The 72,089-nt window shown below is 45.0% G+C and overlaps 1 protein-coding gene and 1 pseudogene across 1 annotated transcript; both read right to left on the reverse strand.

Annotated features, from left to right (window-relative positions):
* Positions 1–26,718: 26,718 nt before the first annotated feature.
* Positions 26,719–28,064, reverse strand: LOC125510182 (annotated as a pseudogene).
* Positions 28,065–42,640: 14,576 nt separating this feature from the next.
* Positions 42,641–47,857, reverse strand: LOC125507250 (la-related protein 1B). The gene is made up of 8 exons (XM_048671892.1): positions 47,685–47,857; positions 46,309–46,966; positions 45,421–46,171; positions 45,185–45,341; positions 45,016–45,106; positions 43,362–43,442; positions 43,174–43,245; positions 42,641–43,068 (listed from the first exon to the last, which is right to left on the reverse strand). The coding sequence occupies exons 1-7, from the start codon at positions 47,855–47,857 to the stop codon at positions 43,174–43,176; spliced, it is 1,983 nt and encodes a 660-aa protein (XP_048527849.1). The 3' UTR covers positions 42,641–43,068.
* Positions 47,858–72,089: the final 24,232 nt, after the last annotated feature.

Here is a 72,089-nt window from a genome sequence, read left to right on the forward strand (position 1 = left end):
GCGGGCGACTCCATCACCTTGCCTATTACCGTCCACATTTGTCTTGAGAAGACGCACTGAAGAAGTAGGTGGATGATCGTCTCGTCTTGTTGATCACAGAACGGGCACTTGTCCTGGTGGGGGAGACCTCTTCGTGCTAGGCGGTCTGACGTCCAGCATCTATTTTTGATGGCTAACCAGGAGAAAATTTTGCACCGGAGGGGGGCTCGCCCATGTGAAGCTTGTAGTGGGGGAAACTTCCTTTCCCCAGAACTTGGCGGCATATGCTGATCTTGTTGAGAAACATCTGTCATTCTCCCACGCCCAAGATATTGTGTCTGGTATTGAATTAATGCTCCAGCCAACTCATCCAAAAGTCCGAACTGATGAAGGGAGGTAGGCGATATATTTCAACACTTCCCCTCATGTCTAGGCTATTGCTCCGGCCAACTCATCCAAAAGTCTGAACTGATAGAGGGAGGTGGGCAATATATTTCAACATCTGGGATCTCATCGTGCAACTGCACCGTGGCTGTGCGGTCCCATATATCGAAGAACTCGAGCAGCTTCTCCTCCGTCAGCTCGAGGCCAAACTCATGCGCCCAGGACCCCTGCGCTAGCGCGTCTTGTACGGTTCTTGTCTTTCTGATTCTGTTCGGCACACCGCCGTAAATCCCTGGCGCAAGTTCTTGCACCCGGTACCCCTGGAGCCAACGATCCTCCCAGAACAGGGCTGTGTGTCCATTCCCAATAGTAGTGCTGGCAGCCGCCCTGAACATTTCCATGGATTCCTTGGGCACTTTGATTGGGAATTCGCTCCAAGGCTGTGATGGTCTGTACGTTGCAACCACGGCCATCTTGCCTGCATAGCACAGTTTAACCACCCGAGGTTTGGTAGTCCTAGTCCTCCTGCCCACTTGGGTGTGCATACGGTGTCCCAAGCCACCGCACAATTTCCACCATTGGGCTTGTCTTTTCCACACCACAAGAATCTTCTGCATAGTTTCGTCATTGCCATAAGCATTTTTGGCGGGATGTCCAGTGCCATCATCGCGTGGATCGGGATTGCGCACAAGACCGACTGCACCAATAGCAGACGTCCACTTTTGGGTAGGGATGATGCACGCCAAGTGCGCAAGCGCGCGGCCACATGGTCCACCAGATCATGCAACTGTGATGTTGTTTGCTTCCTGAGTGTTAATGGTAAACCGAGGTACTTGCATGGGAAGGATCCAATTTGGCATCTCATGGTGTTTTGGACTGTTGCTACGTCATCACCTGAGTAGTGAATGGGAATTGCCGCACTCTTCAGTAGATTGACCTTGAGGACCGATGCTTCCTCAAACATCTCCAATATTCTCGAGCAAGTCCTTAATTCCACTTCTTGTGGCTTGATAAAGATCATCACGTCGTCTGCGAACATAGATATCCTTTGCCTTATTCCTGTTCTTGCCAGGGGGCAGTAGGCCTCGTGTCGTGGCAAGGTCGAACATTTTCTTGAGGGGCTCCATGATCATGATGAAAAGCATTGGGGATACCGGATCACCATGGCGTAGCCCTTGACAGTTGTAGATATTCCTCCCTAGTATACCATTGACTGTGATCTTAGTGGTTGTGGTTCCTAGCAGTCCACAAATCCACGATACCCATCTACCACCGAAGCCAAGTTGTGTCATTGTCTTGATGAGGAATGGCCATTGTACCGAGTCGGATGCCTTGGTGATGTCCAGCTTTAGCATTATTGAAGATTGGCCCATAGCATGTAACTTACGCGCCGTGCTTTGGACCAACATGAAGTTGTCATGCAGTAGTCTTCCTTTGACAAAAGCGCTCTGATGTGTTCCCACAATGGATGGCAGCTCCTTCGCAAGTCTGTCTGCAAGTACCTTGTTGAAGATTTTGATGGCCCCGTGGACTAGGGTCACCGGCCGGAAGTCCTTTAGTCTGTGGCGCCAGCCCTCTTGGGTAATAAAGTGACTATGGCTTTGATTATTGTGCCGAGGCCTCTCATGTCAGTGCGGTGGAACATGTCCATAGCGCACATGAAATCGTCCTTGATGATGTGCCAACATGTAGCATAAAACCGGTCGGTGAATCCATCCAGCCCCGACGCCTTGTCAAGTGGCATCGCTTTTACTACCCTCTCCACTTCTTGTGCCAGAAACGACCTCTCCAGGTGCTCTAGTTCCTTGCACGACATATCCAACTTGTCTAGGTCCAAGGAATGCGCCCTCGCCGGTGCGTGTCCGAAGAGGTTGTCGTAGAAATTGTCCACCACTTCGGTCAGCTCCTCCTGGCCTGTGATGATCGGTCATTGTGTTTGAGTGAGAATCATGTTTCTCCTGGTCCGTTGGCATGCATGCTGTTGGAAGAATGAGGTATTGGCATCCCCCTCGCGCGAATAAAGCAATCTAGATCGCTGTCGTGCAATGCAGCGCTCTAGCGAGCATAAGTCGAGTAGTTTGTGCTTCAAGGTTCTCCTTAGTGCGATTTCCCCGGCCGTCAGATGTCGTGAGTCCATGGCCACGTCCAGTCGCGCGATGATCTCCAAAGCTATGGAGATTTGTACTTTGATGTTGCCGATCCACCTATCCTTCCAGCTTTGCAGTTTCTTGGCTATCGCTCTTAGCTTGTTATCCAGCACAATAAACGGGTTTCCAATGGAAGGGGTGGAATTCCACGCTTCTGTGACCGTGTCAAAGAAGCCCTCGATCTTGGTCCAGAAAACCTCGAAGCAAAAGTTCTTGCCGAATCTGAAGTCTGCGTCGAGGTCTAGGAGGAGAGGGCAGTGGTCCGGTATCGCGGATCCCAATGCTGCTACAAAACTCGAGGGATGGTCCTCCTCCCTGATACGTCCATTTTGCATCATGCTTTTATGTTGATATTTATTGCGTTATGGGCTATTATTACACATTATATCACAATACTTATGCATTTTCTCTCTTATTTTATAAGGTTTACATGAAGAGGAATAATGCCGGCAGCTGGAATTCTGGACTGGAAAAGGAGCAAATATTAGAGACCTAGGGCCTGTTCGGATGCACTTCGCTCCGCAACTCCGCGCCCGGAGCGGGCGGAGTGGCCGCCGAACGCTACCGCTCTTGGAGTTGAAAGAGTGGAGTGGACCTGCATGCAGTTCAATTCGGCGGAGTGGCTAATAGCGAGCTTCGCGGGCGACTCCCTCTACCCGATCGATCGAAATTTCTTTCTCTCTCACAGCGACTCTCCGACCATTGAACCCAACCGCCACGCTGCCACCGCCCACTAGCGTCGTTCCCTGGCGAGCTTGTCGTCCACGCCGCGACGCGCTCCCTGATGGCCGCATCCGTGTGTGCTGCCACCGCGCGCTCCAGGGCCGCCGCCCTCGCCCCCGCCCGTGCCCGCCGTGCACCACCAGGTCAGAAGAGCACACGGGCTCTGTGCTGACGGCGTGGATGCGGTTCCCGAAGTACTCCCCCGGCAGCGCCAGCTGGAGCCGCCCTCGGTCGTTGACGGCCACGCAAAACACCATCACGTGGTCCGGGACCAGCCGTCGAGCGCGGGTGACGCACCGCCACATCAACGAGCCCAAGGCCTGGAACCGCCTCAGGGCGGCCGCACCCACCGCGTCCCCGGCCTCTAGGAGCTCCTGCCTAGCCTGTTCCTTGAGCGCCACCAGCAACTCCGCCGAGAAGTACAGCACGCGCCCACGCAGCGGCGTCCACGCTGGCCTCTGGATGAGCTCCAACGGGTCCGCGCACGGCAGTACACCGGCGCCGGGAGGGACGACGTCGGCGACCTCGACGCGGCCGGCGACGGAGTGGAGGAGCTCGACGGCCCCTTCACCCTTCTGATTGATCATTTATGGATTGTGGAGTGGAGTCAGTTGCCGAACATCTTATAAACTCTCGATTTGGTGGAAGGAGCCATCAGTCCAGGAGCTGGGAGTGGAGTGGAAGATGTTAAGGAATGGAGTGCATCTGAACAGGCTCCTAGTCTGCCCAACTCCAAAAGTCCTGAAACTTCACGGAGAATTATTTTGGAATATATAAAAAAATATTGGGTGAAGAAAGCACCAGAGGGGGCCACCTGCCATCCACAAGGGTGGAGGACGCGTCCTACCCCCCTAGGCGCGCCCCCCTACCTTGTGGGCCACCTGGTAGGCCCCCGATGCCCATATTCTACTATATGGTGTGTTTTGACCTGGAAAAAAATAAGAAGGAAGCTTTCGGGATGAAGCTCTGCTGTCTCGAGGTGGAACTTGGGCAGAACCAATCTAGGGCTCCGGCGGAGCTATTCTGCCGGGGAAACTTCCCTCCGGGAGGGGGAAATTGAAGCCATCGTCCTCACCAACGATCCTCTCATTGAGAGGGGGTCAATCTCCATCAACATCTTCACCAGCACCATCTCCTCTCAAACCCTAGTTCATCTCTTGTATCCAATCTCTGTCTCAAAACCTCAGATTGGTACCTGTGGGTTGCTAGCAGTGTTGATTACTCCTTGTAGTTGATGCTAGTTGGTTTATTTTGTGGAAGATCATATGTTCAGATCCTTAATGATAATTAATACTCCTCTAATTATGAACATGAATATGCTTTGTGAGTAGTTATGTTTGTTCCTGAGGACACGGGAGAAGTCTTATTATAAGTAATCATGTGAATTTGGTATTCGTTCGATATTTTGATAAGATGTATGTTGTCTTTCCTCTAGTGGTGTCATGTGAACGTCGACTACATGACAATTCACCATTGTTTGGGCCTAGGGGAAGGCATTGGGAAATAATAAGTAGATGGTGGGTTGCTAGAGTGACAGAAGCTTAAACCCTAGTTTATTCGTTGCTTCGTAAGGGGCTGATTTGGATCCATATGTTTCATGCTATGGTTAGATTTATCTTAATTCTTCTTTCATAGTTGCGGATGCTTGCGAGAGGGGTTAATCATAAGTGGGAGGCTTGTCCAAGGAAGGGCAGCACCCAAGCACCGGTCCACCTACATATCAAATTATCAAAGTAACGAACGTGAATCATATGAGCATGATGAGAACTAACTTGACAACAATTCTCATGTGTCCTCGGGAGCGCTTTGCTTTATATAAGAGTTCGTCCAGGTTTGTCCTTTGCTACAAAAAGGATTGGGCCACCTTGCTACACCTTGTTTACTTTTGTTGCGTGTTACTCGTTGTGAATTATCTTATCACACAACTATCTGTTACCGATAATTTCAGTGCTTGCAGAGAATACCTTGCTGAAAACCGCTTGTCGTTTTCTTCTGCTCCTCGTTGGGTTCGACACTCTTACTTATCAAAAGGACTATGATAGATCCCCTATACTTGTGGGTCATCACTCCCATGAATTGGTGCAAAAAATATGATCAATCTTCTCAAGGGTCGGCCTCTCCCTTTCATTCGACCATGTGAATTTACGCCCATTCAGATGAATCTCCTTGAGCTCAAGCTGGTTTCGTTTTGTATGGGATCTATACATCATCCACCTATGGATTGTCGTGTTGTTCTTGTCTTCAGGGTTAACCATGATGTTAAAGTCCCCCACAAGCACGCAAGGGCCTGCCAGCAGTTCACGCACCTCCACGATCTCCCGGAGGAACTCAATCTTCTCTCTATCGCCCCGCGGGCCGTACACCCCGGTGATCCACCATTATGGGCCTTCCACAGGTTTGACCACCGCCGTTAGCGTGTTAGTTGTGGTGTGCGGGTTGGATAATTGTACCACCGTAGCATCCCAAGCAAGGAGGATGCCGCCTCTAGTACCCATCGCGGGTAAATAGTAAAAACTTTTGAATTTATTTCCATGACATTGCCTTACAAGTTCCACATTGATGTTCTCCATCTTAGTCTCTTGGAAGCATATAATGCTAGGACTTGCCGAAATTACCACTTGGTAGATAGAATGCCTACGCGCCGGAGAGTTTAGTCCCTGGACGTTCCACACCAGTAACTTAAGGGGTTGTATCGCCATGGGTAAGGCCCGTAGATCCACCATCCTTGGTAGGCACTAGGGGCCTAGCTCCACTCCGGTCGGCGGCTCCATGAGTGGGAGCACCGATGGTTCCCATCCAAACAGTGCTAGGATCGCTCCTATGTGGGAATCCGAAAGGGGTTTCTTAAAGAGCTCAACGTATGCTTCTAGGGCTCGATCGCTGATGATCTCTCCTTCATTGGCCAAGCAGAGTTTCCTGATGATTATTGATTGCTGCTTCGTGGCGTGTGACCCTCTTCCCTTTACAAGCCGCACACTTCTTCGTGGGTTAGATACAGGAGCTCTCTTCTGTCGGGGCCTTCTGGATTGTGCTGGCGGCGTACATGTGACCAGTCCATGCAAAATCGAAGCCAGCTCGTGTGTGATATTAGCGCAGAAGTCCTCCACCTAGGGGTGTACTGGTTGTTGTGGAGCACCCGCCGTTTCCACTGTGAGGCTCACCGCTACCATTCCCTCGTCGTGCATGGGCATGTCGGCATCTTGCATGCGATGTGGGTGCTCCGAGCCCAATCCCAATAAGAAACTGAAATCCCCATCCAATCCACGGTCCTCATTCCTCAATCTGCGTGGCATGCGGGGACAGGAGCGTGGAATCCACCTGCCCAGCATTCTCCCCCCCCCCTCATTCCTCGGGCCACGCGACAGAAAGCGCCAAGGGGGTGGGGCTACACGCGGGATCGACTTATGATCCCTCAGGATGGCCCTCCTGCGGCAGTTCCTGGCCAATCCTCTGCTGCACCACAATCTCGACAGACCCCACATGCATCGAGGCCCGAGGTGTCTGGCTTTGTCCTTCTTCATTCTGACCACATAGGTCCAGTGCTAAGCAGCCAATGTGGGGCACGCCGGCGGGCAGGGAGGGGCCTGGAAGTCCAGCGGCGGCGAGACCCGCCTCCATGTGCAGTCCCACGTGATGTGGCTGATAGCGGCTTGAAGCTACGTCGGTATTTCCCCAAAGAGGAAGGGATGATGCAGCACAGCGACGGTAGTTTTTCCCTCGGTGATAAAACCAAGGTTATCGAACCAATAGGAGAACCAAGCAACACAACGAAATCAGCACCTGCACACAAATAAAAAATACTCGCAACCCGACGTGTAAAAGGGATTGTCAATCCCTTTCAGGTACGGCGCCAAAGATAGGCAAAACGAACGTGAATAAATTGTAGTAGATTGATAGATCGAACGCCAAATAAAATAAATAAGAATAAATTGCAGCAAGGTATTTTTGGATTTTTGGATTTAGTAGATCTGACAATAAAGGCAAAGGAAAATAGATCGCAAGGGCAAATAATATGTAGAAGAGACCCGGGGTCGTAGGTTTCACTAGTGGCTTCTCTCGAGAAAAATAGCAAATGGTGGGTGAACAAATTACTGTTGGGCAATTGATAGAACTTCAAATACTCATGATGATATCTAGGCAATGATCATTACATAGGCATCACGTCCAATATTAGTAGACCGACTCCTGCCAACATATACTACTATTACTCCACACATCGACCGCTATCTAGCATGCATCTAGTGTATTAAGTTCATGGAGAAATGGAGTAATGCAATAAGAATGATGAAATGATGTAGACAACATCTATTTATGTAGAAATAGGCCCCATCATTTTATCCTTAGTAGCAACGATACATAGGTGTCAGTTCCCCTTCTGTCACTGGGATCAAGCACTGTAAGATCGAACCCACTACAAAGCACCTATTCCCATTGCAAGATAAATAGATCAAGTTGGCTAAACAAAATCCAAATATAGGAGAAGAAATACGAGGCTATAAGCAATCATGCATATAAGAGATCAAAGAAACTCAAATAACTTTCATGGATAAAAAGAGATAGATCGGATCATAAACTCAAAGTTCATCAGCTCCCAACAAACACACCGCAAAAGAGTTACATCGTATGGATCTCCAAGAGACTATTGTATTAAGAATCAAACGAGAGAGAGGAAGCCATCTAGCTACTAACTACGGACCAGAAGGTCTACAAAGAACTACTCACGCATAATTGGAGAGGCACCGATGGAAGTGGTGAACCCCTCCATGATGGTGTCTAGATTGGATCTCGTGGTTCTGGACTCTGCGGCGGCTGGAATTGATTTTCACCGACTCCCCTAGGGTTTCTGGAATATTGAGGTATTTATAGAGTAAAGAGGCGGTCCGGGGGCACCCGAGGTGGGCACAACCCACCATGGCGCGCATGGGCCCCTAGGCGTGCCCTGGTGGGTTGTGCTCCCCTCGGAGCAGCCCCCAGGTGCTTCTTCGGCCCATTGGTTGTCTTCTGGTCCCAAAAAATCCACAAAAAGTTTCATTGTTTTTGGACTCCGTTTGGTATTGATTATCTGCGATGTAAAAACATGCAAAAAAAACAGCAAGTGGCACTTGGCACTATGTCAATAGGTTAGTACCAAAAAATGATATAAAATGACTATAAAATGATTATAAAACATCCAAGATTGATACTATAACAGCATGGAAAAATAAAAAATTATAGATACGTTGGAGACGTATCAGCATCCCCAAGCTTAATTACTGCTCGCCCTCGAGTAGGTAAATGATAAAAATAAAAAATTTGATGTGGAATGCTTCATAACATGTCATATCATATTATTTTCTTTATAGCATGGACATTTCGACTTTTATATTGTTCAAAGCAATAGTCTAGTTTTGACATGATAACTTAAATACTCAAGCATATCAACAAGCAACCATGTCTTTCAAAATATCAACGCTAAAATAAGCTATCCCTAGACCATCATTCTCAATCATTGATCCATTCATGAAACACACTCGCATATTAACTACACCCAATGCTCAAGTACGATCATAGTGCCCCTAATTGATGCTTTATAAGAGAAGATGGAGACTCAAATTCAAAAATAAAAATTGCATAAAGTAAATGAAAGGCCCTTCGCAGAGGGAAGTAGGGATTTGTAGAGGTGCCAGAGCTCAAAGCAAAAATTGAGGGATAAAAACATTTTGAGAGGCATACTTTTCCCACCAACGAAAACGACTTAGAGTTCCCAACACTTTCCATGCTAGATATATCATAGGCAGTTCCCAAACAGAAATTAAAGTTTAGTCCTTTTTCCACCATACTTTCACTTTCCATGGCTAACCGTATCCACGGGTGCCTTCCATACCAACACTTTCCAAGAAATTTATTATTTGACAACATAATGTAAATTCATTTTTCATTTCGGGACTGGGCATCCCTAAAACCTTTGCCTTACTCTCGTGCAATGACAAGTGAATAAACACTCATCGTGAGAATAACACATCTAGCATGAAAAATATTAGCCACCCCTCACCGCCTCGCGAGCGGTATGAGCACAAAAAAGAGAAGTTTATTTTGAATATTAGAGATGGCACATAGAAATTTTCTTAGAACGGTAAAATAATACCACATATAGGTAGATATAGTGGACTCATGTGGCAAAACTGGTTTAAAGGATTTTGGATGCACAAGTAGTGATCATACTTAGTGCAAAATGAAGGCTAGCAAAAGATTGAGAAGCGACCAACTAAGAAACGAATAATCTCATAAGCGAGCATTAAGCATAATTAACACCGAATAATGCACCACAAGTAGGATATAATTTCATTGCATGACTATTGACTTTCATGCTTGCATAGGGAATGACAAACCTTAACACCAATATTCTTACTAAAGCATAATTACTCATCAAGATGACTCACATATCACATCATCATATCTCAAAACTATAACTAAGAATCAAGTTTATTTTGTCCAATGATATTCATGAAAGTTTTTACTATATACTTCTTGTATATCTATCACTTTGGAACTAATTTTCATGTGTTGCTTTTGGTAAGCTCAAACAAATATAAGTGAAGATCATAAGCATAATATTTCTTTCTCTCAAAATAATTTAAGTGAAGCAAGAGAGAATTTCTTAAAAAATTACTAACTCTCAAATAAATTTAAGTGAAGCAAGAGAGCATTTCTTCAAAAATACTAAAGCACACTGTGCTCAAAAAGATATAAGTGAAGCACTAGAGCAAATCCATAGCTTATAAAAAATTAAGTGAAGCATAGAGAGCAATTCTAACAAGTCATGGCATAATTTTGGCTCTCTCAAATAGGTGTGTCCAGCAAGGGATCAAGACTAAAAACACAAAATAAAACAAGCAAAGACTCATATCATACAAGACGCTCCAAGCAAGACATATAGTATGTGACGAATAAAAATATAGGTCATTAGAAGAAAGAGGGGATGCCACTCGGGGCATCCCCAAGCTTAGTTGCTTGCTCTCTTTTGGATAATAGCTTGGGATGCCGGGGCATCCCCAAGATTAGGCTCTTCTTACTCCTTATTCCTTCATTCATCGTAAGATAACCCAAAACTTAAAAACTTCAATCACACAAAACTCAACAAAAGCCTTCGTGAGATCCGTTAGTATAAGAAAACAAATCACTACTATAAGTGTTGTAGCAAACCAATTCATATTTTGTTCTTGCATTATATCTACTATATTCCAACTTTTCTATGGCAAAAGTTCATCAAATAAAACCATAGAATCATCAAAACAAGCACACAACACAAAGAAAACCGAATCTATCAAAAACAAAACATTATGTAGCAATCTGGATATTTTGAATACTTCTGTAACTCCAAAAACTCTAAACAATTAGGATGACCTGGGAAATTTGTATATTAATCTACGACAAAACGAATGGGTATTTTATCGCTCTCTGGTTAAAAATTAAAATTATTTTCGCGAGCGCAAAAGTTTTTGTTTTTTAGCAAGATCAAACAACTATCACCCAAGAAGATCCTAAAGGCTTTACTTGGCACAAACAGTAATTAAAACATAAAAACACAATTATAATAGTAGCATAATTGTGCTAACACTCAAAAACAGAAAGCAAAACGCAAAAATAAATTTTATTCATTGGGTTGCCTCCCAACGAGCGCTATTGTTTCACGCCCTTAGCTAGGCATAAAGCAAGGATCTAAGTTTTGTCATCTTTGTGCAACTCTTCAATCAAACACTTAGAATTCTTCAAAGATTTAGCATAAAGATCTTCAATGACAATACTTCTAGGAACAATTTTAAAGAATTCATTCTTGCCAAAGGGATCTCTTATAACTTCAACAAAATCCGGGTGGATGCTAATCATCTTAAGATCTTCTTTACTATTACTAGAAGTTGCACCCTTGTTCTTAGTAACTTGAGTAGTCTTGCCAATCTTTACGGGAGTTTTTTCAATAGTTTTAGCGGAAGCAAAAGCCATGCTCAAATTACTAAAGATTTCTTCTAGTTTATCAATCCGAGACAGACTTTCTTCAATTCTTTCATGAATTATGGTCCCCTTTTCCTTTAACAACTTAAAAACTTCTCCCACTTTTGACCCAATCTTAGTAGCAAAATTATGCATCTTTTTATCCAAGTTCTCAATATGTTCTTCAGTAAGCATTTTCTTTTCAATAGCATCTAATCTTTCCATAACATGTTCAAGAGTCAAAGTTGTTTCATTAACCATAAGAGGTGGTGAACCCACTAAATTTCCCATGGCATTGAAAGCATCAAGAGAGGGACACATCAAGAAATTTCCACTGGTAATCGTATCAAGGACAAATCTATACCAAGTGGTGATGCCCACATAAAAGCAACGAAGAAGAATAACAGTAGATTGCTTACGGATAGATCTATTATGAGCATTGCAAATTCTATACCATGCATCTTTTAAATTTTCTCCTCTGTTTTGTTTAAAGTTGAGAACCTCGTTCTTGGGAGTACATGCAATAGAGGAAGAACTATCCATAATGACAATAACGGCAAACAAGATTGCACACAAAAATAGATCTGACAAGAAAACGGCGAACAAAAAAGAGGGAGAATAAAATGGCAAAGTTTTGTGAAGTGGGGGAGAGAAAAACGAGAGGCAAATGGCAAATAATGTAAATTGCAAGGAGATGAGATTTGTGATTAGGAACCTGGTATATGTAGATGATCCTCCCCGGCAATGGCGCCAGAAATTCCTTTTGATAGCGGCTTGAAGCTACGTCGGTATTCCCCCAAAGAGGAAGGGATGATGCAGCACAGCGACGGTAGGTATTTCCCTCAGTGATGAAACCAAGGTTATCGAACCAGTAGGAGAACCAAGCAACACAACGTAATCAGCACCTGCACACAAATAACAAATACTCGCAACCTGATGTGTAAAAGGGGTTGTCAATCCATTTCGGGTACGGTACCCAAGATAGGCAAAACGGACGTGAATAAATTGTAGTAGATTAATAAATAAGAATAAATTGCAGCAAGGTATTTTTGTATTTTTTGATTTAGTAGATCTGAAAATAAAGTCAAAGGAAAATAGATCGCAAAGGCAAATAATATGTAGAAGAGACCGGGGGGCGTAGGTTTCACTAGTGGCTTCTCTCGAGAAAAATAGCAAACGGTGGGTGAAAAAATTACTGTTGGGCAATTGATAGAACTTCAAATACTCATGACGATATTCAGGCAATGATCATTACAAATGCATCACGTCCAAGATTAGTAGACCGACTCCTACCTGCATCTACTACTATTACTCCACACATCGACGGCTATCCAGCATGCATCTAGTGTATTAAGTTCATGGAGAAATGAAGTAATGCAATAAGAACGATGACATGATGTAGACAAGATCTATTTGTGTAGAAATAGACCCCATCGTTTTATCCTTAGTAGCAACAATACATACGTGTCGGTTCCCCTTCTGTCACTGGGATCAAGCACCGTAAGATCGAACCCACTACAAAGCACCTCTTCCCATTGCAAGATAAATAGATCAAGTTGACCAAACAAAACCCAAATATTGGAGAAGACATACGAGGCTATAAGCAATCATGCATATAAGAGATCAAAGAAACTCAAATAACTTTCATGGATAAAAAGAGATAGATCGGATCATAAACTCAAAGTTCATCGGATCCCAACAAACACACCGCAAAAGAGTTACATCATATGGATCTCCAAGAGACCATTGTATTGAGAATCAAACGAGAGAGAGGAAGCCATCTAGCTACTAACTACGGACCCGAAGGTCTACAAAGAACTACTCATGCATCATCGGAGAGGCACCTATGGAAGTGGTGAACCCCTCTGTGATGGTGTCTAGATTGGATCTGGTGGTTCTGGACTCTGCAGCGGCTGGAATTGATTTTCGCCGACTCCCCTAGGGTTTCTGGGATATTGGGGTATTTATAGAGTAAAGAGGCGGTCCGGGGGGCACCAGAGGTGGGCACAACCCACCAGGGCGCGCCTGGGCCCCCAGGCGTGCCCTGGTGGGTTGTGCTCCCCTCGGAGTAGCCCCCAAGTGCTTCTTCGGCCCATTGGTTGTCTTCTGGTCCAAAAAAAGTCCACAAAATGTTTCGCTGTGTTTGGACTCCATTTGTTATTGATTATCTGCGATGTAAAAAACATGCAAAAAACAACAACTGGCACTTGGCACTACGTCAATAGGTTAGTACCAAAAAATGATATAAAATTATTATAAAACATCCAAGATTGATAATATAACAACATGGAACAAACAAAAATTATAGATACATTGGGGATGTATCAGTGGCCGATGCGGTTGCACCGGACACAGACCATCTCGTTCGTGCAATCACGTGAGATATGTCAGTCATTTCCATAGTTGTAGCACAGGCCATGAAGGGCGGCCTGGAGGAGGGAAGGGTAGGCGAAAGCTGACGGTGTGGGGCTGGAGGGGTGGGGGGCCAGGGCTCCGCGGGCGGAGGCGACTTGTCTTGGTCTGCCACGCCTCATAGGCCGGAGGAGGCACAAGGCGCGAGCCCCCCCCCCCCGTCCAACCCCCTGGACAATAGGGCCGAAAGTCGTGTCTAGGACCTTGAGGTCGACGACAACGGAGCGGAAGGGTGGCCTGAGCGGGGAGGGCAGCAGGGTCCTAGACGGCGTGGAGGAAGCACTCAGTGAGACCTGCGAGCCCATCGGGAGGTGGAGGCCGGTACCGGAGTGGTGGCCGGCGGGAGGGGGAGGGTGGCCGTCGGGGCCGGAAGGGCGACCGGTGCTAGGGGAGGGGCACGACCGTCTTAAGTGCGACTACATGGGGTACTCCCTTCTTTCCGGTTTATAAGGCTCAAATCTCATCAACCAAGGCATTTTGTGAGTGGAGGAATGTATCTCGTACTTTATGAGCAGGAAAATATTTTTCTGAAAAGTAATAAATCATATCCTCGGGACTACGCACAAAACCAGGAGCAAGAGAATTAAACCATATCTTAGCATCACCCTTTAGTGAGAAAGAAAACAACTTGAGAATATAGTAATAGCGATTTTTTCCTGATTAGCAAATAGGGTGGCTATATCATTCAATTTAGTAAGATGTGCCACAACAGTTTCAGATTCATAACCATGGAAAGGATCAGATTCAACCAAAGTAATTAACTCAGGATCGACAGAGAATTCATAATCCTTATCAGTAACAAAGATAGGTGAAGTAGCAAACTTAGGATCATATTGCATTCTAGCATTCAAAGATTTTTCTTTCCACTTGCATAGTAATTTCTTAAGACCATCTCTATACTTACAAGCAAGAAAGTCCCTAGCTACCTCTCCATCCATAACATAACCCTCAGGTATAACAGGAAGTTCATATCTAGGAGAGCTAGTCTTATCAAGTGTTTCAAAGTTTTCAGTTTCAAAAATATAGCATCCTCACCATAATCAATAGTTTTAACTCTAGCAAGGTGTTCATCAAGCAATTCACCCAGTGGCACAGTTTTATCATGCAAAGTAGTAGCATCATAAGCTGAAGGAAATATGCCCTAGAGGCAATAATAAAGTTATTATTTATCTCCTTATAATCATGATAAATGTTTATTATTCATGCTAGAATTGTATTAACCGGAAACATAATACATGTGTGAATACATAGACAAACAAAGTGTCACTAGTATGCCTCTACTTGACTAGCTCGTTAATCAAAGATGGTTATGTTTCCTAACCATGAACAATGAGTTGTTATTTGATTAACGGGATCACATCATTAAGAGAATGATCTGATTGACATGACCCATTCCATTAGCTTAGCACCCGATCGTTTAGTATGTTGCTATTGCTTTCTTCATGACTTATACATGTTCCTATAACTATGAGATTATGCAACTCTCGTTTACCGGAGGAACACTTTGGGTACTACCAAACGTCACAACGTAACTGGGTGATTATAAAGGAGTACTACAGGTGTCTCCAAAGGTACATGTTGGGTTGGCGTATTTCGAGATTAGGTTTTGTCACTCCGATTGTCGGAGAGGTATCTCTGGGCCCTCTCGGTAATGCACATCACTTAAGCCTTGCAAGCATTGCAACTAAATGAGTTAGTTGCGTAATGATGTATTACAGAACGAGTAAAGAGACTTGCCGGTAACGAGATTGAACTAGGTATTGGAATACCGACGATCGAATCTCGGGCAAGTAACATACCGATGACAAAGGGAACGACGTATGTTGTTATGCGGTCTGACCGATAAAGATCTTCGTAGAATATGTAGGAGCCAATATGGGCATCCAGGTCCCGCTATTGGTTATTGACCGGAGACATGTCTCGGTCATGTCTACATTGTTCTCGAACCCGTAGGGTCCGCACGCTTAAGGTTTCGATGACAGTTATATTATGAGTTTATGCATTTTGATGTACCGAAGGTTGTTCGGAGTCCCGGATGTGATCACGGACATGACGAGGAGTCTCGAAATGGTCAAGACATAAAGATTGATATATTGGAAGCCTATGTTTGGATATCGGAAGTGTTCCGGGTAAAATCGGGATTTTACCGGAGTACTGGGAGGTTACCGGAACCCCCCGGGAGCTAAATGGGCCATGATGGGCCTTAGTGGAAAAGAGAAGAGGCAGCCCTACATGGGCCGCGCGCCCCTCCCCTCCCTTGGTACGAATTGGACAAGGAGAGGGGGGCGGCCCCTCTCTCTCTTTTCCCCCCTCCACAAGTCCTAGTCCAACTAGGATGGGGGGGAATCCTACTCCCAGAGGGAGTAGGACTCTCCTGGCGCGCCCTATGTGGCCGGCCAGCCTCCCCCCCCCTTTGGTCCTTTATATACTGAGGCAGAGGCACCCTAGAACACACAAGTTGATCCACGTGATCTTTTCCTTAGCCATGTGCGGCGCCCCCAGCCACCATAGTCCTTGATAATACTGTAGCGGAGTTTAGGCGAAGCCCTGCTGTTGTAGTGCATCAAGATCGTCACCACGCCGTCGTGTTGACGGAACTCTTCCCCGACACTTTGCTGGATCGGAGTCCGGGGATCGTCATCGAGCTGAACGTGTGCTAGAACTCGGAGGTGCCATAGTTTCGGTGCTTGATCGGTCGGATCGTGAAGACGTACGACTACATCAACCAAACTCTTCCGTTGTGATCTACTAGGTATGTAGATCACACCCCCCCCCTCATTGCTATGCATCACATGATCTTGCGTGTGCGTAGGAAAATTTTTGAAATTACTACGAAACCCATCATAAGCATCATTCATAGTAGAAGTAGCATCATCAATAACATGCGACATATCAGAATCAATAGCAAGTGTAGGTGTCACAAGCTTACTCAAACAGAAGGTGAATCAAGTGCAGAGCTAGATGAATCTTGGTTCGATTATCTTTCAAATTCCTCATAGTGGTCAACAGATATAAATCCCAAGTGACTCAGAAAATAGAGCTATGCGCCCCGGCAACGGCGCCAGAAAAAGGTCTTGATAACCCACAAGTATAGGGGATCGCAACATTTTTCGAGGGTAGAGTACTCAACCCAAATTTATTGATTGCACACAAAAGGGAGCCAAAGAATATTCTCAAGTATTAGCAGCTGAGTTGTCAATTCAACCACACCTAAAAGACTTAATATCTGGAGCAAAATATTTAGTAGTAAAGTAGTATGGAAGTAACAATAACAGTGGCAAAAGTAACAGTAGTAGTTTTGTAGTGATTGTAACAGTAGCAACGGAAGTAACTAAGCAAAGATCAATATGTGAAAAGCTCATAGGAAATGGATCGGCAATGATAATTGTGTCAGATGATATTCATCATGTAGCAGTTATAACCTAGGGTGACACAGAACTAGCTCCAATTCATCAATATAATGTAGGCATGTATTTCGTATACAGTCATACGTGCTTATGGAAAAGAACTTGCATGACATCTTTTGTCCTACCCTCCCGTGGCAGCGGGGTCCTAATGGAAACTAAGGGATATTAAAGCCTCCTTTTAATAGAGAACCGGAACAAAACATTAGCACTTAGTGAATACATGAACTCCTCAAACTACGGTAATCACCGAAAAGAATCCCAATTATTGTCACCTTGAGGTATGCGGATCATAACTCGTGATAGGTGTCTACAACTTGCAAGATAGGATCAAGAACACAAATATATTCATGAAAACATAATATGTTCATATCTGAAAGCATGGCACTCGGGCCCTAGTGACATGCATTAAGCATAGCAAAGTCATAGCAACATCAATCTCAGAACATAGTGGATACTAGGGATCAAACCCTAACAAAACTAACTCGATTACATGATAAATCTCATCCAACCCATCATCGTCCAGCAAGCCTGCGATGGAATTACTCATGCACGGCGATGAGCATCATGAAATTGGTGATGAAGGAAGGTTGGTGATGATGATGACGACGAATCCCCCTCTCTGGAGCCCTAAACAGACTCCAGATCAGCCCTCGCGATGAAGAACGGGAGACGGCGGCGACTTTGTATCGTAAAACGCGATGAATCCTTCTCTCTATTTTTTTCTTCGAAGATGTGAATATATAGCGTTCGAGTTAGGGTCGGAGGAGGTCTAGGGGGCCCACAAGCCACCAGGGCACGCCCTATGGGGGCGTCCCCCATTCTTGTGGCCAATGGTTGGGGCCCCTCTGGTTGATTCTTTCGCCAATATTTTTATATATTCCAAAAATATTCTCCGTAAATTTTTAGGTCATTCCGAGAACTTTTATTTCTACACAAAAATAACACCAAGACAATTCTGCTGAAAACAGCGTCAGTCCGGGTTAGTTCCATTCAAATCATGCAAATTGGAGTCCAAAACAAGGGCAAAAGAGTTCGAAAAGGTATATACAATGGAGACGTATCAGTAGTCTAATCACCCCCCCCCCTCTAGACATACTTTTGACCCTATAGTTTGTTCATATTGTCCATGTGTAGTGCTTCTTCATACTATCTATTTGTGGCGCTCGTCCGTACTGTCCATGGGTAGTGTGCTCCACTCTTCCCGAAGCGAACAACTATAGGAGATGAGCACACGAGAGTTTAGTCAGGCCATTGTCCTGTCCGAGAGTGAGTTTCCAGCGTCCTATGTTGAGGACTCCCAACTATCATCGATGAGCAGATGCCTCCTTATTCAGATGTCTTTGAGGGGTCTCCTATGGCTCCACCATCTCTGCCCATAACATTTGCGCTGACTATGTCTAATACATCCATTTTGCATCATTATTTTCTACTATAATTTATCCTATTTCAATGACATATTTCACAATATGATGCAATTCTAATGCCTCTCTCACTTAAAATGTAAGGGATACAAAGAGAGGGGATTGTCGGACAAATGGAATTCTTGACCTAAAATGCAACAAAGGAAAAAATCAATTCCCGAGAGCTCAAAAGGCAGCATGGATTATTGGAGAATTATTTCAAAATATATGAAGAATTATGAAGCAAGAATGGGCCAGAGGGGGCCACTTAGGGATCACACATCCTGGTGGTGCGCCGCCACCCTAGGGCATGCCACATAGCCATGTGGGGCCCCCTTGGCCCCTCTCCCGACGTCCTTGGGCTATAAAATTACATTTGCCCTAGAAAACAAATCATAGAAAATCCTCGGGACTTTCCGCAGATGTCTGCGAGGCGGAACTTGGCGGGAACATTTTTGCTCTCCGGGAAGCAACTATGTCGGGGAAACTTCCCTTCAGGAGGTGGAAATCGAAACTTTCATCATTACCAACAGCCTTTTTATCGTGGGGATCAACATCTTCACTAGCACCATCTCATCTCCAAACCCTAGTTCTTCTTTTGTGTTCAATCCTTGTATGAAACCTCAGATTGGTACCTAGGAGTGTTTATGTGTGTTGATTACACCTTGTAGTTGATGCATATGAGAATTATTGGCGAAAGATTGTTGTGTTTAGATTGTTCATCATATATTTGTATCTACTGATCATGATCCATTTGATGAGTTGTGAGTAGTTTCATTAGGTTTTGAGAAGACGAGATAAGTCTTGTTATTAGTAATCATGTGAAGTTGGGTATTGTTCAATGGTTTGATGATATGTTGTGTTGTTCTTTCTCTGGTGGTGTTATGTGAAAGTCGACTACATGACACTTCACCATCTTTGGGCCTAAGGAAGGCATCGTGGAAGTAGTTCGTAGATGATGGGTTACGGGAGTGATAAAACCCAATACCTTGTTTGTGAATTAACTCATGATGGGATGGTTTTGGATCCAACTGTTTAATGTCATGGTTAATTTTATCCCAATTACTTCTTTGTAGTTGCAGATGCTTGCATGGAGGGTACAATCATAAGTAGGTATGTGTTCATGTTAGGGCAACACCTTAGATCCGGTCCACCCACATAATACTTATCAAAGCAATGAATGGTAACTTAATGAATCATGGTGAAAGTAACTTGGCGAGATTCTCGTGTCTCCTCAAGAGTGTTTTAGTCACTATAAGAATCACCATCGGCTTGTCCTTAGCACCATTAAGGATTGGGCCACTTGCTGCACTGTAATACTTTTGTTACTTGCTAGTTGGTTACAAACTATCTATCAAAACTATCTTACAACACTTGCAGTGAAACCTTGATAAAAACTGCTTGTCAACTCTTTCTGTCCTCGTTGGATTCTACACTCTTACTTATTGAAAGGATTACGATTGATTTCCTATACTTGTTAGTCATCAAGACTATTTTCTGGCATTGTTTTCGGGGAATGTAACACTCTTGGTAAGTGGACTTTAGTAAGGAAACTTTTATCGTTCGTGTCGATTTATATTCTTGTTTGCTACTATGAAAAATAATCATTTGAGAAGTTTGTTTGGGATGACCTCTCCACGTGTTGAAGTGGTTAGGAAGGAGCCCCCACCTACTGAAAATATTTGTTATGAGATTCGTATTGGTATTCTGGAACAATTGCACACTGAACATTATGCAGGAGATTTGAAGCATATTTTTCACCAATTATCTACAAATAATTATGTTTGTATTGCATTTGTATCCAGCATGTACTTACCAATGACCGACAACAATAATCGTTGCCCACATTCTTTGGCCAGCCAGGGTTACACAACATCGAGTCTAACCATTGGAACCCAGGACTCCCACTCAGAGCAACTAAGTTGACTCGCGACCACCCGGGCAGACCACAAAATCTAAATACCAGGCATACATCACAAAGCACGATATCTAGCCAAGGGAATGCGATGGAAAGAGGCCATGCCACAACCCGACAGTCACCTTGCATGAAGGAAAGAACTTGTCAAGGTGCGATCGAAGCGCACGCTGAGTCAGACGCTCGCATGCCCGACGTGATTTGGGATGTGGGCTCGGTCTTTCAGCGCTATGGTCTAGGCGGATGGTGTGTTTTCGGATTTCCTCGTTCTTGATGACTTTCATAACAAACTTTCTAGGGAATATTTCCAACACTTGTTATTTGTTATCAATTATCTTGCTATCAAACTATCTGACACAACTTTCTTACAGCATGAATACTTTGTTGAAAACCGCTTATTAATTCCTTCTGCTCCTCGTTCAGTGAACACACTTACTTATCGAAAGAACTACGTTTGATTTCATATACTTATGGATCATAACATCCCCTCTCTCCTCTTACACAACTGAGCTTGCCAAACTATGATGTGTATGTATCCCAGATCCTGATGTGATTCTGCTACTTTGTTGTCTTTAGTCCACAGCAAACTGCATGAGGTTGATGCATGAACCAGCTAGCTCCGTCAGAACCAAGCAATTAACACTACGTTTAGCTAATGGTTATGATTAGCAATGGCTTCTCGGCCCTCATGCAGCCACTTAACACTAAAACGTTAGTTCTTCCTAGTCTTATTCTCATGCCGCCCGTATGTTGCATGTGCATCGTACAATGTCACCGAGACTGAACAATTAGGATGCCCTTCACATTGTTGTTACACCGCCTCCGTTCAAACTGCACCCACTCGACGCAACATCATAATTTTATTTTGTAAACAAAGAAAAATAAAAAATTGAAACAAAATCATTATAATGAAGTTTTATTTAAAGAATGAATTAATGACATTGGTATTACAATTTCAGAAAAATGAAAATAAAACAATAAAACAGATAAAGATAAAATTTGTGCAAGAATTATGTTTTTCATAATATGCAAAAATAAGCATATAATAATGGAATTTTCACAAAAAGGGATAATTAATTTGATGCCCCTAGTTGGGTCCTACTCGGCAGTTTTACCCCTAGTTTCCAAAAAACCTCGGTTCTGCCCAAGCCACTCCACTCCTCTTATGCTTTCGCCCTTTGACCGCTTGACCATCACTTAGAAAACTTCATAAAAACTTCATGCTAATTCAAAAAAAAATACAAGCAGGATATCAAAATGTTCGGAAAAACATCACCTATATGTGCATGTCATTTGCATTCATGACAAAAGTGTTGGAATTAGTTACATTGGTATCTTACCTTAAAGAAGGAATATAATGAAATGAAAAGTAAAACAATGAAATAATAAATTTAATAAGAAAAAATAAATTAGTGGCACTGATATTATCCTTTAAGAAAAAAATGTAAAAGATTAATACAAATACTTACAATTTTTTACACACAATTTACACAGAAATTGTGTTTTTTTATCATATGTTGGAACAAGAATATAATAGTGGATTTTTCACAAAAAATAAGTTTCATAAGAAGGAAAGAATTAGTGGCATTTGTATTTCTCTTAAAGAAGAAAGGAAATGGAATAAAAACTAAAACAAAAATCAAAATAGTGAATTTTCTACCAAAAGTTGAATTAGTGGCATTGGTACTACCCTTTAGGGAGAAACAAGTTGAAAATTTTGAAAAACAAATAATGACAAAAATTGCACATTATTTATACAAAAAATACACTTTTCTAGGATATGCAGTAATAAGCATATAGTAGTGAAATTTCGCAAAAAAAAGTTTCGTAAGAAGGAATGAATTCGTGACGATGGTATTACGAAACAAATTAAAACTAAACTAAAATTAAAATAATGAATTTTTCTAAGAAAGAAAAATTAGTGGCATTCATATTACCATTTCAGAAGAAAGAAAATGAAGTAAAAACTAAAACAATATCAAAATTATAATGTTTTCAAAGGAAGAATGAATTTGTGGCATTGGTATTACCCTTTTAGAAGAAAGAAAATGATAATAAAAAACTTGCACATAACTTTGCACTGGACTTGCACTTTCTAAATATGCAAAGAATAAGCATGTAATAGTGAAATTTTGCAAAAAAAACTAAGAAGGAATGAATTAGTGATGTTTCTATTACCCTTAAAGAAGAAAGGAAGTGAAATAAGAACTAAAACAATATAAAAATAATAAAGTTTTCTAAGAAAGAATGAATTAGTGGCATTGGTATTACCCCTTCAAAGAAAGAAAATGAACTAAAAACTAAAACAAGATCAAAATAATGAAATTTTGTAGGAAATTATGAATTAATAATTTGCACACAACTTTGCACTAGTAAAAAAATTGCACTTTTTAAATATGCAAAGAATAAGCATATAATAATGCATTTTCACACACTACTGTAATTCAAACACATTATGTCTAATAATTGCATATGTATACAATTCATTGGTACAAATGCCAAAATAATCCATGTAGAAAGAAAACGATTAAAAATAAAAATAAAATAAAAGAAAAACACATACAGATAAAAAACATGCAATTTTTAACCGGCTTCAAGCCCCGTAGAAAAATCGACCTATTTTTCTACTTAACCTGAATAGGCGCAAGTCAAAAAGTCAACATAGACAAAGAGAAAAAGAAAATCAAATCTCAACAAAAGAATCAACGATCAGAAAATTGACTTGCCCAAGTTTACAAGTAGCTCCACTTATACATATAGCTAGAGTGAAAGAAAAAAAAAACACTCCTAGCATTAACGCGCCGACCGCTGATACCCGTGGAAAGGCAGACAGAAAAGCAGCGCTCCGTGACGAGGGAGTCTAGCTGGAAGAACATCTCCGTGGTGTGTGGTGGAAGGCCTGCCACGGGTAGCGGCCTCTTTGGCCGATGGCCTTTGCCACGCCATGACGCTTAGCACAGGTCTCAACACAGAAATAGCCTGTACTCCGTACCCCGTCTCCAGTAGATTATTTGACGCAACCCAAAATATCTAGGTAGATCTCCGGGGCCAGGGCCAAAGCTGGCGGAGATGGGAGATGGGAGAGATTCACGGCTTTGAAACACACAACAAGAATTGTGTTTGTGCGTGGCTCCTTGGTACGGCCCTGCCCTAACTGGTCAAGTTTTTCTATTCCCCGATTCCCTCCTACACCTACACCACACCACACCTTGGCTGGCATGTGGCATAGCCAAGCCTGGGCCGTATAGTAGGAGTACTACCATTAGCACATGGACCAAGTGGCCACTTTATTTTTTAGAGTAAAAGCAGCGTGTGGCCATGATGCCATGCATGCTTAGGGGAGCATTAAACATACCATTTTTGTGCGCTGTGATGCCAACCAGGGGGGGTTGTCGGGGCAAAAGAGATGAGATCACGCATCACAGCTGAGCTGAGCTGAGCTGAGCTTAGGATCTACGGCGACGTGACAACAAATCCTGACCGATGGGGATGCGTACTACCTCCAGGGTGTGCCCTCGTCAAAGAATATATATTTGTCCTTTTTCTTTCTTTCTTTCTTTCTTTGTTGCTTGGGGAATTAGAGCATCTATCCTTTTTTTGTTTTTGTTTTCTCATAGCGAATCTGCCTGTCCTTTTTTATATAATTTTCGTTGGAGCAATAGCGAATCTGTCCTTGAATGCTGGGGCGGGTGAAGGTAATGGCTGGCGGGCCCGGGAGAGAGAGGCCCCACTCGAGCCACGTTTGTCAGCTAATTGAGACCTGTGATGAGGTGCCATTTGTGCGTGTATCTTGAGACCGTGAGTGCAGAGTGAGTTAGTACTCCCACCGGGACACGGAGTTTCTTGAGCTCGGGTGAACAGTAAAATGGAAACAAAATTTAAAAAATTTAAAAAAAGTATTTTTTTGCAAGAAACATTGACGAAAGTTTTAACTGCTTGCAAAAATTCGTCATGAAATCACATTCCTATAAGGCGTGAAAAAAAAACAAAATCGATGCTCTGAAAATGCTACTTTCATAATGTGATTTCATGACGAATTTTTGCAAGCACTTAGAACTTTTGTCATTGTTTCTGTCAAAAAAATTGGATTTTTTTTAATTTTTTTTATTTTACTGTTCACCGCTCAAATGAGATCGGGAGTAGAAAGGCACTTTCGCTCCCACCGGTCCTTTTTATATAAACAATACTCTAAGTCAAATATCAACAATTTGATCATATTTGTATGAAAAATATCGACGTCTATAATACTAAAGTTATACAATATGAAAATTAAAGTCATAACGCATCTGATGATATCGATTCCACTTGGTATTTTTCTCTATAAAGTTTTTTTGCGAGGGACAAGGCTCTATAAAGTTGGTAAAACATTACGAGGCTTGACTTCGAACAAAGCTTATATGCGAACTAAAAAAAATACCGGAGGGGGTACTCCAGAAATAAGCAAGTCAAGAATGGATCATCATTTACTTGCCGCAGACCAGACCTTCTCAGACTAGTCACAGCGGGGGTAACTTCAGCAGCAACATCGAGTCCAACTCAGCAAATTTGTTTAGACTACCCATAATGGGAATAACATAGATGGTAACATCACACTTATCTAGAAAAATAGATGATGTGGCATGTAATTAATGCAAAAAGAGAGGCATGTGGTAACATAGCAAGTTACTGTAACATCACACATATTAAGAAAAGACGAGTCTATAACCTAATAAATGAAGTGATGCATGACACAACACATATGTTAGTACCCACTATGAAGGTAGTATTAACATAGTTACCCACTATAGAGTAGTCTTATGTTGCAATGAGTTAATGAGGAGAGAGGTAGTTTGAGTAACTTAGCTAGTTACTATAACATCACATGTCCCAATGCAATTATTATGTTGCTACCCAATATGAAGGTACTCCCTCCGGTCCTTTTTACTCTGCATATAAGAATTGTCTGAAGTCAAACTTCTCAAAGTTTAACCATATTTATATGAAAACATATTAACATCTATCATGCTAAATTTATACAATATGAAACTTTAAGTCTTAATGCATAAACAGGTATTGATTTCACATTGTGAATGTTGATATTTTTTTCTATGAAGTTGGTCAAACTTTACGAGGCTTAACTTCAGACAAATCTTATATGCAAACTAAGGGGTTGTTTGGTTTGTGACTAACTTTGCCAAAGATTGCCACACCTAAAGTTAGGTAAGTTTGACCAACTTAGATGAGTGTTTGGTTCAAGCCACACTTTAGGCAAGCCATACTTGGGCCCCACATGGCATACACTCAAAACGTGTGGCAAGATTCCCTTAGGCTTGCCAACTTATGGCTCTTATTTTGATGAACTAATCTTAGACAAGCTTGGCAAAAATGTGTGGCAAAGTATGGCAATGCAAGTCCTAGAACCAAACAACCCCTAAAAAGGACCAAAAAGAGTAGTAACATAGTCTAGGAATATGTGTATGTTACTCTCTACTGTGGCTAGTCTCGGAGTGATCGCAGTAGTACCACACATTTCGTCGTACGTGGCCCACAAGGATTGGCTACGCCGAGACAGACACGTCCCCCCCTGCCCTGGCACGCGCTGCGGAACGTTGTGGCGTGGTCTAAGCAAACAGTAGGAGGAGGAGTACCTGACTTTTCTCTTGTCAACAGACAATGGGCGCGGCCGTTGCTGGACTCGGCAGTTTTGTTTCGTGTTTTCAAACAAACTAATTTATTAGTAGAACGGAAAGGCCAAAGGGAGGAGGGGAGAGAGCGACGTCGCGGCGGACTTGCGGGCTTGGCTATTCGGATAGAAAGACGGCGTCTCTTTCCGACACCGACGTGCGAACAAAGCCGGGATCGTTGGTTGTATATATACTCTTCTTCCTCCGTCCCACAATATAAGAACATTTTTAATACTACAGTAATGTCAGAAACGCTCGTATATTATGAGACAGTCTCACAATATAAGAACGTTTTTTACACTATATTAATGTCAGAAACGCTCATATATTATGAGACAGGGGGAGTAAGTGTCAACTTTGTACTACTACTCTACAATGTCTATGTGTCTACTAAAAAGAAGAGGGGAAAGGGTAAATCCCAGCACGCCGTCGTCCGTCCATGGACCACGGCCACGGCCAGGGGCCGGCGGAGAAAACAGAGCGGCTGGGGGTGGGGATGAGGTCGGCAGGCAGGCGGGCAATTTGTCACCCGAAGTGTCGTTGTTCCAGGAGGCGATAGTTGCCACATTTGTGCAGGCAGGCCGGGCTTCCCTCGGCGAGGCCGTGGCCTCCCTTTCTACCCTAATCCCTCCCACGCGACAGCAACAGCAACAGCAACACAAATCATATCATCACGGTAACTAACAACAGTAATAACAATACTAGCACTAGAACTAACAGTAAGTAAAGTAGCACCATAATATCATTAATCACCAAGTCAGCAAAACAAGAACCAGCTGCTGCCTGGCTAATCCACAACGGCTATGATTACTAGGAGTTCTACTACTGGTAGCAGCTGCCGCTGTACAGATTAAGCTGCTGCGTCTTCTTCCCTTTCCTCGCGCATTGCCACCTCTAGTTTAGCTGAGTGACCAAAAAGATTGAGACAGCCCCGGCCGGCCTAGTGAAAGTCAAGGAAAAGGAGGAACACAATAACATCCATATGGATTTACAGGGACGATGATGGATGATCACCGTAGTAGTAGCTGGTAATAGTTACTAGTAAGTGCTAGCTACTGCAACACTCTAGCTATGTGAGTAGTAGTAGTGGCGGTGGTGGCTGGAGGAGCTGCTTGCTTCGATCTCGACCCCTCGGGAAGGAAGAAGGATCAGAAGGGCGCCGAGAGCACCCTCTGCAGCGTCTTCCTCACCGGCACCGACACCTCCACCGAAGCCTTGAGCTGCCGCCGCCGCCGCGAGGGTCCATGGAGGAGAGGGACGGGTTAGGTACGGCCAGGAATGGTTCCGAGAGACGGAGAGAGCGGGGGGTGCCTGCTTACCTGGTCGTACTTGAGGCGGAGCTGCTCGTTCTCCTCGCGCAGCTGGTGCACCTCCGACTCGATCTGGGTGACGTGGGCCTGCTTGCGCGCGCGCGAGCGGGACGCCGACTCGCGGTTCTTGATCATGCGCTTCTTGCGCCGGTCCACGGGCGCGGCGGCGCCCCCGCCGGCGCCGGGGGCCCCGGGCCAGGCGGCGGCGCCGTGGCCGTAGCACATCTCGCGCTCCAGCGCGCGGCGCGCGGGGCCGGCGTCGACGGGCGCGATGCGGGGGAAGGAGGCCGCGGCAGAGGGAGAAGAAGGAGGTCGGGGACGCGGCCGCATTGCGGTAGCAGCCGCCGCCCGGGTGGAACGGCGAGCCGGCGCCGACGCCGCCGGGGTGGAACGGGGAGCCGCCGCCGACGCCGGTGGCGGCGAGGAGCTGGAGGCGGGTGTTGAGGCTGAGCGCGGTGGAGATGGCTGCGGCGGAGGAGGGCGGCGGGGGCGAGGCGCTGGGGCTGGTGGTGACCGCGCCCCACAGGTCGTCGTCGTCGGCCTCCATGGCCATGGCTCGCTCTCTGGGTGGGTGGGGGTGATGTCCGTATGTATCTCAGCTTGGCTCGCTCGTGGTGGTAGTAGTAGTAGTATGGCCCCTATCTATCTATGAGTCCGCCCGGGCGGGTGCGTTTGGGGCGGCCGCTTCTTTGCCTCTTTTGGCCGAGCAGGTGGTTTGCTCGGTCTGCCTCTGCCCCCTCCCTCCGTTTTTACCTCCCCGCACCCTCCCTCCCCCCTCGCTCACCAGACAGCGAGAGCTCCATCGAGCTGGTGCCTGGGCCGGCGTGGGGCTCGCTCGCTCGCTCGGTCGCACGCACCCGCCCTCACTGCTCGCTCCGTGGCCAGAGACAGCCAGTGCGCGCGCGACGAGTGCGCCGCGCGCGTGGTGTGGGCGCGAGCACTGTCGGCGAGCGCGAGGGCGAGAGGCGTCCAGGTGGCTCGCCCGGTCCCGCCGCGGGGGGGTGGGGCCCGCTCCGTCTCGCTCGCGCCCGGGCGGCCAGTGGCAGCGCGCCTGGTGGCCTGCGCCCGCGCCCTGTCGACGGCTCTGCCCGGTGTGTGTGTGTGCGCGCGTGGCACTGGTCAAACGCCACCCGGTCCCGGGCCACATGCGGTGCCGCAGCGGCCTGTGCCACTCGGCCCAATGGGGGGCGCCACTTGCTCGCTGCCTTTTTCTCTACCTGCTCTGCTCCTAGATTCACTCTAGATAGATCGCTACCTGTAGGTTTGCTTCCGTGGGTTATTCGTGACACTTCTTCTGTAAACGGATCGTGTGTGCGTGGCAGTGCACCAGCCGGAAGGTGCTCCTCCTGTTGCTCCTCCCGGGTAAGCAAAACGCAGCGCTAGGCGCCGGCTGGCCGGCCGGCCGGCCCAAAACTTTGGCGGTCAAGCGTGAGCCGTTCAGATCGACCACCCCTGGCCGTGTGAAGGTTCCCCTTGTCTTCTTCACGCATCGGATCCACATGCGCTGCAGGGGAGATGCCGGCCCCGCCTGTCGGACCGCTCGTGTCGTGCCCTCCCCCCCCCCCCTCCCCCCCTCGTCTCGTCCGTCCATTTCATCTAGCATTTGCCCCCCCCCTCCCCTCCTATAACACCCGTTGTCGATGGACGTGCTCGGCCATGGCTCATTGCAGCTCCTACTATGAATGGTCGTAGACGCGCAAACGCTGGCACGGAGCCTCGGCCCGCGGCGGCTGGAGCTCTCCGCCCTTGTGGCTGCAACATTGGGAGTGCAACATCTGCGTGTCGACGCTCGTTCGCCCGAGTGCACACGACCGCATCGTCATCGTCTTTACTGGATCACCCACTTCCACATGTCGCTGTCCTAGCAAAACAACTCGACGGTTGTAGCTTTTCAGTTTGCTGGTTGCAACAAAAAATCGTGTCACCCCGCGGTCCCCGCCGCCCAAACAGTACCACTCCATCAATGTGGCAAAAAATTCATTGATTCCAGCATCTACCGTTGTTGCTTCTGTTGGAAATATGCCCTAAAGGCAATAATAAAAGGATTATTATATTTCCTTGTTCATGATAATTGTCTTTTATTCATGCTATAATTGTGTTATCCGGAAATCGTAATACATGTGTGAATACATAGACACCAACATGTCCCTAGTAAGCCTCTAGTTGACTAGCTCATTGATCAACAGATAGTCATGGTTTTCTGACTATGGACATTGGATGTCATTGATAACGAGATCACATCATTAGGAGAATGATGTGATGGACAAGACCCAATCCTAAACATAGCACAAGATCGTATAGTTCGTTTGCTAGAGTTTTTCCAATGTCAAGTATCTTTTCCTTAGACCATGAGATCGTATAACTCCCGGATGCCGTAGGAGTGCTTTGGGTGTACCAAACGTCACAACGTAACTGGGTGACTATAAAGGTATACTACGGGTATCTCCGAAAGTGTCTGTTGGGTTGACACGGATCAAGACTGGGATTTGTCACTCCGTATAACGGAGAGGTATCTCTGGGCCCACTCGGTAATGCATCATCATAATGAGCTCAAAGTGACCAAGTGTCTGGTCACGGGATCATGCATTACGGTACGAGTAAAGTGACTTGCCGGTAACGAGATTGAACGAGGTATTGGGATACCGACGATCGAATCTTGGGCAAGTAACGTACCGATTGACAAAGGGAATTGTATACGGGGTTGCTTGAATCCTCGACATCGTGGTTCATCCGATGAGATCATCGAGGAGCATGTGGGAGCCAACATGGGTATCCAGATCCCGCTGTTGGTTATTAACCGGAGAGCCGTCTCGGTCATGTCTACATGTCTCCCGAACCCGTAGGGTCTACACACTTAAGGTTCGGTGACGCTAGGGTTGTAGAGATATGAATATGCAGTAACCCGAAAGTTGTTCGGAGTCCCGGATGAGATCCCGGACGTCACGAGGAGTTCCGGAATGGTCCGGAGGTGAAGAATTATATATAGGAAGTGCAGTTTCGGCCATCGGGAGAGTTTCGGGGTCACCGGTATTGTACCGGGACCACCGGAAGGGTCCCGGGGGTCCACTGGGTGGGGCCACCCATCCCGGAGGGCCCCATGGGCTAAAGTGGGGAGGGGAACCAGCCCATAGTGGGCTGGTGCGCCCCCCTTGGCCCACCCCATGCGCCTAGGGTTGGGAACCCTAGGGTGGGGGGCGCCCCACCTGGCTTGGGGGGCACTCCACCCCTTGGATGCCGCCCCCCCTAGGAGATCCCATCTCCTAGGGCCGGCGCACCCCCTAGGGGGCCTATATAAAGGGGGAGGGAGGGGCAGCCGCACCCTTGAGTCTTGGCGCCTCCCTCTCCCCTGCTACACCTCTTCCTCTCGCAGAAGAACGGCGAAGCCCTGCTGCGGTGACTGCTGCATCCACCACCACGCCGTCGTGCTGCTGGATCTTCATCAACCTCTCCTCCCCCCTTGCTGGATCAAGAAGGAGGAGACATCACGCTGACCGTACGTGTGTTGAACTCGGAGGTGTCGTCCGTTCGGCGCTAGGATCTCCGGTGATTTGGATCACGTCGAGTACGACTTCCTCATCCCCGTTCTTTGAACGCTTCCGCGCGTGATCTACAAAGGTATGTAGATGCAATCCGATCACTCGTTGCTAGATGAACTTATAGATGGATCTTGGTGAAACCGTAGGAAAATTTTTGTTTTCTGCAACGTTCCCCAACAGTGGCATCATGAGCTAGGTCTATGCGTAGTTCTCTTTGCACGAGTAGAACACAATTTGTTGTGGGCGTAGATGTTGTCAAATTTCTTGCCGCTACTAGTCTTATGTTGCTTCAGCAGTATTGTGGGATGAAGCGGCCCGGACCAACCTTACACGTATGCTTACGTGAGACCGGTTCCACCGACTGACATGCACTAGTTGCATAAGGTGGCTGGCGGGTGTCTGTCTCTCCCACTTTAGTTGGAGCGGATTCGATGAAAAGGGTCCTTATGAAGGGTAAATAGAAGTTGACAAATCACGTTGTGGCTTTCACGTAGGTAAGAAAACGTTCTTGCTAGAACCCTATTGCAGCCACGTAAAACTTGCAACAACAATTAGAGGACGTCTAACTTGTTTTTGCAGCAAGTGTTTTGTGATGTGATATGGCCAAAGTTGTGATGAATGATGAATGATATATTTGTGATGTATGAGATTTTCATGCTATTGTAATAGGAATCACGACTTGCATGTCGACGAGTATGACAACCGGCAGGAGCCATAGGAGTTGTCTTTATTTTTTGTATGACCTGCGTGTCATTGAGAAACGCCATGTAAATTACTTTACTTTATTGCTAAACATGCTAGCCATAGTAGTAGAAGTAATAGTTGGCGAGCAACTTCATGGAGACACGATGATGGAGATCATGGTGTCATGCCGGTGACAAGATGATCATGGAGCCCCAAGATGAAGATCAAAGGAGCTATGTGATATTGGCCATATCATGTCACTATTATTATTTGATTGCATGTGATGTTTATCATGTTTTTGCATCTTGTTTACTTACAATGACGGTAGTAAATAAGATGATCCCTCATAATAATTTCAAGAAAGTGTTCCCCCTAACTGTGCACCGTTGCGACAGTTCGTTGTTTCGAAGCACCACGTGATGATCGGGTGTGATAGATTCCAGCGTTCACATACAACGGGTGTAAAACAGATTTACACATGCAAACACTTAGGTTGACTTGACGATCCTAGCATGTACAGACATGGCCTCGGAACACAGAAGACCGAAAGGTCGAGCATGAGTCGTATAGAAGATACGATCAACATGAAGATGTTCACCGATGTTGACTAGTCCGTCTCACGTGATGATCGGACACGGCCTAGTTAACTCGGATCATGTTATACTTATATGACTGGAGGGATGTCTATCTGAGTGGGAGTTCATTGAATAATTTGATTTAGATGAACTTAATTATCATGAACTTAGTCTAAAATCTTTACAACATGTATTGTAGATCAAATGGCCAACGTTGTCCTCAACTTCAACGCGTTCCTAGAGAAAACCAAGCTGAAAGACGATGGCAGCAACTATACGGACTGGGTCCGGAACCTAAGGATCATCCTCATAGCTGCCAAGAAAGATTATGTCCTACAAGCACCGCTAGGTGAAGCACCTGCTCTCCCTGCAGAACAAGACGTTATGAACGCTTGGCAGACACGTACCGATGATTACTCCCTCGTTCAGTGCGGCATGCTTTACAGCTTAGAGCCGGGGCTCCAAAAGCGTTTTGAGAGACATGGAGCATATGAGATGTTCGAAGAGCTGAAAATGGTTTTTCAAGCTCATGCCCGGGTCGAGAGATATGAAGTCTCCGACAAGTTCTTCAGTTGTAAGATGGAGGAAAACAGTTCTGTCAGTGAGCACATACTCACTATGTCTGGGTTACATAACCGCTTGACTCGGCTGGGAGTTAATCTCCCGGATGACGCGGTCATTGGCAGAATCCTTCAGTCGCTTCCACCGAGCTACAAGAGCTTTGTGATGAACTTCAATATGCAGGGGATGGAAAAGACCATTCCTGAAGTATTTGCAATGCTGAAATCAGCAGAGGTAGAAGTCAAAAAGGAACATCAAGTGTTGATGGTGAATAAAACCACTAAGTTCAAAAAAGGCAAGGGTAAGAAGAACTTCAAGAAGGACGGCAAGGGAGTTGCCGCGTCCGGCAAGCAAGCTGCCGGGAAGAAGCCAAAGAATGGACTCAAGCCCGAGACTGAGTGTTTTTATTGCAAGGGAAGTGGTCACTGGAAGCGTAACTGCCCCAAATACTTAGCGGACAAGAAGGCCGGCATCACGAAAGGTATATGTGATATACATGTAATTGATGTGTACCTTACCAGTACTCGTAGTAGCTCCTGGGTATTTGATACCGGTGCGGTTGCTCACATTTGTAACTCAAAGCAGGAGCTGCGGAATAAGCGGAGACTGGCGAAGGACGAGGTGACGATGCGCTTCGGGAATGGTTCGAAGGTCGATGTGATCGCCGTCGGCACGCTACCTCTACATTTACCTACGGGATTAGTTTTAAACCTCAATAATTGTTATTTAGTGCCAGCTTTGAGCATGAACATTGTATCAGGATCTCGTTTAATTCGAGATGGCTACTCATTTAAATCTGAGAATAATGGTTGTTCTATTTATATGAGATATATGTTTTATGGTCATGCTCCGATGGTGAATGGTTTATTCTTAATGAATCTCGAGCGTAATGCTACACATATTCATAGTGTGAGTACCAAAAGATGTAAGGTTGATAATGATAGTCCCACATACTTGTGATACTGCCGCCTTGGTCACATAGGTGTCAAACGCATGAAGAAGCTCCATGCAGATGGACTTTTAGAGTCTCTTGATTACGAATCATTTGACACATGCGAACCATGCCTCATGGGTAAAATGACCAAGACTCCGTTCTCAGGAACAATGGAGCGAGCAACCAACTTATTGGAAATCATACATACTGATGTGTGCGGTCCAATGAGTGTTGAGGCTCGCGGTGGTTATTGTTATGTTCTCACCCTCACTGATGACTTGAGTAGATATGGGTATGTCTACTTAATGAAACACAAGTCTGAGACCTTTGAAAGGTTCAAGGAATTTCAGAGTGAAGTTGAGAATCAATGTGACAGGAAAATCAAGTTCCTACGATCAGATCGTGGAGGAGAATACTTGAGTCACGAATTTGGCACACACTTAAGAAAATGTGGAATAGTTTCACAACTCACGCCGCCTGGAACACCTCAGCGTAATGGTGTGTCCGAACGTCGTAATCGCACTCTATTAGATATGGTGCGATCTATGATGTCTCTTACCGATTTACCTCTATCATTTTGGGGCTATGCTTTAGATACTACCGCATTCACTTTAAATAGGGCTCCGTCGAAATCCGTTGAGACGACACCGTATGAATTATGGTTTGGGAAGAAACCTAAGCTGTCGTTTCTAAAAGTTTGGGGATGCGATGCTTATGTCAAGAAACTTCAACCTGAAAAGTTCGAACCCAAGTCGGAAAATGCGTCTTCATAGGATACCCTAAAGAAACTATTGGGTATACCTTCTACCTCAGATCCGAAGGCAAGATCTTTGTTGCCAAGAATGGATCCTTTCTAGAGAAGGAGTTTCTCTCGAAAGAAGTAAGTGGGAGGAAAGTAGAACTTGATGAAGTATTACCTCTTGAACCAGAAAATGGCGCAACTCAAGAAAATGTTCCTGAGGTGCCTGCACCGACTAGAGAGGAAGTTAATGATGATGATCATGAAACTTCAGATCAAGTTGCTACTGAACTTCGTAGGTCCACAAGGACACGTTCCGCACCAGAGTGGTACGGCAACCCTGTCTTGAAAATCATGTTGTTAGACAACGGTGAACCTTCGAACTATGAAGAAGCGATGGCGGACCCAGATTCCAACAAATGGCTTGAAGCCATGCAATCCGAGATAGGATCCATGTATGAAAACAAAGTATGAACTTTGACAGACTTGCCCGATGATCGGCGAGCGATAGAAAACAAATGGATCTTTAAGAAGAAGACGGACGCGGATGGTAATGTTACCATCTATAAAGCTCGACTTGTCGCTAAGGGTTATCGGCAAGTTCAAGGGGTTGACTACGATGAGACTTTCTCACCGGTAGCGAAGCTGAAGTCCGTCCGAATCATGTTAGCAATTGCCGCATTCTATGATTATGAGATATGGCAAATGGACGTCAAAACGGCATTCCTTAATGGTTTCCTTAAGGAAGAATTGTATATGATGCAGCCGGAAGGTTTTGTCGATCCTAAGAATGCTGACAAGGTGTGCAAGCTCCAACGCTCGATTTATGGGCTGGTGCAAGCATCTCGGAGTTGGAACATTCGCTTTGATGAGATAATCAAAGCGTTTGGGTTTATGCAGACTTATGGAGAAGCCTGCGTTTGTAAGAAAGTGAGTGGGAGCTCTGTGGCATTTCTCATATTATATGTAGATGACATACTTTTGATGGGAAATGATATAGAGCTTTTGGACAGCATTAAGGCCTACTTGAATAAGAGTTTTTCAATGAAGGACCTTGGAGAAACTGCTTATATATTAGGCATCAAGATCTATAGAGATAGATCAAGACGCCTCATAGGTCTTTCACAAAGCACATACCTTGATAAGATATTGAAGAAGTTCAATATGGATCAGTCTAAGAAGGGGTTCTTGCCCGTGTTGCAAGGTGTGAAATTGAGCTCAGCTCAATGTCCGACCACGGCAGAAGATATAGAAGAGATGAGTGTCATCCCCTATGCCTCAGCCATAGGTTCTATTATGTATACCATGCTGTGTACCAGACCTGATGTAAACCTTGCAGTAAGTTTGGTAGGTACGTACCAAAGTAATCCCGGCAAGGAACACTGGACAGCGGTCAAGAATATCCTGAAGTACCTGAAAAGGACTAAGGAAATGTTTCTCGTTTATGGAGGTGACGAAGAGCTCGTCGTAAAGGGTTACGTCGACGCTAGCTTCGACACATATCTGGATGACTCTAAGTCACAAACCGGATACGTGTATATTTTGAATGGTGGGGCAGTAAGCTGGTGCAGTTGCAAGCAGAGCGTCGTGGCGGGATCTACATGTGAAGCGGAGTACATGGCAGCCTCGGAGGCAGCGCATGAAGCAATTTGGGTGAAGAAGTTCATCACCGACCTAGGAGTCATACCCAATGCGTCGGGGCCGATCAAACTCTTCTGTGACAACACTGGAGCTATTGCACTTGCCAAGGAGCCCAGATTTCACAAGAAGACCAGGCACATCAAGCGTCGCTTCAACTCCATTCGTGAAAATATTCAAGATGGAGACATAGATATTTGTAAAGTACATACAGACCTGAATGTAGCAGATCCGTTGACTAAACCTCTCCCTAGAGCAAAACATGATCAACACCAGAATTCCATGGGTGTTCGATTCATCACAATGTAACTAGATTATTGACTCTACTGCAAGTGAGAGACTGTTGGAAATATGCCCTAGAGGCAATAATAAAAGGAATATTATATTTCATTGTTCATGATAATTGTCTTTTATTCATGCTATAATTATGTTATCCGGAAATCGTAATACATGTGTGAATACATAGACACCAACATGTCCCTAGTAAGCCTCTAGTTGGCTAGCTCGTTGATCAACACATAGTCATGGTTTCCTGACTATGAACATTGGATGTCATTGATAACAAGATCACATCATTAGGAGAATGATGTGATGGACAAGACCCAATCCTAAACATAGCACAAGATCGTATAGTTCGTTTGCTAGAGTTTTTCCAATGTCAAGTATCTTTTCCTTAGACCATGAGATCATATAACTCCCGGATGCCGTGGGAGTGCTTTGGGTGTACCAAACGTCACAACGTAACTGGGTAACTATAAAGGTATACTACGGGTATCTCCAAAAGTGTTTGTTGGGTTGACACAGATCAAGACTGGGATTTGTCACTCCGTATAACGGAGAGGTATCTCTGGGCCCACTCGGTAATGCATCATCATAATGATCTCAAAGTGACCAAGTGTCTGGTCACGGGATCATGCATTACGGTACGAGTAAAGTGACTTGCCGGTAACGAGATTGAACGAGGTATTGGGATACCGACGATCGAATCTCGGGCAAGTAATGTACCGATTGACAAAGGGAATTGTATACGGGGTTGCTTGAATCCTCGACATCGTGTTTCATCCGATGAGATCATCGAGGAGCATGTGGGAGCCAACATGGGTATCTAGATCCCGCTGTTGGTTATTGACCGGAGAGCCGTCTCGGTCATGTCTACATGTCTCCCGAACCCGTAGGGTCTACACACTTAAGGTTCGGTGATGCTAGGGTTGTAGAGATATGAATATGCAGTAACCCGAAAGTTGTTCGGAGTCCCGGATGAGATCCCGGACGTCACGAGGAGTTCCGGAATGGTCCGGAGGTGAAGAATTATATATAGGAAGTGCAGTTTCGGCCATCGGGAGAGTTTCGGGGTCACCGGTATTGTACCGGGACCGCCGGAAGGGTCCCGGGGGTCCACCGGGTGGGGCCACCCATCCCGGAGGGCCCCATGGGCTAAAGTGGGGAGGAGAACCAGCCCATAGTGGGCTGGTGCGCCCCCCTTGGCCCACCCCATGCGCCTAGGGTTGGGAACCCTAGGGTGGGGGCGCCCCACCTGGCTTGGGGGGCACTCCACCCCTTGGACGCCGCCCCCCCTAGGAGATCCCATCTCCTAGGGCCGGCGCACCCCCTAGGGGGCCTATATAAAGGGGGGAGGGAGGGGCAGCCGCACCCTTGAGTCTTGGCGCCTCCCTCTCCCCTGCTACACCTCTCCCTCTCGCAGAAGAACGGCGAAGCCCTGCTGCGGTGACTGCTGCATCCACCACCACGCCGTCGTGCTGCTGGATCTTCATCAACCTCTCCTCCCCCCTTGCTGGATCAAGAAGGAGGAGACGTCACGCTGACCGTACGTGTGTTGAACACGGAGGTGCCGTCCGTTCGGCGCTAGGATCTCCGGTGATTTGGATCACGTCGAGTACGACTTCCTCATCCCCGTTCTTTCAACGCTTCCGCGCGTGATCTACAAAGGTATGTAGATGCAATCCGATCACTCGTTGCTAGATGAACTCATAGATGGATCTTGGTGAAACCGTAGGAAATTTTTTGTTTTCTGCAACGTTCCCCAATAGCTTCCAACAAATTTGCTCACCCGTTGCAGGTATTTGTCCCTGCCAGTGGTGAGGTCGAGTTCAGCAAAAAAAGAGTAGCTAGTTCCAGCAAAAAAATGGTAGTCGTAGCAAAAACGACCACGTCAGCAGTCTGGTTCTAGCGCCGGTCATGTGTGGTTGCAAACTTGCAACTTCCTCTTTAGCCGATTCCAGTAAAATGACACATCGGTGCCGGCAGCTGTTGGTTGCAGCTCACCTCATTGGTTATCTGGTTCCAGCACCAGTCATGTGTGGTTGCAACTTCCACTTTAGCCGGTTCCAGCAAAATGACACATCGGCTGCACACTAGTGTCGGCAGCTGTTGGTTGCAACACACCTCATTGGTTGTCTAGTTCTACCGCCGGTCATGTGTGGTTGCAACTTCCACTTTAGCCGATTCCGACAAAATGACACACCGATGGCGGCAGTTGTTGGTTGCATCTCACCTCATTGGTTATTTGGTTCCAGCGCCGATTATGTGTGGTTCCAACTTCCTCTTTAGCCGATTCCAGCAAAATGACACACCGGCTGCACACCAGTGTCGGCAGCTGTTGGTTGTAGTACACCTCATTGGTTGTCTGGTTCCAGCGCCGGTCATATGTGGTTGCAACTTCCACTTTAGCCGATTCCGGCAAAATGACTCACCGCTGTCAGCAGTTGTTGGTTGCAGCACACCTCATTGGTTGTTTGGTTCCAATGCCGATAGTGTGTAGTTGCAACTTCCCCGTTAGCCGGTTCCAGCAAAATGACATGTCGGTTGCACAACGGTGGCCGGCGCGTGTTGGTTGCAGCAACGGGCTGCTGGGTCGACGTTCACACATGCGGCGTGGGCGCGACCAAGTCCCCCCAGGCACCATGGCCATAGGTCACAACCTTTGTAGATGCCCCCCGTCATGTTGAAGTGTGGCGGCTTGCCTTCGTGAGCACCTATGCCCTCTGTAGAGGCTGTAGGGGAGAAAAAAAGGGGACCACGACATGCACCCTTCATCGAGGCTGCACGGGAGAAAAGGGGGTACCGCAGTCATGGAGGAGAGCTTTCATGAGCGGGGCGCATGGAGGAGGAGGCGCCCGCGGCGTGGCTGGGTTGGGTCAACGCATGTGTGGAGAATGGCTGTGAAAGAGAAAAATATCGGGAGGATGGAGATAGAGGAAGAAGAGATAAGGTGGGGTCATTTTTCAAGACGCGCGATAAGCCTCGATCACGTGGTTCGCGTGCGAATGGCACAAGCTTCAGCCGGTCTCCCACCCAAAATCATTTACTTGCAAGTGGCCCTGTACGTGGACATAATTTCCGGTGTGTAACGGGTCCATTTTCGCCCACTCGTTTATGTAACGGGTCCATTTTCGTCCGCTCGTTTCAGTAAACATTCAAACGTCCGAATTTTTAGCTAGCCAATATCAAATCCAATACGAAGGGTCTAATTTAGACATCCGAACGCAATGTAAGGAAAAGTGTTGCACTTTAGACATGTTTCAAGCGACTTTGAGAACCATAACCACCGGTTTTCACTTAAACTTCTAGATTATGAACCTGATTGTAATTTTGCTGATTATTCTACATATGTTGCCACAGAAACTAGGGCGTGTTTGATAGTCTGCATTTTTTCAGAGTCATTACATTTGTGACGGAGTTGGGTCTGGCTAACTAAATACACATCAAAATCAATGTTCTGGATATAGTTTGGTAGGCTATTGATGACCCAGAAGTATAAGGGTTCTATCATAGGCCTTTTGGTCATCACGTCGCTTGCTCGGTAGCTCGCCATCACGGATTTTTTTCAAGACGCTCACACATTTGTTTGGGCTTTTTCTCTTCTTTTGTTGTTGCTTTGCTGTGAAATGAGAAAAATGTCCATGGGTTTAAGAAATCAGGAATTTACAAAAATTCATGATTCTGAAAAAATGTTCACCAATTTACAAAAATGTACACGGGCTTAAAAAACTTCATGGAATAAAAACATGTTCGTGCATTGGAAAAAATTTCACAAATTCAAAAAATTGGTCGCAAATTTGAAAGAACATCATGAACTTAAAATTGTTTGCGGATTTTAAAAAAACTTCATGCATTCATAAATTGTTGATGCATTTGAAAAATCACCAATTTGAAAGAACTTCACTAATTTGAAAATTGACCATGGATTTTTATGAATTTGAAAATTTTCCATGGATTCATAAAATGTTCACGTATTCAAAAAATGTTCGCAAATTTGAAAATAGTTTGGGGATTTTAAAAACTTCATGCATTTGATAAATTGTTCGCAAATTCGAATTTTTTTTGTGCATTTGAAGTAATTTCATGAAATTGAAAATTTCCGCGAATTTGGAAACTGTTTGCGTATTTGAAAAAACTACACAAAGTTAAAAAAACAAAGAAGAAATCGAGGAAACGGAAAGCAAAAGGCGTTTGGAAGCTTCTAGAAGCTTCACAATACCGGCTGGAGAAAGCTTCCCATAAACCTGAAACGCAATCTCTAGATGGGCTGGCCAAATATCCACAAACAGGTAAGCCATGGGCGAGACCTCCTAATTGGCATCTTTAGCGCCAGCTAGGGAAGTGGCGCACACCCTCTAGCTTAGCAGGCCGCCGCCCATAGCGCACACACGCTTCTCTCGCCTCGCTCGCTTTATTTTTCTCCTCGCTAGCGAATTGACAGTTGACAACGATAGTTAATCGTTGATGTTAGCATTGGCCATTGACTCTTAAACTCGTGAATTAGAATTAAAAAATCAGGTTCAGAAAAATATTAGAGATTTAGAAAATTCACAATTTCTAAAAAGTTTGTCAATTTGAAAAAAGTTTGTGAATTCGAACAAACTCACAAATTTGAAAAAGTTCACGATTTGGAAAAAAAATCATGAATTCAAAAAAAAATCACAAAAATGAAAAAGTTCATGCATTAAAAAAGATTCACGAACTTAAAAAAAAATTGAGAAAAGTTCATAAAAAAGCAAGACTTGAAAAAGTTCATAATTTTAAAAAATCACAAAAATGAAAGAAAGTTCACGAATTTTAAATAATACAAATTATTTAAAAGAATCCTAATTTGGAAAAAGTTCATGAAAAATTGATAAAAAATTCGGAAATTTTCAAAAAATCACAATTTAAAACAATTGGCAAATTTGTTGAAAGTTTACGATTTTGATAAAACTAGAAAATAAAAAAAGAAAGAAAAAGGAAAAAATAAAATGGAAACAAAATGAGAAAACAGAAAACACTGTGCTGGGTAAAAAGCCGTTGAAAACCGCCTAGAGAAAAACAGTCAGAACATTCATGGGAAGGTTTCCGAAAAAATAGGTGGAAAAAAGGACTTACATGGGTCGGTCCATGGAGATAGACAGTATTGTGGTGCGCCGGTGTTGAAAACCACTATAACCTGCGCATAAGGCGTCGAATAGGAGTTGAAGCTATATGCGCTGAAATAGGAAACAACTCCTGTGTATATGCAAGATGATTAATTAAGGTTACCTCTTGCAAAGGTCATTCGCACCTTTTCAGGTGTTGACAAGTGATGCATTGCATGCACGTCACTTATTGCGATATGAGAGTTTCATTTTTTTTCGTCAATTCGTTCGTTCAAACGTTTAATCTCTTGAACCATGCATGAAATCCTAAACCGTTTTCGCCGTTGGATTTGTCACATCGTGGTCTATGAAACTAGATCTCATGTTAATAGATTTCGATAAGCTTGAGAAAAAAAATTATAACCGAAAGCATGTTCCTTTTTACTCTTTTTTTTTCTCTTCGGGGGGCACACCTATGCTTCTCGCACAAACAAATTTGTGTCTCCACGAGAAGCAAATATGTGCCTCTCTTGAAAGCAAAAGAAATGTGTTTATTTTCCTTTTCTGAGAGGCAGAACTGTGCCTCTCAAAGATGCAAATCTACGCCTCTCATGAAAGAAAAATAACGTGTTTTTCTTTTCTTTACCAAGATGCACAGCCTCTTGCGAAAGCAAATTTGTGGCTTCACAAGAAGCAAAAAAAACTTTGTTTTTTCTAGAGTCACAACTGTGCCTTTCGCGGTAGAAAATATGTGCCTCTTATAGAAGCAATTTTTTTTTATTTTTCGAGAGGCACAACTACGCCTACACGAGAAGCAAAGTTGTGACTTTGGTGCAAGAAACAGAAACACGTTTCCTATGCGTGTCTTCTGAAGAAAAAATCAAAATTTCCCCAAAAAACTAGGTAAAGTCGCTAGGGCTACCCCTTAATTAATTGCGCTACGGGTGCCCCTTAATCTTTTTTTTTCTTTGAGAATCTGCCCCTTAAATTTTTTTTGAGGGGTTGCGCCTTAATCTTTTTGAGTGCCCCTTAATAAATTGCTCTCATATGTCCAACAGAGTCCATTGCTAACTGGGCCTATCCTGAGTTATACTTGGATCATAAGTAATCGCAATAAATTGTACGTACTGTTGTTTCACTCGATTCGCACCGCTGATACCCAACAGGCCCGTAGAGGTTGCAAACTGAAAAACAGCATTCACATTTCCTGTTTCCGTATGCACGCTGGAGATGAAAATGAAAAGAAAGAATATAATCCACAGCCATTCTCAACACTACAGAATATAAGGACAATGTCCCTGCGGCTGCATCAAACACTAACTGTAAGCCCAATGATACAAAAGAACAAACTGGTGTATGCACCAAAATTTAATACAGTAGGGAAATCCTGTGAGATAAACCCCATATATCATCCACAACAATCCTCAGGACGCATCATCCATGGCAACAAGGGAACGACAATTTCTTTTCAGACAACTATACAGCCAAAAGAAAAAAAGGATTTGCACTTCTGGGATTTATTTCCTATTTATTGCTGTGTTTGCCCCCTTACTGCTTTGTAATGCGCTTTTCAAGTGCAGCCATCATGTCCGACCTAGACAAACAAAATCGTCCGACTCTGGAAATGTAACCCCGCTGTACATACATGGTCCATCTATCACAGGATATCCTGCCCGTAATCAAACAGACGATCTCTTCTAATCGCTTCTCCAGCAATAACAAGCAGTTTTGTTTCATCACTGAACCTGAAGAAAATACTTGTGTTAGTACCTAAAGTACAGTTCGATCGGCAACCAAAAAGCTCAACGAGTGAGGCTACTGTGTGGAGGAACTGGAAATCTGGTACCAACCTAATTTGAAGGTGGTGGGCCTCGGTGGAGTAACCATGCTGCCCAATCATTGCGTCTTCGGACATTATTTCCCTGTGGGCACACCAGTGGTAAATCATGCAGGCATATGACATGTCAGATGTGCCAGATCATGATCATTAACAATCACTAGAATGGAAAGATAAAATGTAAAGCCAGTGTCGACGTACCTGCACGTCCAACAACTCAGAGCCTCGGATAGAATCTAGTATATAGTTGGTATCTATTCCCAACATTGTGAACCTGGTCAACTGCGAGAAAACAAACCCAGATCATTACATATATTGATATACACAATCAAAACCGCCGGTGTGACGAGTAAAATGAGGTCACCAATATACGACTTCAATGCTAGTTGGTGATACATCAAGGTAATCCGCCATTGTGAAGTATTCATTTCACAAAAGGGGTTAAATTTACATTTGCTAGATGCTAAATGAAATATGGTAACCTGGGAGGCTTAAGTGTTCATTTCTTAGAATAATAGAGGACTAAAAACTAGGGACACAGAAATTACTAGTAGATTCTTAGATGCAATATGGCAACCTTGGTGGACCTAAGTGCTGAATGTACTCTAAGCAATCCTATAATCTCCTAACATAAATGCATTTTACAAAGGAAAAACAGAGTTTTTAAAAACAAATGAAAACAAAAATAAAGAGTTGTCAAACACTAAGAGAACAATGCAAAGATGCTCCAGGGGTACAGCCATGTACTATTAGGGACTGCTTGTCAACAGCTAAAACCTTCCTCCAAAGCACCACCTTCAGTTCCGTACTCCCACCACTTTGTTGGTTTATAATCTTGAGGATAAATTTGGGCATAGTTATATTTAGGTGAACTCTCAACCCTAGAAGTCATCATTGAAGTATTAATGGATGGCTATATTTTGAATAACAATACCGATTTGGTCATTTCACCTGTTAGCTACTCCCTCCGTTCCAAAATAGATGACCCAACTTTACACTAAAGTTAGTACAAAGTTGAGTCATCTATTTTGGAACGGAGGGAGTACAAAGAAAGTGCTACTCAAATGCAAATGTCACTCGTAATAATATTTTGCAAAACAGCCCTAAATTTCAACTTGGAAAGAAGGTAACCAGCAAGAAGGTTAAAACTGAGACAAAGTTGGTATGCAAAAAATACTAATCAAACTCACGTTTGTAGAATCTGTAATTTTTCACAACTACTGTTGGCAATGTTAACATATTAGAACCAAACGATATTTCTTCGAGAAGAGAACAACTGAGCTCGAGTAATGTAGCAAATCTACCGTAGAAGCACTACCAAACAAGTTAGTATACTTTTAAATAAAATTTCCAAAATATGAAATGTTAGAACAAATTAAATTTCTGTGATGCGCACGAGATTAAGAGTTGTAATTTAGTACTTACAAGTATCTTCTATTGTCTTGCCCAACAAAATGGCAGCGATCTCATTTTATAATTTTGTCACATTTATAGCAACCACAAAGAACATCTGTAGTGTCATGCCTTGAATTAGGCAAAATGTGACCCCCCCCCCCCACCACCACCACCACGCACAGAAAGAGCCGCAAGTAATACGTAGACAGGTAAATGCAGATACAATCTTGTCGTTTACGAAACAAACTCATAAACTCATGTCGTCCGTAGAATATAGTGTACTAAATACATTTCCAAGTTCTGGTCATGCAACATAAGTTATATATAATATGTGAAAGTACAATCAGCAGAGGTACCACACTAGCATTCAACCTGTCATCAAAGAGATTTAGAACAACACATAGGCTACATCTTGATTTGACATGAAAAAAGGGAATCAGATGAGAATTAAAAAACAGACCATAGGAAATGAAGCGATTAGATCAATAGGCACCCATCCTTGATTATCCATACGTTCCCTCAAGTATGTGTCGTGGCAAAGATTATTAGTGCTAACAAGAAAAGAAATAAAACAAACAATTAGCATAAAAGACACTAACTCCTCAAGAATTTTCAAATAGATTCAGTACCTAAAATAGTGCTCGATCTGCAGCTGAATGTCACGTTGGAGATTAATTTGATCTTGCTGAAACGCCAATGGCTGCATTGGCGGCCGGATAAGATGCATGTTTTGAAACTGCTGCTCAACTTGTGTGACATAGTAAGGATAGGAGCCTTGTAAATCGGCTGCAGATTGCCACACCAACCACATTACATCAAAAAGAAGAATTTGAATCAAAGGATGACACGGAATGAACTGACTTACCAGGATACGGAATGGGTTGAACATATGGCACAAAAGGTTGTGGCACCATGAAATGGGCAGCAGCAGGTGATGGCGGTGGTGGTCGTTGAAATGGTCCAGGCTGGTAGTAGCCCGGCTGCTGCTGCTGCACTGGCAATGCACGGGAATAGTTCCTTGGTGAGAAATTACTCCCTCTTTCATGGTCACGGCGATTCCGACCACCACGAGCACCAAAGCCATTACTATTACCACTACCATGTCGGGCATTATTGTTCCAGTGGCCGCTGCCACTACCGCCGTTATATCTGTTGCCCCCATCACCACTGCCGGTGGCATTGTTGTAGCTGCCACCACCACGACCGTTGCCATTCCAATTGTTACTGCCGAACACTCTCCTACTATTGTCAATACCACTGCCACCAATGGCGCCGCTATGAACACTAGAGTTCAAGTTGCTGCCACCATTAAGACCCCCATCATTCCAGTTACCGTCACCACCACTGCTGCTGTTCCCATCACTACTGTAATTACCAGTGCTCTGGCTATGAGTGCTCACATTGCCACCGCCGCCCTCTCCATTGTTACCACCGTTACTGCCACCATGCCGAACTAAAATTGGCTGGCCTGTGCTGCTGTTCTGTGGCGGCGAGGCCGTGGTGGTGGCAGTGGGAGGAGGAGAAGTAGAGGCAGAGCCTGGACTTGAGGCAGTGGAGATCGGAGTAGAAACTGACTGTGGCTGCGGCAGCGGCACCAGTGGCACAATCGGATCCTCCTGATTTCATCCACAGATTCATTCGTCAGACACCCAAAAAAATTCATCAGGTTTTGCTGAAAAAAATTTCTAAATACGGGAGATGGCTTCCTAGATACATCAGCAGTAGACGTGTGTTGATCGCGAGATTCAGTTACCGGCGCGGAGGGGGCGGAGCCGTCGGAGAGGGACTTGAGGGAGTCGGAGGAGGAGGACTTGGGCCAGGCCCGCGCGGCCGTGTCGGCGAGCGCCGGCCACGACTCGTCGCCGCCCATGATGCCGCCGACGGGTGCCGGGGGCGGCGGCGGCACGTTCCACGCCGTCTTCCTCGCCGCCGCATTGCCGGGATCGGCCCCCTCCGCCTGCGCGGCCGGATCGCGCGGGTTCTCCCGCGACGGGGCCTGGGGCGGCGGCGGCGCGGCGATCACCGTCGGCGCCGGGGCGGCGCTGGCCGCCGGTTGCGTGGGCGCGGCGCCTCCAGCGGCCGGCGACCATGGCGGGGCGAGGCGGGGGCACGGGGGCTGGAGTTCCGGGGGAGAGGTTTTGGATTGCGATTTAATCGGGAACGGAGGAGACGAGGGGGAGGCTGCAGGCAGGGTGGAGGGGACAGGCAGAGGCTGGAGAGGGGAGGAGTAGGGTGAGGGGGTGGAGATGGAATGGAGCCGGAGGGGAGGGGAGGAGCGGCGGCGGTGGAGGGGTAGGTGGGAAGTTCTAGGGCAACCCGCGGGGCATTTCCGGGAAAAGGCACGCCCTCCCCTCCCCAGGACAGAATGATTTTGTTGTGCGTATTTCCCAACTGTCGCCGCCGCGCTGCTCCTAAACAGACAATGGCCGCCTGTCAAAAAAAAAAAAACAGACAATGGCCGTGCTAAGACTGACACATCACACATGTTACCAGCTTATTTTACTTATAAATTTCAAAAAATATCTACTCCCTCTTCTAAATATAAGTCCTTTTAGAGATTTCAATATAAACTACTCCCTCCGTTTCTAAATACTTGTCTTTCTAGTCATTTCAACAAGTGACTACATACAGAGCAAAATGAGTGAATCTACACTCTAAAATATGTCTACATACATCCCTATGTAGTAGTCATTTAAAATGTCTAGAAAGACAAATATTTAGGAACGAAGGGAGTACATGTGAAGCAAAACGAGTTAATATTTACAGTGCAGAATGCGTCTGTATACATTTGTATGTAGTATGTATTGAATTTTTTTTAAAAGATCTTTTATATTTAGAAACCGAGAAAGTGTTTTACTTGTAATAAACGAAAAAATGGAATTAGCACGTCACCTCATGTACACTGCTATTATTAGGAGGAGGAGTGCCGTACGTGCATAGGATATGTGTGCGATTTATCGGCAGCGTGGCACGCTTTGCATGACCACCCAGCGACTCTTCACTGGTACAGTAGTGTGTAGACTGGCTAACAGTTAGCTGGTCCCGGCTTCAGACCAGGAGATCGTCTCCACGCGCTGATCAATACGGTCGTGTAGTGTTGTTCGACTCTGTGTTTTGTAGTATACGTACTGTACGTGAGCAGTGAGCAGTGAGCAGCGGGGGCGCGGGGCGACGTGGAGCAGCTGCCGTTTCGTCCCACCGTGCGTGTTTGAACCTGAGTTTTGTATGCACGCCATTAACCAGCAGCACCCCAAGGCGCGCGCGCAGACTGTGGCCGCGCCCATGGCCTTCTTCTCGCCCATGCGTGATGCGTCACTGTTCTGACGGGAGAAGCTAGGACCACTTCGCCGCCCGGCACCGTAGAAAATGTAAAGAAAACTGACTGTAAACGCGTGGAGTAGTTTCCTGACGAACAAACAAAAGGGAAACTGTCACCGGTGTGGTGACTGGCTAGCGAGACGCGATAGATAAACTCCATTTTGGCACGACTACTTGCTGACACGACCCATGTTGTGGAGTCAAGGCATCGAGGCAATCGCTGCATTCACGCATGCATCCATCCATCCATCCAGTGCAGTTGCCAGCCAGCAGCAGGCTCCTTCCTTGTGGTTTCCCCCGTGCATGTCTCCTGCAGGCCGCCAGCCAGCCAGCAATTTTCAAGTCAGCGTGCAGCGCCTGAGAGTTAGGCGCCACACTATACAGTGTAGCGCCTAGTTTCTAGACGTTGCACTAGTGGTTGCTTCATTTTGTAGTGCAACCACTAGTGCAGCGCCTAGCTCGTAGGTTCTGCACAATGACTTAGCAATTTTTAGGTAGTTTGGGGTGCAACGTTGGCCAGGCGTGTAGCGCCTATCTGTGAGGTGTTGCACAATGTAGTGTCATGCCTTCGTGTCAGGCGTCACACAAAAAGATCAGCCATGTGAAATAGTTTCACGAGCAGTTCATTCTGTAATTTGATTTCGTCCATAGGTCAAATTTGTCAAATTTACCGCGCACGTTTGCGTCGTAGATCGCTGGTTCGTGCGTGCGTGCATAGATCTACCTACCTTTTGGCTGCCGAAAGGAAGGAGCTCGTTCATTCGTAAAGCCGGAGGAAATCGGGTCAACAAAGGTAGTAGCAGCTATTTGGGCTTGATCTAATTCTTTTTTTTTAGGGAGGCTCGATCTGATTCCGACGCATATACTTTTTTTTAAACAAGGCAAAAGAGTTTCGATGCATATTGACCGGCGTATCAGACGCTTGTATCGGCATAGCCACGTACAGTAGTAGCTACTCCCTCCTTCCATCTATATAGGGCCTAATGCGTTTTTAAGACCATCTTTGACTATTGACAAGATTAATAGTACATCACATGCCCAATGTGAAAATTATATCATTGAAATCTCCTTTCACACACGAATTTAACGGTGTGCTTTGTGTAAGTTGCATGTCATATATTATTGCTTTAATATTTAATTAAAGTTAGTCTCGAAAAACACATTAGACCCTATATAGATGGAAGGAGGGAGTAGCTTCTTTCACGTCTGCATGCACTAGCCTTGTCACCTGGTTCCAGGTTTTGAACAGAAAGTCGCTGTCTGTCTCGACCTTGTCCCGCCATCACCGAGGTCAGGTCTGCCGTGCACGTGCGGCAGGGTCATTCCAGGCGTCGGCGCGTCGCATGCATGCATGCATGCTCGTCTCACGCTGGCACGTACCGTAAAATGAGGCCGTAATCCGGGCCGGGACGTAGTTCCAAGTTGGCACGACTCCTGGCCTGTTGGGTTGCATGCCAAGCACTGCCCCGGCCAGCAGCAAGTTCCCCGCTGTTTCGTCCGTGTCTGCCCCCTTGCCGACCGCCAGTAGACATTTGTTTTCTTCACAACCCTGGACACCGACCGATCGAAAGGTCCAGGAAATCAGCAGTATAAACATAGGTCTCCGCCACCCCTAAAGAAAACATAGGTCTCCGCGTGCCTGGATGATCTTCGACCCCGGATCGGTCGGAATTTTGTTCGATTCGTTGTAGATAGATACGCACACGCTGGGTCGGTGGGCCGGTTCGTGCGTGGGTGCGTGCGTGCGTGCATGCGGAAAGGGGAGAGGGGGAAAGAGGAAAGGCCACCAGGTCGGTCGGGTCGGGTCGGGTCAACAAAAGTGGTTGGATTCGATCTGATTCAGATTTCAGAGCCCCGGCCCCGGGTGGAGGCGCCGCTCTGTCTTGATCTGGACGTTCTTTTCAGGTGGCGATGGCGTGCCGGGTGCGCGCGCTGGGCCCCCCGCCCCATGCCGCCGCGCCTTTCAGTTCGTTGGCGACAAAGTTGCTCAGTTTTCTTCGTCACTTCTTCCCAGGAAACGAACGGATGGATGGATCGCACGGGCACGGGCCGACCGGGGAACTCGCTTTGGTTGACCAAAGCCAGCCAGCCCGCCCACGCGCCCATGCTGCCATCGCCTGCCTGCATGGATTCCTATTCGTACGAACCATCTCTTCTTCGTTACCTACACGTTTTCTCTCTCGATCGATCGCTACGCTACCTAGCAGTGATAAGGGGTCGACATCGGCAGAAGCAATGCTTCAGTATCAGTACCTAGCGAGTGATTGACAAAAAACTACCACTTTAGGAGTTCGCGTCCCACAGAACTACTACCTTTTTTAAAGTGACCGAAAATTACAAAAAAAAAACGTAAAAACGTGACTAAAAACTGCCAGATTGACTGAATGGTGGTTTAGACCGTTTTAACCGCGATTCTGACGTGAGTGGCCCACGTGCCAGGCTGGCGGCCCGCCTAACGGCTAACGGCACGCGCGCAGGGCCGTTAGAGCCGCTCGTCCCCACCAGCTCTCTCACTCTCCCCCGAGCTCCTAGCCCTAGCCGTCGGCAGCCATGGCGGTTGTGGATGCAAACTCCGGCGGCGATTCAAGCATACCTCCTGGCGGCAGCGTGGCGCAGCAGCCTTCTCGGTCCGAATCTAATCCTTCCGCTGGCGGCACGCAGCAGAGGTTGGATTGGTCGGCGCCGGCGCGACCACCGTCGACGACAAGAAGCAGAGCTCAAAGTCGGCGGAAGCTCCCTCGTTCTGTTGGCGGCGGCAGGTACGACCTAGTTTTTTGCATGGTTGTGAGATTCAGAGATTCAGAGAATCGGTAATTTAGGCTAGTTTTTGCATGGTTAGATTCAGTTATGGTCATCTTGAAAATTGTTAGTATTGTGCATACTTTGTTGTGTAAGAAACTGAAAAAAGCAGTTTGACAGAAACTCAATATTGTGCCTACTTAGGTTCAGTAATCCTGTATTCAGTTAATAAAGGTATTTCATTTTATAATGTATTCAGTTAATAAAGGTATTTCATTTTATAATTTTCAGAATTGATGACCCAAAGTGGTCAATTTGGTTCCATTTCAATGCCAGAGAATCTGTGGTTCGAAATTTACACCAGTCAGACATATCATATTTGACAATGCTTTCTCTTATTAGGAGTGAGGGCTTTTCTGGCTGATGATTATATGTACTATGTATTTGATGAGGAGAAAGGATTAGAAGGTTTAGATAAAATATGCTGTGAAGATGATGTGCAGCAGATGTTGGCACACTCTCATAATGAAAAGTTTCTGAACATAAGAGTAGTGGGAGCTCTTGAGGAATGTAATGCAGATGAGAACAGAGATAGTTATTTTGCTGAACATTGCATTAACACTCAACAAAGTTGCACTAAGGTGGTGGATATAAGCATGGACAGAAAGGAAGAGCTGAAGAAAAGCATGGTGCAGAGAGAGGCTGACCTTAACCATTTTGAAGGTGATACTGATGTGTCTGAATTTGTTTCTGATGATGAAGCTGCAAATTCAGGTTCAGATGGGAACAATGTGGATTTTCAGTCAGAGTATTCCTCTGAAGATGAAGTTGCAAAACAAGATACATCAGTGGTACAGAAACTGAAGGTAGTGAGAAAACCTGGTCCAACTAGTAGATCCCACCACGAGATTGAGAAAATGGAGAAAGCAGATTGGTTCCCTGAAGCAGATGAAAAATGTTTCCCTGGTGACTATGGCATCAGTGATGAAGAAGATGAGCCTGAAGGATCCTATAAACTACCAAGTGGTAGGAAGAGAAGGAATAAGAAGTTGAAAGACAGGATATGGTATGATCACAAACTTCAAGGACCAGTAGAACAGTTTTGTAAGGGCTTGTGCTTCATCACTGTGTATGAATTCAGAGATGCACTTAGGGATTTTCACATTAGGACTTTGAGAAATTTTCAATACCACAGAAATGCCCCAGATAGGATTATTGTTTGGTGCTCAGAGAGAGCCACCCAGGGATGTGATTTTTATATATGTGCCTCTAAGTTAGCTCATGAAAAAACATTCTGCATCAAGAAGTGTGATATGTTGCACACTTGTGGAGCATGTGCAGAGTCCATAAAGGTTACTACTAAGTGGATGCCAAGGTCAGTGGAGGCAGCATTGAGAGAATACATTAGATCTCCTGTGGATGCATTAATTAAGAAGACCAAGAGTAAGTTTTGAGTGGATGTATCAAGAAGTGTGGCATATAGGGCAAGGAGGAAGGCTGTTGATGTAGTTCAAGGTGACCACAAGCAGCAATACTTGAGGCTCAGGGATTATCTTCAAGCAGTTCTTGACACAAACCCAGGTAGCAGGTGTATAGTAACAACATTTGAAGATCCAGAGAACCCAACACCTACTCCTAGATTCAAGTATATGTTCTATTGTTTAGCAGCTTCAAAGGAAGGTTTTCTTAATGGTTGCAGACCATTTATAGGTCTTGATGGATGCTTCATCAAGTTAACCACTAGACAACAAATTCTTGCAGCCACAGGAAGGGATGGAAACAACAATATTTATCCTATAGCTTTTGGTGTGGATGACAAGGAAGATGGTGAAAGTTGGAATTGGTTTTTAACTCAATTGAGATGTTGCATTGGCAGTGGCAACAAATTTGGAACATACACTATCATGTCTGACAGGCAAAAGGTTGGGAAGAATTTCATTGAGCAATTTATGTTATTACTTTTTTTCAATTGTATTAATAATTTGTGAATGTGCAAGGCTTGCTTAAGGCAATAAATGAGGTATTCCCTGATTCACCTCAAAGGTATTGCCTTAGGCACATATATGCAAATTTTCAATCTGCTGGATTTAGAGGCCAGGAACTAAAGAAGTGTATTGACAAGGCTAGCTACTCCTACACTAAACATGGGCATGAACTAGGCATGGCAGAGCTGAAAGCATAGTCTGAGGATGCTTGGAAATGGCTCAAAAAAATTGAGGTCTCTACTTGGGCTAGGTTTGCTATGGATCATACTTGCAAAACAGGTTTAGTTGTGAACAATCTAAGTGAAGTCTTCAACAAGATGATACTGGATGTTAGGGCCAAACCAATAAGGACAATGTTTGAAGGGATTAGGACCAAGCAAATGATCAAGAGGCAACAAATTAGGGAGAAGTTACAGATTAGCAGGTGGACAATCACACCAACCTACTCAGAGATTTTAGAAGAGAACAAGCAGTATGCCAAGTATTGTCATGCTGACAGAGCAGGTCCAACAATTTGGCAAGTTACTAGCAAATAAAAACAGTATTGTGTGGACATGGAAGGGTATACATGTGACTGCAAGAGATGGAACATGACTGGTGTACCTTGCAGTCATGGCATATCTGTACTGACAAAGAAAAAGCTGCATCCTGAGGACTATGTCAATGACTTTTTCAAGAAGCCACTTTATTTGGAGACATACAAAGAAATTATATACCTGTTCCTGGTCCAGATTTCTGGCCTCGCACAAACACTCCGGACATTGAACCTCCTGTGTTCAAAGAAAAGGCAGGCAGAAAATAGACTGCAAGGAGGAAAGGAGAGTTTGAAGTTCCTGCCCAAGAGACACCAGTAGGATGGGAACAATTACCTGTGGAAATTGTGGGTTGGAAGGACACAAGTATACAAGTTGCAATAAGACTCTCAGGCCTAAACTGCAAATGAGGAAAAACAAACACCAGGTAATTATCAAGCATCAGAGCAATGTTTCCTTTTACATAGTCTAATCTAAGTTAAGTTGGACCTTTAATGTAGGAAAAAAGGGCAGTCTATGCACCTGCTCCAATACAAACTCCAAGAGCACCAGCTGCTGCTGCATCAGCACCAGCTCCTGCTGCAAAAAGGGGTAGGCCTACAGGTGGAGGGAGAGGCAAGGAATTCAGTGCACCAAGATCTGTTGCTGTAACTTCAGAGGTTTTGGCTGGTAACAAAAGGAAGAGGTTTGCAAGCAGCAGATTGAGGGGTTATTTCTATGCCAATGGTAACTGACACTATAAAAAGGTAGAACTTCTCTCTTTGAACCCGTTTGAATTAGTTTAGAACCTGTTTCTCTTTGTTTTGAACCTGTCTGTACTTTTCTACATGAGTATGTCTGAATTTGGGTGAACCTGACCGAACCTCACTGTACTTGTATCAAATTTGTGGTGTACCGTGGGCCTGATGGTGGGCTTCCGTGTTGGACCTAACTAACCCACCAAGCCTGCCACACTGTGTACATAAGAGAGGCCACCAGAAACCACTGGATCCCTGCGCCTTATTCCCCTTGACCAAAACCTAGCCGCCACTGATGGATCCACAGTTAGGAGAGGTAGTTGATGAACAAGACGAGGTTGCTAGGGCTTAAAGGAGGGCTGAAAGGAGGGCCAACCGTCGAGCATAGGCACAAGAGCGACGCCAGAGGATTGCTGCCATGATTATGGCGGAACGCAACCAGAATGACGTGAAGCAGTTTAAGGAGGTGTTCCCAGAAGGAACCAACATCACAGATGAACTAATCATCTGGTGGGCCAGAGACAGGGCTTCTTTCCATGATTCCAAGCAACAAGGAAGAGATGGACTCAGATCCTGGCTGCAGCAGAAGGAAGACAGGATTGGGATTAGTTCTATGCGGTAGTTTCTGACTAAATTGTGGTGTTTCTGAATCTGCTTGTCTTGTGCTCAATATTGCCCTGAATCTTGTTCTTAGTCTTGCTTTGAATCTTGTCTTCTTCTGAACTTTCTGAACTTTATGATTGCAGTGAAGGATGCAGTTCAGGAGATGCACCAACCGTGATGAAGATGATGCAATGTGGCTGCCTGAATCTATGTTAAAGAGAGTACTCATGTTAAAGACTATGCTTATTTTTTGAACTATCTATGTTTGGGTTGTTGGAAAATCTATGATAAAGACTATGCTTATTTTCTAAGAAATGTATCCATGGCACAGTATTTTTAAGTCTGAACTTATGCCTGAATCCATCTATCTGCATTTATCTGAATGTTTCTACACTTGGGATTTGCTGAAATGTGATTTTTTGGTCACTCTAATTTTTGAAATACTTCACTGTTTGACCATCAACTACTCCATTGTTCGAGCACACAAGTTCCAAGTTGCTGGGTTTCAACAAAGACTTTAATTGCAACACAACTACCACCATTTCTCATCACTCAATCTCGAAAACCTCACTTTCACACTCCACCGCACTTCCTCCACTCCAACATTTAAGTAGCCCAACAGCTCATTCTATCTCTGCTCACTCTACCTCTCTCTCGAAAATCTCACTCCACCTACATCCATGGCTGGTTCTTCCTCTACGCAAGACCCATGGCTGAACCCCTTCCCCACCGGCAAGGGCTGGGTTGCCATGCTTTTTGGGTCGGCTCACGGCGACGAAGACCTCTTCCTCGACTACATGAAGATTGCCATGAGATACAGCAGCGCACAAGGGCTCGTGGATGCATCAGAAGAGGTGAGGAAGAAGGCGACGACTGAGGAGAAGCAGCGCATGGACCAGCGCTATGCAACCCCAGGTAAGGGTATCATGCCCATCGACATGTTGCTGTGGGCAATGAAGGAGGCGGACTCCGGCGATGCTGGGCAGAGGGAACGGTGGGCAGCCCACCGCTATATCCCTCCAGCACAAGCTGCAACTCCAACTACTATGGGCAACGCCGACGAGAACCTGCAGATCATCGCCCCACCAGCACTGCTGGCTCGCCGACGTCCTCCTCCCATCATCGTCATCGATGGAGACGAAGAGGAGGTGCCAGAGCTGCCACCTACCACTCAAGTCAAGCAAGAGGTGCGACGGTCAGGTCGCATAGCAGGGCAGGGGCCTAACAATCTGAAACAGTAAGTTTCAGATTCAGTTATCGCCAGATCTATGTGAGATTCAGTTATGTCAGTTTAGTTCTGTCAGTTTATCAGGGTGTTTGCAATCTCAGTGAGATTCAGTTCTGTCAGTTTAAGTGTCTTTGAACAATTTCAGTGTCCATGTCCTATCTATGTAAGACTAAATGCTATCTATGGGAGACTAGATGTATTCCAAACTTCTCTAAATTTGTCTGAACCTGTGATGAAGCAATTTATGAAGTAAACAGATCTCAACAAGAACTTATGATATAACACACACAAATAAACTGCATCAGACTTAGATAATTTAGTTCTTAACTTAACTTAGCACCAGTTCTCAGCATCAGGATAATATTTGGGCAGTACAGATCAGGGAAAACACCACCCCCACACCAACCAAAATGATCTGAACCCATTACAGTTCTTAGGTAGTTCAAAGGTAGTTCATAAGTAGATCAAGGCATATTTGCATCAGACTGATCATTCCTAGGCCAATTATATATAGGCCTCATATATACTTACCATCCAGAGAGCTACCACTTCACTTCTCCATTACAACTTCCTTTATCTTGTCCAGCTTTTCCTTGCACCCATGACCAACCTTAAGGAGCTCAGCAATGACATTCTCCAGCTTCTTCTCTTCTTTAAGGAGATCTTTCTCCACCTCTAGCTCCTTCATGGCCTTCCTTGTGTTTTGGATTATATCAGCTTGACTCTGAAGGATGCACCTTTGTTCTTTCTTGAGCTTAAGCTTCTCCATTTGAAGCTCAATCTTTGCCTGCTCCTCAAGTTGCTTCTTCTTATCCTTCAGTTCATTGATTGCCTGACTTGTGCAATCCATGTCATGGGATTTGATTCCATCATGATAATCAAACAACTTGGACACATCATCCACCAGTTGGCTATACTGATTGGCCAGAGAAGCAAGCTCCTTCTGCAATTTTGCAACCTCTATCCCATGAGCCTCATTATCCTGGGCTCTATCAAGGTTCTGCTCATGATACATATCCTAGAGCTTGCTTAAGCACCTTTGCAGAATTACAGGCCAGGGGGCATCTACCCACTCCAGAACACCACAGTTCACACCATCCTAAAAATCAATTTAATTTTACAGTGAACAAGCAAATTCAGAATAACAAATCATAAACAATAATGGTATAAGCTACACTAGCTAGTTAGTTCTATACTACAAGTACAGTATTCAGACATGTTTCCAGTACTCTTTACTACAAGTAAAGTATTCAGACATACCAATGTTTTCAGACTTAAGGAAAATTGAGAATAACAGCAACTAAACACTCTGTTTCCACTACATAGCAGAAATTCAAACTAATCAAATCCACACCAACTTGGTCCATTACCTCAGTAGCACATCCTATGAATCTCCTGCCAGTGTCAGTGCCTTCAAATGCCACAAACTTGCCCGCCCTCTGCCTGTGCAGGATGCACCTTCTGTCAGATTCAGTCACAAGCCCACAGAAACTAGGGTCTATCACAGTGTCAGGAGTTTGCTGCAAAAGCAAAAGCATATCTATATCAAGAACAACTCACATATATCAACTTAAATGGAAAAATCTCAAATATCTTCAAACCCTAACCCTACCCTAACCCTAACCCTAGAACAGAACAGACAGGAGAGGGAGAGGATAGACTGAGATGACTTACAAAGTACTCCATCTGCATGCTGCTGAACTCGCTCATGTACTCGTCATCGTCGTTCGACGTCTCGTTGTTGTTCGGCCACGACGGCATGGTCGCGGCGTCGCCGGAGCGCGAGAAGAAGAAACAGAAGCAGAGGAGAGCAGAGAGGAGTTGAGTGAGCTCGGGGGAGAGTGAGAGCTGGTGGGGACGAGCGGCCCGGTCGGCCAGGTTATGACCTGGTCCCGACCAGGTGCGACCGACGAGCGGCTCTAACGGCCCTGCACGCGCACCGTTAGCCGTTAGGCGGACCGCCAGCCTGGCACGTGGGCCACTCACGTCAGAATCGCGGTTAAAACGGTTAAAACGACCATTCAGTCAACCTGATAGCTTTTAGTCACATTTTTACTTTTTTTGTAGTTTTCGGCCATTTTTAAAAAGTGGTAGTTTTGTGGGACGCAAACCCCTAAACTGGTAGTTTTTTTGTCAATCACTCGTACCTAGCCGTGATAAGGGGTCGACATCGGCAGAAACAATGCTTCAGTGTCAGCACTAGTGCCAGTGGTGCTACTGCTTGACATCCACTGAGAGCCTCCGTTCCGGGAATAGATCAAAGCTAGCTAGCATAAAAGTCAATGCGGGGCACCACGTCTTCTGTTAATTCCCTGCGGCTGGCTACCTCCGAGGCTCTGATCATCTGATGGTCTCACCTTCCCTTGATCATATTAGATTAGAATTCAAAGGCTACCCTAGCTGCCTGCTGACCTCACAACTTGTTTGTTAATGGATGCACACGTACGTAGGAGTACATGCCATTGCCGCGAGAGAAATGCTGAGTGACGAATCAAGCCATCCATGGCGGTGCTGATTCAGACTCGCCCCCGGGGCGCCGCTCTCGCTTAATCTAGACGCCTTTTTGAGTGGCCATGTGCGCACCCTGGGCCCCATGCGCCTTCTTCTGCTGAGTTTTCTTCGTAACGGATGGGTGCAACTTGCGGGCTTCGCCAAAGCTTCGCGTGATATATCGGCCAAAAAGAAAAGAAAAGCTTCCCACGGTATTGCTGCCCCTTTTTGTCATTCCAAACTAAAACCACGATGACTATTTTAGAAACGGAGAAAGTAAATTTTTACCGAGACGACTATTTTTTTATGGCGCCGTTAAATTCTTTCCGCGCATTGCACCGGCTCGTAGAGACAAAGGTTGTTGCGTCACTGATGAAGATGAGACAGAGTATTGACGGTGCGGATACATGATAGGAGGGGTGGTCGCCTGAGAAAGACACGGCCTCGCCCCTAGAGGGATGGCCAAGGACGACGGCGGTCCGGCGAAGGAGGCGTGGCAGGAATCGGCGTTGCAGGGCGGGGCGCGAGGGAAGGAGGAGGAAGCCGAAAAGGAAGGAAGGAAGGAGAAGACGACGCGTTGGAGCTAACACTAGCGGCTCTTCCTTTCAAGTGCACTACTTTTGCTTAACCCATTTGCTCGTGCTGGTGCTAGAGTCGTACCACTATAAGTCAATGCTCCCGCCACCATCTTTGTTCCGGCCCTGGCTACCGCTGACCCGAGACTTGTTTTTTTCTTCTCTCGAGGGGCCCGGCACTTTGTTGATGGGTGCACACGTAGGTCCCGAGGGGAAGAAAAACCAGTTGTTCGAGGCCGGAATCGATTCCCGGCCGGCGCTACTATCTCCTTGGCGCCCACGGTTTCTCCTTTTTTGACCACGGAGGAAATCAGAAAATGTATTGTATGGCTAGCGTCAGCTGCTCCCTCCACGCGCAGCACGAGTTATTCAGAGGTTTTAAGCTAACCTACCTGCTAATTGGCGTCATCATCATCTGCAGGAGCGCGAAACCGTCCTGCGCGCGTGTGGAATCCATCGGCGTCGGCGTGTGGTTGCACTTGCGCCTACCTAATTAACTCGGTTTCATGGCTGGTTATTTAACTCGGAGGGTGCTTGAATTCAAAAGACTTATTTTAGTCTGATTAAAAATAGTCTTTTTAAAAGGCTAAAGTTCCAAACACTCCTGACTAAAGAGAAGCTAAAACTAGTCTTGAGACTAAAATCTTTTAGTCAAGGGTACTCTACTAAAATGTGAATTAGTCATCTCTCTTCTTATTTAACTCCTCTTTTTTAACATAGCCGAGTTCTAGATTGGAGGGTTTGGAGGATAATAAATGCTCATTAACTTAATTTTAGTCTTTTTAGTATTTGGATTCAAGCATGGGGGAGGCTAGCAAATTTTAGTCCCACTACTTTTAGTCATAAGATCCAAGAGACTATTTTTAGTCTGACTAAAAATAGTCTCTTTTAGAGGCTAAAGTTTCAAGCACCCCTGACTAAAGAGAGACTAGGACTAGTCTTGAGGCTAAAATTTTTTAGTCATAGGAAACCTACTAAAATATGTATTAGCCCTCTCTCTCCTCATTTAATTCCTTTCCTTTAACACATGCGAGTTCTGGATTGGAGGGTTTGGAGGATAATAAATACTCAATAACTTGATTTTAATCTCTTTAGTATTTGGATTCAAAAATGGGTGAGGCTAGCAAATTTTAGTCCCACTACTTTTAGTCATGAGACTAAAACGTATTCAAGCATCCTGTCAGCTAACTCTACTTTTTGCGTATGTCTTTTTGTTTCGTTTCACTTCTGCGCCTCGGCTCAACTGCTGTGACACACAACACGGTCTGCTTGTTCTAAAACAAAAAAACAAAAAAAACAACACGGTCTGCTTTGCCAGGTCGAGGGACTTCCCTTCGACTCGTCAGCGTGGTTGCAACGGCAAGTCTGATCTGTTTTTTTTATTTCTGAGTCGTATCACGGTGTGAGTTTTTTCTAGGCAAGTAGTACGATGCACGGTGTGGGGTTTTCTAGGGTATATATACGATGGTGTGAGTTTTTTTTGAGACAAATACGATGGTGTGAGTGTGACTGTGCCTATTGATTGGGCCGTATATCTTCTTCTATGGATAGAATATTGGGCCGTATATCTGAATGATTCTCGTGGGCCTCCTAGTCAAACCGAGAGAGTTGCGTTGGGCTGGGCAACAAACACCGGCCCGATCGCCAGGGTTATTATCGTTCTTCCGAAACGTGCTCGCGAGGCTTTCATTTTACTTATTAAAAATAAAAATTCTGCCACCTGCAAGGCCTAAAAAAATCCTGTACGGACGAATCAACCTGTGGTTGAGTTGGTTAGGTGGACAGTGGTATCCCCAACCCATCAGGGTTAAAACCTGGTGCTCGCATTATTCCTGGATTTATTTCAGAATTTCCGGCGATTCGCTTTCAGTGGTAGGAGACGTTCCCGTCGACGACAAGGCGCCTACGGCGACTTCGTAAATCTCAAGAAGCCTACGGTGACTTCGTAAATCTCAAGATGATATGTCGGCTCAGTCTCTCGGAGATGCTCATAGAGATAGGGTGTGCATGTGTGTGTTTATAGGGGTGAGTGTATGTGCGTGTATATGAACGCTTGTGTCTGTACTGATGCTAAAAAAAAAAAACCCGCACAGTCTCTGTCGCCGCGTGCAAAACGTGCTTTGCTGCACCTCCACGTAACGGGCCGGGAAAACGGCAGCCTTGGCGCCGTGCACCGCGATCGAGCCGCTTCGATTACGAACTACGGCGTACGTACCTGTTTGACCCGTCGCGGCCTGTCGCTGTGCTGTACCTTCTTTCTTTTTGCGTACAGATGGTAGATGGAAGATCACTTGTGCGTGGTGGCGTGGATACGGAAGGAGCTGGCCTATGGTGCATTCGTCCACATCTTTGCTTGCGCGCGACCGTGCCAGGTCGGGTCAGGCCAGCCAGGCCGGATATCCCATGGCCAGGTTTACACACACACCCACACACACCCACCCACACACACACACACACACACACAGAGGAGAGCATGTTTTGGGCTGTATTGCTCATTGTAGTTGCGGTTCTAAACTAGAACTAGAACCATCTCTCTTTTCCACGCAAGAAGAGATGATTCACCGGTGTACATGAATGTATACTTCTCAATTTTCCACTTCTCATTTGTCGTGAATAACACGTGCTCTTTCTTGAGAGGGGTGATTAATAATAGTACATGTTTAAAATGTGAAAATAAATACAAATTTATGATGTTTACTGGCCTTTACCGACAAATCCTACTAAACAAACACAAGATAATGATGATTTTCACATAAAAAGCTGTGGCAACCCACTTAAGATTTTGCAAATGATACCAATTAGTCGACGCTTATTTTCTCGGGCATTGCATATTTGTATTCCATCACGCTAGGTCAGTGGTGATTCGTAGTTTTTTTTGCTTTATTTCTTTTTACCTTTGCTCATAATTCAAAATGTATCAATTATAAAAATCACTTTACACACGGAATTGAAAAATGTTAATCATGCATCTGAAAAATGTTGAACGTGTATAGAAAAATGTATCTAATGTTCACAAAAAATGTAAAATGTCTATGAAAAAAAGTACACATCAAAACATATATACGAAAAAATATTAAGACCCCATGTGCAGCCGCCGTCACCTCCAGCAACCGACCCGTCCTTCGTGATTTGCCACCTCCAGCAACTGAACTGTTCAGATGCCCTGCGCAGACGCCATCACCTTCCCTCTGTTTGTCGCCGTCGCGTGGTCGCCAACTCTGTCTGTTCTCTTTTTTGGGTTTTGTTCGGCCCTTTATCTAATTCTTTTTTTCATTTTCTCTTTATATTTCATTTTATTTTAATTATTGGAAATTAAATAAAAAATCATGAAATTTTCAAATACATGAACACTATTTGAAATCCATGAACTTTTTTCAAATGTATTAATATTTTAAAATCTATGTACTCTTTTCAATTGTTACATTTTTAGATCCGTGAGCTCTTTTAAAATTCAAGAATTCTTTTTCCAAAGCAATTAACATTTTTAAAGCCAAGAACATTTTTTCAAAATTTATGTATTTTTTAAATTTTGCTATTTTTAATTGAACTTTGTTCATAATCTATGAAAAAGCTAATATTTTCAAATTGTCTTACTTTTTAGTTTTTTTTAATTTTCATGAACTTTTTTCAAAGTTATGAACCTTTTCTATTTTGTGAATTTTTTTATTTGCATAGAAATTTTCCAAAATTGTGATGTTTTTTATTTTCAAATTCGTCAACTCTTTTCTTTCAAGCAACATATAGAAGAACAAAAAATATTTAAACTATTGAATATAAAGTAAGAGAAACTAACCAGCCCATTTCTTTTATATTTTTTGTTCAAAACTATAGCAGAAATCATGTGTGCAAGCGAGGGCTCGAACTCGGGATCTCTCGGTTGAGGGAACATTGCACTAAGAGGATCTCCAACCGTTGTGCCCCCCCAGGACGCGTTTTTTCGGCCTCCTAGGGTTGCCTCGGCGGAATTTTTGCACCGGGAGGAGAATTTTTTTCAGCCGTCCCCCACCCAACTGGACACGTGGCGGCAGTGGCGCACACGGCGGCCGTCTACGAGGTGCATGGCGGCTGCGCGCGCCATGCGAGGAGACGCACGACAAGGAGGTGCAGGCGAGGGCGCGCGGTGAGGAGGCATGGCGAGGGCGCACGGCGGCGAGGGCGAGGGCTAGGCGGGCAGCAACGAGATGGCGTGGGTCATGCCACACGGCGTCGTGGACATGAGCCCCACGCATATCCGTGTCTGGCGTGCTCCTTGCGGTCGCGTCCTCGCTGCAAGGGGCGGTTGGCCGACATGGCACGGGGAGGGCTCCCACTGGTCTCCAAGGTCGAGGCCACCATCGCTGCTCTGGCCGGGCGGCGAGGAGGAAGCAGGGAGCGTGGCACCTGGCATCGAGGAGGTAGGGAGGAAGCAGGGCGCGACCGGAGTGAGGAAGCAGGGTGCCATTGGGATGAGATGAGACGCGCGACAAGGAGGCTCGGGCGAGGGCGCGCGGCGAGCACGGGTGGCGAGGTGGCGTGGGGAGGGCGCACGACGGCTAGGGCGAGGGCTCAGCGGGCAGCAACGAGATGACGATGAAGAGGTGTGGCGGCGAGCACAATATGAGGTCTCCGTGCAGAGAGAGAGAGGAGAGATTCTTTTCTACATGCACGTGGGTGGGCCTAGCAGAAAAAAGGGAGGAGAGAAAGAGGAGAGAGGCTGACCAGTTGGGTTTGAGCATGCAGAATATAACGCCGGATGCCCCAAGTGCCCCCGAGTAGGCTGGGTTTGGCATGGGGTTACCGGGGCCATTTTTTGCCCAAATCCAGCGAAAAACAACGTCCTGGGAGCGTGGTTGGGACTTTTTTCTACCACCGTTGCTAAAAAAGGTACTTGGGGGAGGGCGTCCTCGAGGCCCGAGTGGAGATGCTCTAACTAGCAGGACAACGAACCGCTTGTTGTAAGTGCATCTAGTGCCCCTTAGTGATTTTGGTGTATTGAAGACTTATAGGTTAAGGGACTGATGCGTTTGTGAGTGTACACATGTCTATAAGTCTATGAGGAGTTTGATATTTACAGAGAAAGTCGACCGCTAAAAATGAAGTTCTTCGATTGAAGACTTTGGACTTTCTAAGTGAAGAAATTGGTGTGACCGTGAAGACTTGGTATTCATTCAAGAAACATGAAGCGTGAAGACTTTTGTTTTCGTAGTTTCTTTTTCTCTTTCTTGAGTCATAGGAAACACCGTACTGTTAAAGGAGGTCGAGGAAAAACTAAGGAAAAGTTTCCATGTGATGCTCAACTCAAAATCTTACACCTACCAATCCCTTCGAGTGAAGCCATTGGAAATCTCATACAGTTCAGTCAATTTCTTCAGTGACAGAGATGAAGTCTTCTGGTCTCTGAGGAATTTGTTCTGACTGAAGAGTTAGGAATTCACCAGTGCGGATTGCCTACAAGTGAGGAACATGATAGCCCTGAGGAATTTGATAGTCAAATTTCCGATCGTTGCTGTGCTACGCGCCAGTTGTCCCAAAATATCTTCCCACCTAATGGTCATATCATTGAAGGGCATTTATGTCTTATCATGTCGGGTTGCTCCCTAGGCTATAAATAGCCCCCCTACAACCACTAGTGGTTGGCTGCTCCAAGATAAACTAACACTTGTCATTTGAGAGCATCCCATCCTCCGAGGACTTTGAGCGAAAATCATCAAGTGAGCAAAACCCAAACCCAAACACCTACAAACCCAAAGTGATTGAGCATCACTGAAGAGACTGATCCTGCGTGGATCCGACGCTTGTTACCTTTGAAGACTGTGCATCTTCCAGACGGTTAGGCGTCAAGGTCTAAAGCATCCAAGAGGAAATTGTGGATCGCCGAGTGACCGAGTTTGTGAAGGTTTGGAAGTCACCTGAAGACTTACCACGAGTGATTGGGCGAGGCCTGTGTGACCTTAGCTCAAGGGGAATACGGTGAGGACTAAGTGTCCTGAACTGCGTGTTCAGGACTGGGTGTCCGGGACTGTGTGTTCTCAGGTTTGAATACCTAGCCGCCCTAACCAGACATACAACTGTCACAACAGTTGGAACTGGTCTACCAAATCATTGTCTTCACCGAGCTAACTAGTTCTATTTCCTCAACCCTTCCATTTCCTCATTACTGTGTTGTGTGCTTGTTTATATCTGTTCGAAGACTTTGACTGAAGACTTTCTCAATTTCCTCAGTTTAATTTCTTCAGTCTGTTTGTCTTCATCCTGTTTATCCCGTGTTTACGCTTTCTGTACTCTGTGCTTATTTTCATTTCATCATGATGACCATGCTTATGTTCTGTTATGTTTGCATCTGAGTACTTATTCCGCTACAAGTAGTTCTTCTCTTAGAAATTTCCTCACCCTGAAATTCCTTAGTGAAGAATTCTTAAAAATCGCCCATTCACCCCCTCTAGTCGACTTAATGCACTTTCAATTGGTATCAAAGCAAGGTACTCCCTTATTCTGTGTGATTTTGGTTTAACCGCCTGGAGTTTTAGTTATGTCGACTGCAGGGATGAAGACTGTGACATGCCCCATCTTTAACGGTTATGATTATCTCAAGTGGAAGGCCATGATGAAGAAGCGCCTCATGGCGATGAACAGTGAACTCTGGACCGTCACCGAGATTGGTCTTACTGACCTATGCAAGATGGTGGAGGCTGATGATATTCGCAAGTACACGCTACTCAACCTCATGGCGAAGGATATCATCTGCTCCGGCCTGTCACAAAATTAGTTCAGGAACGTTATGCATCTCTGTCATGCGAAGCTCACCTGGGACCGACTCTCCATGGTCTATGATGGACATCGATCTCACCATGAACACTGGTTTGAGGACTTCATGGAATCGCGCAAGGCTATGACTTTCATTCCAGAATCATCATCCTCTGCACCATGCCTTATGGCAAAAGGTGCCAAGGTAACTGAATGCTACTTATCCGAGTCAAGTGATGATGAATCTGGTGATGAATTTGGACCCAGTTATGCCAAACTTGCTTCCCTTGCCACTAAACAACAAAGAGTTTTGGAAAAAGTTCAAAACATGCTGGATGAGAGTGATGATATGTTGTGTGAAGAAATAAATCAGTCAAAAGCCTTGGCTGAAGGTCTTCAGAGACTTCAGACTAAGTTTGATAACCTTCAGGGTCATCATAACACTCTCTTATCTGATCATGAGAAGCTTTCTTATGAATTTCGTCAAAGAAAGCAAGATCTTGAGCAGTTAAGAGTGAGTTATGAAGATCTTCAGAAGGAGCGTGATTCATTATTTGCTCAACAAATCAGCGCTACTCAGGAAGAATTTATTCCTCCATGTTTGAAACGCATTGAACGTGAATTTGCTAATTCTTCACCCGAATGTTCAAATGCTTCTAATGTTACAAATTCTTCAACTGTCTCTGCTATCACTAATTCCTCATCTGAGGACATTACTAGTATCACTGATGATGCAGGGTTGAAGGAATTGTATATGACAGGCATGTACAAAAGCCTCAAAGGGCATCAGGCTCTTTGTGATGTGCTTAAAAAGCAGATCCTTAACATGAACCCTAGGAAAGAGGGTATTGCCTTTGAAAGGAAACTCAATGCTGATGGGACTTACTGGAAGCCTGAGCAGTATCCCAAAACCTCATGGGTTGCTGCAAAGGGACCTTCAGTGGATCCATCTACTTTATCTGGCTTCACATGTGAATCTTCATATTCTTCTGATTAGTCATTTGACTCCAACTATAAACTGTTCAAAAATCAGAATGGTGAAGTATTTGCTAGATATGTTGGCACTAACTGCAGGAATGGTTCCCCTATGAAGAAAATCTGGGTTCCCATAAGGTGCCTTGATCTTCAGGTGAATGTCATCATGACACCGCCTGTGAAGAATAGGAACCCCAGATCAAATTCTTCATATGGATCCAAGTCCTCATACGGACCAAATTCCTCACGTGGATCAAATTCCTCAAAAGGATCAAAGTCCTCAAAAGGATCAAAGTCCTCATATGAACATCATCGTACTAACACCTCTGTTTCGCAGGGAAGATCTAAGGATTATGGATATGTGCATTATTCGTCAAATCATTATGTTCATAAATCCTCGAAGAATTTCTCTGCTTACTCTTATGCTTACCCTAACCCCTCTTATGTGAAACGAAGTGGATTGGCATCTATGCCACCTTTCTCTTATGGAGCTCGTAGAATGATGAACTCTTTGCCACCCCTTCAGATGTGGGTGGTGATGAAAAAGAACTAATCTCTTATGCAGGGTCAGGTCTCCACACGAACTTAAACGTCTGAAGAATTTGCTGGAGACCTGAATATGCTTGAAAGGACGCAAGCTAATCATGAAGAAATGAATTTTCATTTCTCATGTCCTCATACTGCTTTATCTGTTCTATTGCTTGATGAAATTGATCTGATGAAATTGATATCATATTCTTCACTGATGAAGTATATGAGATCGTGAGCTGCACTAATTCATCTGCAGGATGATCAACCCAAAGCCACTGAGTGGGTCCTCGATAGTGGATGTACAAATCACATGACTGGTGACAGGAGCTTATTGATGGACTCTGCTATATCTCCATCACATCTGAAGCATATCACCTATGCTGACAAAGGCAAAAGCAAGGTATTGGGTCTAGGTAAGGTTGCAATCTCAAAGGATCGACACATGGACAAAGTCATGCTTGTCGAGTCCTTAGGGTTCAACCTCATGTCTGTCTCAATGCTTTGTGATCTTGATACGGTTGTTGTCTTTGGCAAGTATCGTTGTGTTGTGATCATGGAAGCTGACAATTCCAAAGTCTTCGAAGGCTTTAGGAGAGGAGATTTGTATATTGTTGATTTCTCTACAGGACCACAACCTGCTACATGTCTACATGCAACAGCTTTAGAAGGCTGGCTATGGCATCGACGACTTGGTCATGCTGGGATGAGGAACTTGCACACGCTCGCGAAGAAGAAGCATGTCATTGGCATCGAGGGTGTCAAATTCCTCAAGGACCATTTGTGTGGAGCTTGTGAAGACGGAAAGATGACCAAGGCCAAGCATCCCTCAAATACCATCATGACTACCACTCGTCCATTTGAATTACTTCACATGGATCTCTTTGGCCCTACTCACTGATGTCTACTACACAACCTTCTTCTTGTAGACGTTGTTGGGCCTCCAAGTGCAGAGGTTTGTAGGACAGTAACAAATTTCCCTCAAGTGGATGACCTAAGGTTTATCAATCCGTGGGAGGCGTAGGATGAAGATGGTCTCTCTCAAACAACCCTGCAACCAAATAACAAAGAGTCTCTTGTGTCGCCAACACACCCAATACAATGGTAAATTGTATAGGTGCACTAGTTCGGCGAAGAGATGGTGATACAAGTGCAATATGGATGGTAGATATAGGTTTTTGTAATCTGAAAATATAAAAACAGCAAGGTAACTAATGATAAAAGTGAGTGCGAACGATATTGCAATGCTAGGAAACAAGGCCTAGGGTTCATACTTTCACTAGTGCAATTTCTCTCAACAATAATAACATAATTGGATCATATAACTATCCCTCAACATGCAACAAAGAGTCACTCCGAAGTCATTAATAGTGGAGAACAAACGAAGAGATTATTGTAGGGTTATGAAACCACCTCAAAGTTATTCTTTCTGATCGATCTATTCAAGAGTTCGTACTAGAATAACACCTTAAGACACAAATCAACCAAAACCCTAATGTCACCTAGATACTCCAATGTCACCTCAAGTATCCGTGGGTATGATTATACGATATGCATCACACAGTCTCAGATTCATCTATTCAACCAACACAAAGAACTTCGAAGAGTGCCCCAAAGATTCTACCGGAGAGTCAAGACGAAAATGTGTGCCAACCCCTATGCATAAGTTTACGAGGTCACGGAACTCGCAAGTTGATCACCAAAACATACATCAAGTGGATCACGTGATATCCCATTGTCACCATGGATAAACACATGCAAGACATACATCAAGTGTTCTGAAATCCTTAAAGACTCAATCCGATAAGATAACTTCAAAGGGAAAACTCAATTCATCACAAGAGAGTAGAGGGGGAGAAACATCATAAGATCCAAATATAATAGCAAAGCTCGTGATACATCAAGATCGTGCCGACTCAAGAACACAAGAGAGAGAGAGAGATCAAACACATAGCTACTGGTAGATACCCTCAGCCCCGAGGGAGAACTACTCCCTCCTCGTCATGGAGAGTGCCGGAATGATGAAGATGGCCACCGGAGAGGGATTCCCCCATCCAGCAGGGTGCCGGAATGGGTCTAGATTGGTTTTCGGTGGCTATAGAGGCTTTTGGCGGCGGAACTCCTGATCTATTCTGCTCCCCGATGTTTTTAGGGTATATGGACATATATAGGCGAAAGAAGTCGGTCAGGGGAGCCACGAGGGGCCCACGAGGGTGGGGGACGCGCCCAGGGGGGTAGGACGCGCCTCCCTGTCTCGTGGCTTCCTCGAAGCTTCCCTGACGTCTACTCCAAGTCTCCTGGATTGCTTCCGTTCCAAAAATAACTCTCCCGAAGGTTTCGTTCCGTTTGGACTCCGTTTGATATTCCTTTTCTTCGAAACACTGAAATAGGCAATAAAACAACATTTTGGGTTGGGCCTCCGGTTAATAGGTTAGTCCCAAAAATAATATAAAAGTGTATAATAAATCCCATAAACATCCAAAACAGATAATATAATAGCATGGAACATTAAAAAATTATAGATACGTTGGAGACGTATCACTCACTATGCCACATTTACTAATGCTGCATCTTTATATGGCTTTGTCATTGTTGATGATTATTATCGATATACCTGGGTACATATCATCACTTACAAAACTGAAGTGCAGGAAGTCTTCAAACGATTTTCCTCGAGGGCTTCAACCAACTTTGGTGTGAAGATCAAGCACACCAGAAGTGATAATGGAACTGAGTTCAAGAATACTGGTCTTGATGACTATCTTGATGAACTTGGTATTACTCATGAGTTATCTGCTCCTTATACTCCTCAGCAAAATGGTGTCGTGGAGCGCAAGAACAGGACTCTTGTTGAGATGGCCCGCACTATGCTTGATGAGTACAAGATGCCTCCTCGCTTCTGGCCTAAGGCAATTGATACTGCGTGCCACATCAACAACAAGGTATATCTTCACAAATTCTTAAAGAAGACTGCATATGAACTCCTCACTGACAAGAAACCCAATAGAGCACCTACCTCCTATGAAAGATGAAATACCTCCTGAGGAATCTATTAAGTTCAAGGCCACTGAGAATGTCATTCCTACCGAAGAATCCGCTGAAGAAGTCATTCCAGAACATGAAGAATGTCATGCTGATGCACCTGAGGAAAATGGTGCTGAAGAAAATGCTGATCAAATTCCTCAACGACAACCAGCTCATCCTCGCGTTGCAAATGAAGTGCAGATTGAGAAAATCATCAGCGACATCAACATTCCAGGTCCTCTCACATGCTCAAGAGCTTCACATTTGTCTAACTTTTGTGGGCACTTTTCTTTTGTCTCTATCATAGAGCCCACGAAGGTAGATGAAGCATTTCTGGAGCCCGAGTGGATTCAAGCTATGCAAGAGGAATTACATCAATTCGAGCTCAACAACGTCTGGGAATTGGTTAAACATCCAGATCCTCGCAAGCACAATATCATTGGCACAAAGTGGATCTACCGCAACAAACAAGATGACAATGGCCTTGTGGTGAGGAATAAGACACGACTTGTAGCTCAAGGCTACACACAGGTTGAAGGAATTGATTTCGATGAAACTTTTGCACCTATTGCTAGACTTGAGACTATTCGCATATTACTTGCTTATGCTAACCATCATGATATCATCTTGTATCAAATAGATGTGAAAAGTGCATTCCTCAATGGTAAGCTTGAGGAAGAAGTATATGTTGCTCAACCCCCAGGTTTTGAAGATCCAAAGCATCCCGACAAAGTCTTCAGACTCAATAAGGCCCTCTATTGCCTCAAGCAGGCCCCTCGGGCGTGGTATGATACTTTGAAGGAATTCCTCATGAAGAAAGGCTTCAAACCCGGTTCACTTGACCCAACTCTTTTCACTAAATCTTATGATGGTGAATTGTTTGTGTGCCAAATATATGTTGATGATATCATTTTCGGCTGTACCGACCAACGTTACAGTGATGAATTTGCCTATATGATGAGTGAAGAATATCAAATGTCTATGATGGGAGAATTGAAATTCTTCTTAGGTCTTCAGATTTGTCAACAACGCAATGGCATATTCATATCTCAGGAGAAATACCTCATGGATGTACTGAGGAAATTCGGCATGCAAGATTGCAAAGGAGTCAAAATCCCTATGCCCATAAATGGCCATCTATGCACTGATGAAAATGGTATTGACTTCGATCAAAAGGTATACCACTCCATGATTGGTTCTTTATTTTATTTATGTGCATCTAGGCCAGATATTATGCTTAGTGTTTGCATGTGTGCCTGATTTCAAGCTACACCGAAGGAATCACACCATAAGGCTATGAAGCATATTCTTCGACATCTAGCTCATACACCAGCACTTGGATCATGGTATCCCAAGGGCTCGACTTTTGATCTCGTTGGATATTCAGACTCTGACTATGCTAGTGATCGTGTGGACCACAAGTCAACATCAGGCACATGCCATTTCCTCGGACGATCCTTGGTCTGTTGGTCCTCGAAGAAACAGAACTGCGTATCACTGTCTACTGCTGAAGCTGAGTACATTGCTGCTGGTTCTTGTTGTGCTCAATTGCTGTGGATGAAGCAAACCCTCAAGGACTACGACGTCAACGTGAAGAATGTGCCTCTCTACTGTGACAATGAGAGTGCCATCAATATTGCTTATAACCATGTTCAGCACTCGAAGACAAAGCACATTTAAATTCGTCATCATTTTCTTCGTGATCATGTGTTGAAGGGCGACATCTCTATTGAGCATGTGAAGACTGAAGAACAGCTAACCGATAACTTCACAAAGCCCTTGGATGAGAAGAGATTTAGCAAGTTGAGGTGTGAGCTAAATATCCTAGAATCTTTGAATGTCCTTTGAAAAGGACACACATCCTAACACTTATGCAAAATTGATGACTTGGATGTGCAATACGCGAAGAAATGTTTTTCTTCAATCAATGAAGACTAACACTCTAAGTGTGAAGAAATTAACGAAGACTTTGATTTTCAAAACCCTACGACAATTGTACGCGGTGTCTGAAATCATCATTCTTATACGGTGGGTCACGCCACCACCAAAAATTGAAAATCTTCAATTTGAGTTTTT

This window comes from Triticum urartu, chromosome 5 (assembly GCF_003073215.2).
Source record: "Triticum urartu cultivar G1812 chromosome 5, Tu2.1, whole genome shotgun sequence".
Lineage (NCBI taxonomy): Eukaryota > Viridiplantae > Streptophyta > Magnoliopsida > Poales > Poaceae > Triticum > Triticum urartu.

Coding starts and splice junctions, on each gene's coding strand:
- LOC125507250 (XM_048671892.1), bottom strand. CDS start 47,857: ATGGGCGAGAAGAAGGCCATGGGCGCGGCCACAGTCTGCGCGCGCGCC. Junction 46,967..47,684: donor CTGCTCACTGCTCACGTACA/GTACGTATACTA, acceptor TTGTCTGTTTAG/GAGCAGCGCGGCGGCGACAG. Junction 45,107..45,184: donor CAGATCGAGCACTATTTTAG/GTACTGAATCTA, acceptor TTTTCTTGTTAG/CACTAATAATCTTTGCCACG.